The 72,089-nt window shown below is 40.8% G+C and overlaps 1 pseudogene; it reads right to left on the bottom strand.

Moving 5' to 3' along the window:
• Positions 1–23,132: 23,132 nt before the first annotated feature.
• Positions 23,133–60,229, bottom strand: LOC149151008 (ATP-dependent 6-phosphofructokinase 3-like; annotated as a pseudogene).
• Between the last annotated feature and the right edge of the window lie 11,860 nt (positions 60,230–72,089).

Raw genomic sequence — 72,089 nt, 5'->3', positions numbered from 1 at the left:
CTTGCCTGCTTCCACTGCTCAATACCTGCTCAAGAACTGATGAGAATAGCTTCCCAAACTCGTTTTTCACCTGCAAAATAGTCACTCACTCTTTGTGGACGTGAGCAAAGGCTAAAATGTGGGCCAAATACGTGAGCAAACTCATTGGCATACTCAATCCCTTGATTGTGCAAGATCTGATGCACAACTATAGTCACAACTGATAGCAATCTGATTCTCTACCACTTGTCCCTGTTGAACTGAACATGCACTGACATGCAACTGAGTTAACTGATGTATTCTTTAGTTGTATTATGAGTTAATAATTATTTTAACAACTCATCATTAGTCTATCTGCAGTTAGACTAACTACAACTAGTTTAACTAAGTCAAACTGAACACAACTCCATCAACTGTACCTCCAGTCCACTAAACTCAACTCACTTGAGTTCTAACTGAAGTCCTGCATGCAAATATTAGTCATCCCATAGGTAACCACGTATTTCCTTGTGGGATCTGCATGTACCACATCCGTAGCTCATTCTGAAGTGCTCCAAGAGAATAAGATCAAGTTTATAGTCCAAATATTATTGTGAGATAATAATATTTGACTTTTCTATTTTTGACAGCCAGTCTAAAAATAGACTTTGATCACTCACACTGTGATCACTCACACTTTCATCAAAAATAGAAGTCCATCTATTTTTCCCAACTTGATCAATCATCCATAAACATAGACATGATCCATATGTCTAAAAATAGACATAGTCTAAAAATAGACTTGCGCCAAAACTAGCCTGCGGGCCCACTTAGTGAAGGCGACTCTTTTCACTAAGCTCCATCATCTTGTTGTATTATCAACAAGCATTTCTTGTTGCACACTTTTCAACACTCCCTCTCAACAAGAAAGGCTTCCTCTCAAACCCGATCCTGTAACTCTGGAATGTTCTCCATGCAACACATCTGGCTGGTCCACTTGCTCTGTCATTAAAGTCTCTGACTGCTATTGCCTCTGTCGACTGAAACTCTGCATCTCTGTGCTCTTCAGTATCTGACTACTCTAGCCTCTGTCACTTTGATCTCTGACTGCATCCGTGCTGCTGCTGGTTCTATCTCCCAGCATTGCATCCGCACTGCACCTCCCAACTGACCTCCCTGTCGGGATAGAAACACCCTCTGATGCTGAAGCTCTACCTGCTGCTGACAAGTGCTCCCTCTCTGACATTTGCGCTACTGCAACATCTCCATGCATCTCGCACCATTGCACACCTCTCTGTGCCACCTAGCACTGTGCAAAACACTTGTGCCTCTCGCATTGCTACAGCCTGCTAGCTATGCGCTGTCCTGGGATTCCCTGCACTGTCGCTCTCTCTGCCGCTCCATCCGCATCTGTCTCTACCCAATCAGTTAGTTCCTGCTACTACACATCGGGGCTCCCGTAGTAAGGTCTCATCCAAGAGGTTGGGTACCTCAAGGATCCTGCCCCTCCTCCTTGGGACAATCAATCCACATCACCCCACCTCCTACCTGGAGGTATGGCTGCATGCGATCCCTCAGCCCACCTGGCTTGAAGTTTCCCCCTACTGGAGGTCTCTGGATGAGTAGATGTCTCTACTCGATCTCCTTTCAGCTTCCCTTGTTGTGGCTCCTCCACAACCTCCTGAAGCTGCTGCACCAATCGTGGCTCCTCCACAATCTTTTGAGACTTCTTCTGGCTATGCATGTTAAAAGGTAACATACCTTCCCTCTCAACCACCAAGTCTCCATCAATTGCCTCGCTGCTCAAGGCTTTGCATGCATCTTGAACCTCAAGAGCATACAGGTTCTTGACCCATGAACCCTCCTCATGACAATGAAAGCATCGCACTTTCGATTTGTCAACCTTCTTCCCACCACTGGAAGAACTGGATTTGGAAAGAGAACCCTTCTCCTTCCCCTTCTTCACCTTACTCGCTAAGGCACAGTTCTCCTCATCCTGCATGGATGAAGAACCGTCTCTGGTGCTCCGTCTAATCTCCTCCTGCACAAGATCCGACCAAAGTCTCTCCCATCCTGGCAGTTTCTCCCTTCCATTCACCGAGTCCTGGTAGCTATGCCAACTCTTAGGAAGGTCAAGGTGTCCTAGACTCACCATCCTCATCATCAACAGTAACCCCCACACTTCCCAGCTCATCTCGACACTGAGTGAACCTCGTGAGATACTGGGGCATACTATCTCCATTCTCGAACTGAATGTTTCTGAGTTTTATCTCTTGCTTTGGAATTAAATTCGAATTCCACCAGCACAAAACTCAACTGCTTCCGATCTAGAATTCGTGAGAACAAATTATTTCTTGTACAGAGATTGACTGTATGGGCATTCACCGGATATCTCACCTTCCAAAGGAAGGATGAATCCAGAGGCTACCTGGCCCGATTACAGACTCTGCCTGAAGAAATAGAATGTAACCACTTCCTGAATAGTAGATCTGATGATCAATCCTCGCTTGATATCCTGTAAAAATATCTTCTACAAATCAAGCTGCTCCGATACCATGTCGAAACTTTTTCTACAATTATCTAGCTCTGATACCATGTAGAAACTTTTTCTACAAATCATCTAGCTCCGATACCATGTAGAAATTTTGAATAATTTAACACATATTCACAGAGATTATCCCGATCATACAATTATAAGCGGAACATGTATAATACATAATCTCCTCTACGTTGATCATCAATTTACAGAAGTAGAAACATTCACAGGCACACATAGAAGCATCAATCAAACTCACTAACACAGTATGTATCCCGGGGAAAGAATCTCGCTAAAAACCCCACACTATCTGTATATTATATTGATTGAATCATGTAACAATACAAAGCATAATACTTCTCACAAGTATCTCCACCTGTTACACACAATACAACTCAGATTTGATCTCCAAATCTCCCCCGCTGCTTGCCTGCCTCCACTGCTCAATACCTGCTCAAGAACTGAAGAGAATAGCTTCCCAAACTCATTTTTCACCTGCAAAATAGTCACTCACTCTTTGTGGACGTGAGAAAAGGCTAAAATGTGGGCCAAATACGTGAGCAAACTCATTGGCATACTCAATCCCTTGATTGTGCAAGATCTGATGCACAACTATAGTCACAACTGATAGCAATCTGATTCTCTACCACTTGTCCCTGTTGAACTGAACATGCACTGACATGCAACTGAGTTAACTAATGTATTCTTTAGTTGTATTATGAGTTAATAATTAGTTTAACAACTCATCATTAGTCTATCTGCAGTTAGACTAACTACAACTAGTTTAACTAAGTCAAACTGAACACAACTCCATCAACTGTACCTCCAGTCCACTAAACTCAACTCACTTGAGTTCTAACTGAAGTCCTGCATGAAAATATTAGTCATCCCATAGGTAACCACGTATTTCCTTGTGGGATCTGCATGTACCACATCCGTAGCTCATTCTGAAGTGCTCCAAGAGAATAAGATCAAGTTTATAGTCCAAATATTATTGTGAGATAATAATATTTGACTTTTCTATTTTTGACAGCCAGTCTAAAAATAGACTTTGATCACTCACACTGTGATCACTCACACTTTCATCAAAAATAGAAGTCCATCTATTTTTCCCAACTTGATCAATCATCCATAAACATAGACATGATCCATATGTCTAAAAATAGACATAGTCTAAAAATAGACTTGCGCCAAAAATAGCCTGCGGGCCCACTTAGTGAAGGCGACTCTTTTCACTAAGCTCCATCATCTTGTTGTATTCTCAACAAGCATTTCTTGTTGCACACTTTTCAACATTTTGTATTAATATTTGTAATGAAGTGAATGTAAACATTAAAGGGGGCACTTGGAAATAATGCTTAAATTATTAAATAGGTAGGATTGGGTTGTTGGTTGTTGGAGTTTTGTTGAGAATTTTTCTCAACAATATTCACCTTATTTGGAATCTGTTGGATCTCATAAGCACTATTTATGTGGCTTGTAATTTTTCTTTGAATGCAATGTATGAATAGTTTTTGTGTAGAATTTTTGTACACCATGTCTGTTCCTCCATTTTTCTTGTATTTATATGATGGAATAAAACACTTCATCATGGTTTATCATGAGCGAGGTGGGATAATGAAACAGTTCAAGGAGAATTTAGCAATGGCTTCTGAAGCAAGGTCATTCAACCTAAACCGTTCCTAGAAAGATTTTCTCTTGGTCTTTGGTCCGTATATGGAATTTTGGTTGAAAGGCTTCATCATCAAGGTGTTTTTAGTGAATATCTATTATGTTACTTTGGGTTTTAGGATTTGTTTGGGTTCTAGTTCCTAGAATTTGTCATTGTGGTCTGATTCTAAATCAGAGTGTGGTTGCAAACTTGCTATGCATCGTTTTCTCCCAGCAATTTTTACTCAGTTCTTTCTTGATACTCTTCTCTATAACTCTCCATGTATTACTTGAATTCAGCTCTTGCCACTCAGTGCTCTAGTTTCTAAACTTCTAAGGCATTATTCGTTGTTTTATTGGGCTCTAGATACATTAATCTTCTTAAATTTAGTCCCAGAAATCTTTGGGCTGTTAGCATTTTGGTAGTGTTGTTGTTTGGTTTGTGGAGCAAAGGTCTTTTCTGTGTGTTGGCTCTAGGGTTCCCCTAGGAAACAATGGTACCAATTTGAATTCAATTGTCATCTTTAGCCACCCTCTGTTCTAGATGTAGCATTAATGGATTATAGGGAATATTAGGAGATCCAAAAGGTTATTCGAAGGCATGGAGGGTTTATTTTATGCAATATAACTTTTTTTTTAGTAACCTCCAAGTTTCATGAAAATGAACATTAATGAACTTCACAAATGCAAAAATTATGAATACTCTAGTTCCATAAAAGAAAAAACTAAATGTCCTGAAAGCGGAATGTAATATGTTAAGGAATATGGTCATCAACCTTAGTAAATATTCTCGCTCTACATCCTGGTTCTTACTCTACAACCTAAAATCATAGAATGTCAATCAATGTGGAAGCCGAAAGCTAGCTTAAGTGGAAAATTGAAATTTATCTCATTTATCAAGCAGAACATTAGGGAAATTTTGAGGTCTAAAATGGGCCTCTTAAGAAAAATGTACAACCAAAATAAAATTTATAAGTACCAATAGGATTCAAGATGATGATGTCAACCATGGGGGATGATTCGCCATTTCTAGAGTAAAAAAGTACAAAGATTAAAAAATAATAAAATAATAAAACTATTTTTTCAACTCGTATTTTCAACATATCTCCTTAAGTTTTTGCTCAAATTTTGAGCGGGAGTACTCGTTGGATGAAAAATGTAATTCCTCATCCAAGGATTACCCATATTGCATACTTTCGATGGACCCTACTACTCAAAAAATGAGAAATACATGAAAAAACGTGATTGCAATCACGTTTTTCACGTATTTCTCATTTTTTGTGTAGCAAGGTCCATTGAAAGTATGAAACATGGATACTCCTTGAATGAGGAATCAAATTCTGCATCCAAGGAGTGTTTCCGCTCAAAATTTGAGTAAACCCATAAGGATATAAGTTGAAAATACGAGTTGAAAAAATAGTTTTCTCTTTTTTCCCTCTAAAATTTGATGATGTAATCTAATCTTATTTTGTTATTTCCACTATTATTTTATAGTTTCCTTAGAAGGCCCATTTTAGACCTCAAAAATCCCCTAATAATTTTATGATGGTTATTTGTTTTCCATGTTTGTCTTTTTACTTTTTATATAGGTTAGTGAGTGTGAGTTGGGCTTGTAAGTAGCTATACTTATAGTGCGTGTTTAAGCTTGTCAATTGATCCAAATGGATCCAAGAATTCCCTCTAAGTCTTCATAAAACTATTAAAAATCATGCCAAATCCAAAAATCCCTTAAAAGATCGAAAATATCGAAAGAGGGACACCCTTAGCCGGGCAGAAAAACACTATCGGCAGCCCAAAAACCCGTGAAAACAAAGAAAATGGAGCTGTCAGAGGCAGAATAGAATGATGCACAGTAGCCTTCCGATCTAGCTGATCAACGGTCCAGATCGGATCGAAAATCGCAATCGGGACTCGTAGAACAGGGATATCGACACTCAAAACACATATATGGCGACGACCCATATCACATCGCGGGATCGCTATCAAAGAATGCAACGGAGCGCTTTACAATGGCCCGAGGGTTATTGCGATATCGCATCGCCGCATCGCATCGGAACTATGCAGTGGAGTGGGGCAGACAACCATAAAGCCAATGAGATTGCGGACCCAATCATAAAATAGGCGGCATTGCATGTATTTTGAAGTTTAGAAAACTGAGTTTTCCTTTGTAAATCGCATTTTTGCGAACAAACGAAAAACTAAAGGGAAAAGCGCCGATGCAATGTTGCAAACTCGAAAGGGTTTGTCAACAATATTAAACAATATTTTAAGTCCAGAATGTGAGGATTTATAGTGTTTTAATGTATTTTCGTATTAAACAAAATACACAAAGACGGAGCCCTTCCGAGATGCGATGGCGACTTATGAACGGACCCGATAGGGGAATGAAGCATATTTAAGGACTTTTAAAGTCCGATATATGAGTTTTTGGCGGACTTTCTCTGTTAAAACACATTTGCCCTGTGTCTAACAGAGTGCTGTCGTTTCAGGAGTTTCAGAGGCCTGCGACACTATGGCGTTACAAAATGGTGGCCACCTCCTCTCTAGGCATTAAGCAATGATTGAATAACGTTCGTAGAGGGATTCTAAGCATTCAAAAGCCAGGGAGACCGAGATCCAAGGATGTGAAACGAACAGGTAGCATAGTTGGCTTTAAAAGCCACAGACAGAGAGCATAATGGGAGAGCAGTATTTAGGCAAATTTCAAGACAGAGTTGGGACAAAGAGCATTAGGGGAGTCTGTGTACTCATAGGGAACTTGAGAGGTTCAAGTGAACTCTTATTGATGTATTTTGTTTTGTGTGAGGCTCAAATTGAGCTCAATGTTGTAAGCAAAACTCTGCCTGAACAAATAATAGAGAGGCCACCACTGAAGGCTAGACCAGGAGATGTAGCCCAGGAGTATTGGGTGAACTCCTTATTAAATTTGTTGTGTCATGTGTTATCTATTATGTTTGTTTACTGCTTCATTGTCCGTGCATTTCGCAATCTTATCGATCCATTGCATATAATGACATAGACTAATCCATGCACATAAATTTGTAATACCTTATTAATTGTCTTAGATCTCATTTACAAATCAAGTGGTATCAGAGCTTTAAGTTGCTAAGGTTAGACAAGCTTGTGCTAGACTGTTTGTGAATGATAACTAGATCAAAGCTTAAATTAGGAGAAGGAGAATTGGTTGAATCTAACCCAGAAATTGGTAGAGTCTATACTAGGAGGAAAATGTGAGAAGAGATTCCCTTGGAATCAGACTCTCAATTCATGGACAATTTCATGACCATGAGAGCCATGGTAGAAGAAATGTATAGAGAATTTAAGAAAGGTCGAAGTGAATATTCTTCAACTTCCAAACATGACAAAGGAGCAGAAGAAATCTCTCCTAAATGACCATTATAAAGGAAAAGGGAAAGAAGAAAAGCTTCCCACACCTCCTGATAGTCCTGAAATTAAAAAGAAGAAAACATATTTCATTAATTAGATGTTAAATTTAACTTGCCAATATATGATGGAGAGTTAAATGCAGAGAAGCTAGATAACTGGATCAGGCAGATTGATGTGTATTGCAGGGTGCAAAATATTGACTCAAATAGAAGTAAGATTCAATTGGCCAACCTATGCCTTGGAGGAACTGCCTTGGTATGGTGGGAAGGTAGAACAAAAGCTAACTTGTAGAAGCATGGTAAAATTCTCATTGTCTAGAGTGAATTTGTTTTTGCAATTAAAAAGCAATTCTATCCACTAGCTTATATGCAACAAGCTATGATGAGCTGGCAAACTCTTCGCCAATTAAAAGGGAAAAGTGTACAAAGCTACACTCAAGAGTTTAGAAAAAGAGCTTTGATTCTAGGCATTTCTTTAGACTCACCTGAAACTTTGCTAAAGTATATAGGTGGTCTACATAGTTATTTGAGACATACCATTCTCATGTTTAACCCTACTAGCATAGATGAGGTATCTGTTCAAGCTACCCATCTAGAGGCTAGAGGCAAGAATGTGAACCCAAAGATTGGGGGATCATCAAAACCCACTGCAAGCAAGAACAAGGAAAAGAGGAAGCAAAAATGGAAAGAGAGGAAGGCCAATACTGTACAAAAGGCCAAACCTTCATGCACTCACTGCAAGAAGGATGGACATGATGATGAAAATTGCTGGTCTTTGCATCCAGAGCTGAAACCCAAGAAGTTTGATGGTAAGAAGAAGAAGATTGTTGCTACTATACAAAAAGATTTGGGGTCAGACTTAGGCGATGAAACAACAATTACAGCCACACGTATAAAAGGTAAAACTTCTGAAGCATCTACTAGTAATTCTGCCCAAACTATTGATAGTGAAGAAAATGAGAGAAGAAGACATGAGCTTTTTCATATTAGAGTTATTTCCAAGCATCAAAAGATTGATACTTTGTTTGATAGTGTCTCACAAGTAAACTTAATTTCTGAAGCAATTGTAAAGAAATTGGGACTGCTATCCACACCTCACCAGAAGCCATATCCATTAGGTTGGGTATGTGATAAAGCAAAACTACAAGTGACTAGACAATGTAAACTTAGGTTTTCTCATTTGTGGATGAGGTTGAGTTAAATATTTTTCCCTTGGATATATGTGGAATTGTTTTACGAAGTCCTTACTTGTATGATAGAAAATCCATATTCTATAGAGCTGAAAATAAGTATCAACTTGTTAAAGATGGGATAGAATATATTGTAAGAGCTCACAAACTCAAGAATAATTATACTCTCATAAACTCAGGGTAGATGAAAAGAATTGTAAATTCATGCAAGCAATTTTTACTGATGGTTGTAAAGGAAAATAAACCTGATAAGACCAATGTATTTGAAGGCTGTGATGCTAAACAACAAGCTAATTTAGAAAAAGTTGTTTCAGAATTTGATATCTTATTTCAAGAACCTAAAGGTCTGCCACCAAAAAGGGAAATTTTACATGATATTAATTTGCAACAAGATGCTCCATTGCCTAACATCGGACTATATAGGTTATCCACTTTAGAGAATGCAAAAATCAAGAAGAAGGTACAGGAGCTGCTCGAGAAAGGGTTCTTAAGACCAAGCACATTGCCATGTGGATCCCCAATAGTGTTGGTGAGAAAGAAGGACAGTTCGTGGAGGATGTGCATTGATTACCGAGCACTGAATAAAATAGCGATCAAGAATCGTTATCCCCTTCCTCGCATAGATGATCTATTGGATCAGCTGAAAGAGGCTATTTACTTTTCCAAGTTGGACCTACATAGTGGTTACCATCAAGTTAGAGTAGCAAAGCAAGATGCATGGAAGACTGCTTTCAAAACAAAGCAAGGGCTGTAGGAATGGCTAGTTATGCCTTTTGGCTAGACTAATGCTCCTGCCACTTTCATGAGAGTAATGAATGATGTACTCAGGCCTTTTATTGATGATTTTGTAATTGTATATTTGGATGACATTCTTGTATTTAGTAAAACATGGGAAGAACATTTGCAGCATGTAAAGCAGACTCTAGATGTTTTGAAAAAGGAAAATCTCTATGTTAAATTATCAAAATGTGAATTTGGAAAAACATCTTTGAATTATTTGGGTCATATAGTAGGGGGTGGTGAATTGAAGATAGATCCCTCTAAGGTTGCAGTCATTGTAAACTGGCCAAAACCCAAGTCTTCTACTGAAGTTAGAAGCTTCCTAGGGGCAACACAATATTGGAGAAAGTTTATTGCTAACTTTTCCTTAATTGCAGCTCCCTTACATGCTTTGACAGGATTGAACAAGGTGTTTCAGTGGGGAGGCAAACAACAGAAAGCCTTCGACACCTTGAAAGAAAACATTAGTACAACACCAGTACTAGCATTGCCAAATCTTCAACAACCATTTGAGATCAAAACAGATGCCAGTGATTATGCCATGGGAGTAGTGTTGATGCAACATGGTAAACCCATATGCTACCATTTTGAGACTTTTAATTCTATAGTAGTTAATTATCCGACATATGATAAAGAATTATATGCATTAGTCCAGAGATTGAAAAAGTGGAAACATTACTTAATGGGCAAAGAAACAACTATACATATTGATCATCAACCACTTCAATATTTACACTCACAAACTAATTTGTAGCAATCAAGACACTATAGGTGGATGGGTTTCCTACAGCAATTTCATTTAGTCATCAGATATAAAAAGGGCATACACAATAAAGTTGTAGATATGTTGTCCAAACCAATCATAAATGCATCTATTATACTTAAGCATAGCTTAGTAATGCATGAAAGCTACATTGAACAATATGCTCAAGATATAGAATTTAAAGATGTATATGCAGCTTTAAGTAATGGCAAAAAGGTAGAAGAATTGGATTACTATATTAAGGACCAAATCTTGTATCATTTGGGAAAGCTATGCATTCCACAAACAGAGAGAATTAACATAATTAGGGAGGCACATACCTCTCTAATATCATGTCATTTTGGTGTAAGCAAAGCAATTGCACCACTACAAAGATACTAATATTGGCCAAAAATGCATGAAACAATTTGTAGATATGTAAGAGGGTGTACCATGTGTGCTAAAAGCAAGCCCAGCAATAGAAAACTAGGCTTGTACACTCCACTGCCAGTCCCTTCCCGTCCTTGGGAAAGTGTTTCCATGGACTTTGTTGGGGGATTGCCAAAATCTAGAAAGGGACATGACTATTTATATGTTATTGTGGACAGGTTTAGCAAAATGTGTATTTTAATACCTTGTAATAAGCAGATTACAGCTAAACAAACAACGAAATTGTTCTTTCAACATGTCTGGGTACATTTTGGGTTACCCACTTCCATAGTATCTGATCGAGACTCCCGATTTGTTGGGAAGTTTTGGTCAAGTCTGTGGGAATTAATGGACACCAGACTGAAGAAAAGCACAACCTTTCATCCACAAACAGATGGCCAAACAGAGGTAGTCAACAGGACAGTGATCCAGTTGCTCAGGGGTTATTGCAACAAGCATCCCAAGCTTTGGGATGAACATTTATGTTATGTGCAACATGCTTACAACCGTGCTAAACATTCTTCTACATAGAGATCTCCTTTTGAGACCTGTTTTGGTTTTATACCAAGGTCTCCCTTGGATTTTGTCTTTGAAAAAGATATAGCAGTTGCTGGACACAGTGATGTGGATAAAGCAACTAGATTCATTGAACAGATCCAAGAGATTCACCAGGCAGTGCAGGAACAGCTAGAAAAGAGCCAAGCCAAATACAAGGCAAGGCATGATAAACACCAGGTGGAGCACAACTTCCAAGTTGGTGATCAAGTTTGGCTGTATATCAGCAAGGACAGAATGCAAGGTGAAGGAAAGAAGCTGAAACCAATAAGGTATGGGCCTTTTAAGTACTTGAGAAAATTGGTGAGAATGCTCTCCGCCTTGATCTACCAGCATACATGTACATCTATTCAGTAGTAAATGCAGAAAATTTAACATTGTTCGAACCTTCATTAATTGAAGATCCTGAAGAGCAAATTCAACTGCCTTCCATTGATGATCTGTTGCCTGAATACCTCAATGAGTTGTAGGAAGATACAGTGCTGGACAGGAAGGTGAGGACAACGTGCAAAGGAGATGTTGAGTACCTAAGGATTGGACTCAAAGGTTCAAAACCCAACAATGCAAAATGGATAGAGATTGGACAGGTGAGACAACTGTATCCTCACTTGATTGATGCTTGAAAACCAACTTTTTGTGGTCCAAAAGCCTTTTTCAGTGGGAATGCGTGATCCAAATGGATCCAAGAATGCCCTCTAAGTCTTCATAAAACTATTAAAAATCATGCCAAATCCAAAAATCCCTTAAAAGATCGAAAATATCGAAAGAGGAACACCCTTAGCCAAGTGGAAAAACACTATCAGGCAGCGCAAAAACCCGTGAAAACAGAGAAAATGGAGCTATCGGAGGCATAACAGAGTGATGCACAGTAGCCGTCCAATCTGGGCAATCAACGGTCCAGATCGTATCGGTAATCGCAATCAGGATTCGTAGAACAGGGATATCGATGCACAAAACACATATATGGTGACGACCCATATCACATCACGGGATCGCTATCGGAGAATGCAGCGGAGCGCTTTACAACGGCCTGAGGGTTATTGCGATGAGCGATTGCAATATATCGCATCGCCGCATCGCATTGGAACTATGCAATGGAGTGGGGCCGATAACCATAAAGGCAGTGATATTGCAGACCCAATCATAAAATAGGCAGCATTGCATGTATTTTGAAGTCTGGAAAACTGAGTTTTCCTTTGTAAATCACATTTTCGCGAACAAATGAAAAACTAAAGGGAAAAGCGTCGATGCGATGTTGCAGACCCGAAAGGGTTTATCAACAATATTAAACAATATTTCAAGTCCGGAATGCAGGGATTTACAATGTTTTAATGTATTTTCATATTAAACGAAATACACAGAGATGGAGCCCTTCCGAGATGCGATGGTGACTTATGAACGGACCCGATAGGGGAATGAAGCATATTTAAGGACTTTTAAAGTCCGATATATGAGTTTTTGGTGGACTTTCTCTGTTAAAACACATTTTCCCTGTGTTTGACAGAGCGCGGCTGTTTCAGGAGTTTTAGAGGCTCGCGGCACTATGGCATTACAGAATGGTGGCCACCTCCTCTCTAGGCATTAAACAATGATTGAATAACACTGGCAGAGGGATTCTAAGCGTTCAAAAGCCAGGGAGACTGAGAGCCAAGGATGTGAAACAAACAGGCAGTGTGGTTGGCTTTAAAAGCCACAGACAGAGAGCATAATGGGGAGAGCAGTATTCAGGAAAATGCTGAGACAGAGTTGGGACAGAGAGCATTAGGGGAGTCTGTGTACTCATAGGGAACTTGAGAGGTTCAAGTGAACTCTTATTGTTGTATTCTGCTGTGTGTGAGGCTCAAATTGAGCTCACTGTTGTCAGCAAAACTCTACCTGAACACATAATAGAGGGGTCACCACTGAAGGCTGGATTAGGAGATGTAGCCCAGGAGTATTGGGTGAACTCCTTATTAAATTTAATGTGTCATGTGTTATTTATTATGTTTGTTTACTGCTTCATTGTCCATGCATTTCACAATCTTATCAATCCATTGCATATAATGACATAGACTAATCCATGCACATAAGTCTGTAATACCTTATTAATTGTCTTAGATCTCATTTTCAGATCATCAATGAAGGTTAAAACGAGTATGGATCCAAGCGACAGAGGATTAGGGATGGCAACACATTCACAGATGATTTGGACATGATCTGAGGAATGCCCTGGGCTTCCTTTGAACTTTTATATCCTTTTTACATGGTTTGTTTACAGATTTGGAATAGGTAGAGCAAGAGACAGGCGACAAAGTATTGGGGTTGGAAAAACATTCACAAATGCTTTGGACATGATCTGAGGAACACTTTGGGCTTCCTTCGAACTTTTATAACCTTTTTACGTGGTTTGTTTAAAGATTTGGCACAGGTAGAGCAAGAGATGGGATAAGAACAACGACTGGACTGAAGTGGACTTTTCTTGGTTACAACTACACTTTTCGACTAGAAGGAGCCGAAGACTCATCTCACACACAACATTTATATTAATTTTGTTTTCCTCTGTATACAGGGTTGAAAATTTGGTACAAGGTTGGTTGAGAACTAAGCAGTGGAAGGAGTAGTCTTCATGGGACTGTGTTCTAACAACCATATAGAAGTGGGTGAATGTGACATCCTCAAAAGAGATACAACAAATTTGTCGTATAATTAAGATTTTTCATTTTCTATTCTCATAGGGATATAATTAAATAGAAGACGAGTCAGGATGAAGTATTGGAGTGTCATATTGAGAATTATAGATTTCAAGATATGAAGGTGGGTGTAATTGTATGATTTCGACTCTCTGGTATTGGACCTTTGAATGGGTTTTTGACTACTCAAATCAGTATCCAGAGGTTCCGAAATTTGAATTGTTGGCCACGTCGAAGGGAGTTGGGTTGTTACACCTACCCTCTGACAATTCTGTCTTATTAATGGGCTCGTACTGGGGATTAAATTCAAAGGTACCCAGACTATTATAGAGCGGTGCATATTTTAGTGTGCCTCCTCTCTGCTTTCCCTTTCCGGATGGTTTGTTTTCTAGAGGGTGGTTTATGGAGGGCCCGATATTTTTCTTTTCCCGTTGGTGGCAGTAGGTTGCCTGCATGTGTGACAAGTGTCATAAGGTTCTGCGTTAATATGACTAGCGATATATCAGACATCCTAGAACCCTCTTCTCTGCTTTCCCCTGGTACTCTTATTGGGTTAACTATACAAGCAGAGCAAGAGGTCCATTGTCGGGTTAGTCATCGTTGAAGCTACCTTGCTCGGAGAAAACAAATGATTTATTACAAGGAACTAGTTTCATCCCAGGGCTAACACTGGATCCATGTAACTCTCTAGAAGTTGGGAGTGGAGTGGGGGTAGAAGGGGCATTCTAGGAGAGGTTGGGGAATCAGTTATACAGAGGGAAGAAACCTTGTAAAAAACCTTTGAAGACAACATTTGGGTCATCACTGCTTCTCCTGGGGGGATTCTTATTGGGGGAATGTAGAGCGCCTGAGGAACCATGCGTTGTTTGGGTGGTGGGTGCATTTACAGATGTTGGGGGAACAAATTAAGAGTTGGGTTGGTATGCATTGGTATCCTATCCTGAAATACTGCCCGAAGGTGAGTCTATTGTATAATGGGTGGATGGTTTTCCACTTCCTGTGTCTGGAGGACTCAGGGCGAATTATGGAGGAACCATGGGTAAAAGGCACTGGGTATTGGTTCTTCAGAGATGGCGAGTGAGTTTTGACCCTTTCTCCGAGACAACACACATGAATTTGGTATGGGCTAAAAATCCTTGTCTCCCCATTGAGTTGTGGAATTTGGTGGCGATAAAGGAGATTGCAGGTCGAATTGGGACTTTTATTTTCTGGGATGAAGGCAGTATGGGTAGTTGGATAAGAGGGTAGCATGGGTGCTTGTGGAGGTGGATATGGGAGAGGGTCTGTTGGTGGAATTAGAATTAAGGTGAAGCCAACATACCCTCTTGATTTAGATTGATTATTGGGGAGTGCCTTATATGTGTATGTGATGTTTGGAGATGGGTCATTTAATGGCTACCTGCAAAAATTCAGCAAACCAGTGATGGCGCCCGCATATAAAAGAATGGAAGGATGCAAAGCAGGGTACTATAGTGGAGGAATTTTCCCTGGAGGAGATGAAAACAGGTAATCCTATTTCGCACGCTTATGTTATTTCTTCTGTAAATGAAGTTGTCGAACATTCTACTATGGGTTTTGTTTTCCAATTTCCCCCTATTCAGGATTTGCATGGGGTGTGCTCTTCTTCCATGTTGTCCCCACATATAATGGCAGACTCCTTATTGGTAGGGCTAAGGTCAGAAAGTTCGAAGGACTTTCAAAATTTTAGTGCATTGAACTCTTTCGAGATTGGGGATTCTTCGGGAGGGGGTATATCAGCCTGGGGTGGGGGTGGGAGGTTAAAACGTTGTTTGAAAAATTTGGGTTCTCGTGGGATAGAGGGAGTTAGGTTTACTTCTTTGGATTCTTTGGGCTCTCCCAAGTCTCCTCCTAGGATGAGGGAGGAATCAGGCCTGTCTCCAGACAGGGAATTGGAGGAGTTATTAAGAGTGTCACAGGAACTTGTCTCATTGACTATCAAACGATCTTTTTTTTTTCTTCTGATTTTGTGGAGGTTGTATGCCCCTCATCTAGGCAGAATGTGACAATGTGGAAAAAAAGGGGACAAAGATACACAAAGGTCTCATCTTATGCTATGGAGCAGCTTGAGTTGCTTGCAAAAGGGACAAAGGATCCTGGTCATTCAGACCTATATTTTCCTTCTGTATATATCCCTTTGTCATCCCAGATTGATGGGGGAATAAAGACGGGGTCTTTCGAGTGCTTAGAGATGCCAAGACTGTTAAACGGGTTACTCCATGAATGTCCTCTCTCTGAATATCAAAGGCCTGGGAGTGGCCAGAAAAATAAGCTCCCTCCATGGTTTAATGATATCACAGAAACCTGCTCTGGTCTTTATTCAAGAGACCATGATAACACGAGAAAAAATGTGGGAGGCTCTCCTGTCAATATGTCATGGGTGGTGTGTGTGTATGCCACCGATGTCGCGGGTCTCTCGGGGGGATTAGGGTGATGTGGAACCCTTCCTATTTTGATCTAAGGGCTTATTCTTAGTGCACATGGATTATTCTATCGGGGTACGGGAAGGGCTCGAAGTGTTGAATTCGCTTCATCAACACATATGTGCCATATGTGGGCAAGCGAATGTTTTGGGAGTGGGTTGTAGGGTTGGGTTTGCTGGGTCTTGGGTCGGTCATTTTGGCAGGTGATTTAAATTTTTCTCTGGGTGAGGAGGAAATTTGGGGCTCCATGTAATTCCCTATTTAATCTTATCCTGCAAATTTTACTAAGTGTTTAAATTTCCTTAAAATATGGACTTATAATTATCAAGGAATATTGGCACATATCTACATTGGTGAAACTGTAAATTTGGTACTGATATAAATTTTGTTATTTACCTCCCCAAATTTTTAAATTTTGAGAAGACATAGTCCTCTCCAATTCATTACCAAATTATATATATATATATATATATATTCATACCTCATTCCCAAAATGTCCTCTCACATTTACTTGGGAGAAGACATGGTCCTCTCCAATTAATTACCAATTTATATATTCATCTCTCATCCCCAAAATGTCCTCTCACATTTACTTGGGAGAAGACATGGTCCTCTCCAATTAATTACCAATTTATATATTCATCTCTCATCCCCAAAATATTTACTTGGGAGAAGACATGGTCCTCTCTAATTAATTACCCAATTTTATATTCATATCACATTCCCAAATTTCCTCTCATGCTTACTTGGGCGAAGAGAAGTCAAATGTAAGGATGAGGGAGAAGTTATGACGTTAATGAGAGGTGGTTGAGGTGGAGAAGAGAAGGGGGCATAAAAGGAGAAGGATGAGGGGAGGAAGGGGAGGCTTGGTCTTGCTTTGGTTTTGGTTTGGTTGTGGTTTTGGGGGAATTGTTTGAGAAAGAGGAGGGGAGTATTATTCATCTTGGACACACTACATCTGGTTGGACTTGGGCTCGGAGGGCTAGGGAACCTGTGGAGGTTTCCTGGGCTAGGAATTACTTCCTAGTTGGTTGGGAGGTAAATCTAGTCGGTAGTCAAGAGGAGCGTTCCAGCAGGAGCAGCAGCTCAAGGGCATCTCCACCGGGCTATTGGTACATGTATTCCTCTATGCATAGATTACTCATGTAAGTGATTGAAATGAAATGTTCACTATTTAAATTGTAGGAATTAGATTTTAAATGGTAAATTATCATCGTTTAAATGTCTTGTTAGAAAATAAATTATTTCCCTTTTATTGCATTTAAAATTAGAGAATATAGATCTGGTAGAGGACCCTAGGAGGGGACCTTACACGTGGTATCAGAGCTTAGGTTCAAAATCTGGGCCTTGAAACCTGTTAATTTATCGAAAGTCATAGCCAAAACCAAAAAGAGTAGTACTCTCTTGATATCCCCAACCTAGCATATTTCCTATCATGTCGTGGAAGTAGTAAACAATATTCATCCGAATAATCAGATCAGAATGTAAGGAATGTCACCTCTGGAAAACTGATTCACGTTTTCAAATCACTAGATATAGCGGAAGGTATGCAATGTGTTGCAAGAATATCGGGAGTTTCTTCCTTCGATTTTTTTTTTCTCTCTCCAAAACAACAATCTGTTGGTACTCCAGGTCATATCTCAGAAAGTCATCCTCACAGTTTTCCACCATGTCTGCAAGATGCCTGAGATTTTTTCATGCACTCCATTGGAAGCCAGGACCTGTGTATTTACAACATCCTCATAACCAATATTTATATCTGCCACCAGAACCTGAGAAATCGCCACCAACTGTTCATCTTTTGTTCGTGCCATAGAATGCAGTAGCTTGTCCAAACAGTTTTACTGGAGCATCATAGTCATAATCCTTTCCATATTCAGAATGAAGGTATGGCGTGGACAGAGCTGAAAATACAAATCCAGCTATGATGTAATAAGATGGAGTCTTCCCCTTTATATGTGCAGGGACTAGGCGTTTGTGAGTAGAAAGCTCGATATCAAATTCATGATACTCAGAATCACATAGAATTGTGACTCTAGCATGCTCTCTTGTGTACTTCTTTGAAACAAGGTAGCTAGAACCTATGCGCTCCACTGCCTTTAACAGTTGCATATCTCGATTCCCAAATGGTTCGGCGTCACAGTTTCGAGCCCCTCCCATTCAATAATAGCTTTGCCTTCGCATAATCCCTGATAAAAATTACGCTGGTCCTCTAAGATTTGGGTTACCAAGTTTTCTGTTTGCCGTTCATCAGAGGATTTGGGTATCTGTCGCGGGAAAATAATGATTATCGTGACTGTCCTGGCGAACCGATCCCCATTGGTTTCGATTTGCAGAATCTGCGTGTATTTGGGCATGGGTTGAATCCCTTCTGCTGCATGGTAGATTATGCCAAATAAATATTTTTTTCTATAGGGTTTTACAGAGTCGATCATGTAAATTCAAGCCGGTTTCCCTTTGGTTTCTCCTTTTGGGAAAAGTTCCTGTGATTTTCAAGGGTTTGGTTATTGGTAGTTAATTGTGTGAAATCTTTACCCTAATCATGGTGGGAGCAGGTCCCTAGTTTTCAAGTCAGCTGTGGTTTTCAGAATTTCTTAGTTGAACAACTGGGTTTTAAGGGCAAATTATCATTCGTTTTATAAGTGGTTACTGGCTCTGCTTTTCTCTGGTTCTTTTTCTTTAGGGCTAGTCTGGGGGGGGGGGCTAAATATGCCTCTGGAAAATGAGACGGAATCCCGGCGCCATTTAGTGTGGAGGCGTTCGATGCCCAGGTCTCATGAAATAGATGACAGGGGTTGGACTTCTCTTCATATCGAAGCTCGTAGAGGCGATTTAAAGCAAGTCAGTTTCCATTGTCTTTTGCATTTTGTATTTTAATTTTTTTTAGCACAACAAAACATGCTTGGACACAACCCAAAAGCCCTCGGATGAAAGAACATCTACAATTCCTATTACACAAACTATAGAAGATGAAAATCATTTTCCCGTAAAACATATAGCATTTCCAATTTTGTCACATTTTATCCCATGAGAACCTGATGAACCAGGAAATTTTATAAGAGACACCCATCTAAAAACAAAGTGATAAAACCAACCAATATTAAATTTGACTTATTGTTTTCTTTCTCAGAAAAATGGGGTTCTATAGACTGTTAGTGTCAGTCTTTCCAGCCTTCCTCCAGTGATCAAATATGCTCTTACAAAGTGGTCTCAGAGTGTCAAGGTCAAATTTTGTCATTTCAAAGAGTTTTCAAGCAAAATTTGGTCACTAGGCATTAGGTCTAGGGTTTGCTTTCACTCCTTCTAAATTTGTCCAAATGTTGGTCCATGTCACCATTCAGCTGAGTTTATCATCATTCATAGGGTTGTCATCATCATGTCAAGTTCTAATGATTCATTTTACACCTTGTTCATGCTTCAATTGCGCCTAGGCAGGGTCATTTCCCTCTCCTAGGGTTTTGAAAGCTCATTTCTCTTGGACGGTCAAATCATCGGAAAAACTTGTATCCAGATCAAACACTTCCCCTATCCTTCATGTACCTTATCAAACACTTTCCATCACTGAGATCCCCCAAATTCCTCATTTTTGCACAAACCCTAGTTTCTTGCTACAACCTGGCAATTTTCTAGGTTTGGCCTGTGTTTTGCCCTTTTGGACCCCTTCCCCTCACTCAATCTTTGAGATTCCACTTTCCCCTACTTCCTAACATCCCTCCCTACTTCCAAAAATTTCCCCAAGAATTTAGAAGCCCCTTATCCCCTTCATTTCGCTTCATTTCGACAAAATTCCTTGTTTCACACATCGGGATAAGTTTCACTCAAAAGATGTTTTAGAGAAATAAAAGCTGAATTTTGGGAAACTGAGAGAGGTTTTTGTCCAGAACATGCCAAAGAAGAAAAACCTCCTTCACTTTTTGCACAGGTGTTATGGTTTGAGAGAAATGTCAAGAATATCGTTGCCTCAGGAGAATCAAAGACACCTCTGACATGACCTTGGGAAAATCAAGTTTTCTCCTAGCTTGGTTGGCCAAATGATTTTCTTGATGGGTAAAATGATAACTAGACACAAAGATATTTCCAATGAGCTATCATGATCTCAATTTAGGGTTGAGGAAGGCATTCAAAAGTTTACTGCAACAACACTCTTCCTTGAGGCAACCTCATTTGGCACTTTTTGACCAGTCTTGGGAGATTTTATTTTTGACAGGGAAAATGAACTCCAAATTGAAAAATTCTAGTTGGGTTGGAAATTAGACTCAAATACCTTTCCAACGAGATATCCTGCACCCGATTCCGACACCAGGAAGGCCTCCAAAAGCCTCCTGTAAAAGCGCGCGACCTGTTGGGCAAGCGCGACCTGTCAGAGGGGTCTTACCAGTTGGGAAAAAACACTGGCGCGACGTGTTGGGCGCGCGCGACCTGTTGGGAAATCATCCACAAAAAATTGCTTATAAACTGAAAATTGACCCCAAATCTCTTCAAGGTTGCAGGTAGGCCTCTAATCATCAAGGTTTATTGCTTGCTAAAGCTTGCATGAGCATGAAAATGTGTTTTAATGCCATCAATTTGAAAGGAGAAGTTCATGTGTATTTTGTTTAAAAATGTCAAAGTGCAAGTAAAGCTAGGGTTTTGTTTTGCTGCTCTTAAGGTCATCCCTTTCACTCCCATTTTTTCCCCACATCCCAACCATCTCCCTTGTCATTTTCACCTAATCTCCTTACCAAAAATATCAAAGTCCCTAAACCCTACCTCCTATGAAACCCCTACAAAATATGATTATGTGATGGTATATGTTTCATAATTGCTTCCTTAAATTCCCCTTTCATATGTATTTTCCCTAAATCCCTTCAAAAGTCCCCCTCCCTAACATCTCCCTTGTGTTTTTGTCCCCTTGGAGCAACATTTAAACAGTCAAAACAGCAGGGTATCCCAAGGGAGGATTTTATCTCTCGAGAGGCTATGCTTCTCCAGGTCAATGCTCATTTGGAGAGGTTGCTGGCCAAAGCACTAAAACGAAGGAAAAGGTCCGATCCCCTCCACATCTTGGCTGAGACTTCTTTGAAGGAACATGGTGTTAAATAACTCACTTCCAGCACAAAATTCTAAAAATTTTGAGCATTTTTGGTCATTTGTGATATTTTTTGGCAAAAAACAGGTTTTCTCCACCAACGGGTCGCGCGCTTTTCGTTGGGCAACTCCTTTTTGGGAAAACTCAACATTTTTGGATTTTTCATGCAAATATACACTTGCTCAGTCATTGCCAAGAAATTTCACCAAGTTTTGGGCCTCCAGAAAGTCAAAAAACAAGCAAAAAATGACTTTCTGCCACCTTTTTGACACACAGGAAGCAATCTTGGGAGATTGCAATTTTGGAGGGGCAAATGACCACCAAATTCAGAAATTCCACTTGGGTTGGAAAGTAGACATCCAGACCTTTCCAACAAGCCCACTTTTTCGTCATTTGGACACCTGGAAGTTCCTCAAAATCAGCTCCAAAGTAGTGCGACCCGTTGGGCAGTTTTCACAGGAATTCATCTACAGCTCAGGAATTCGCCCAGCTTTGACCAATTTTGACTTGTGATGGGATTTTTCACCCTCTTTGATGTAATTAATGTATTTTCATGTTGAAATGACACTTATTTACCTATTCTAGAAGATTCATTCATGAAATAGCAAACATTTAATGAATGAATTGGTTTCCTAGCTTATAGAGGCAAGTTGTTTTGACTGCCTAGATTTTAGTGCTCAGTTTAGAATTGGTTGAAACAGCTCCTAGAAGGATGAACTCGACCCCTAGAGGTGTTAGCTTGCCTATATTATGTATTTTCTTAGTCATTTTCAGAGGTTGGAGGGTTGGACTCTTGAGGGAGAAGCTTCTATTGTATTACTCATTGTATCTCTGCAATTTTGGCAAAGGAAGAAAGACCAGGGTTTTGCAGTCCTTTTTGGGATTCCTGTGGTTACATGTATTGATGGTGTGTTTCTCTTTGCACTTGTAAATTTGTTATGTGATTCATCATCTTACTTTTTCTTCTGCAAATTAGGCGAACGAAGTGTTAAAGTAGAATTCATGATTGTCATGCTCTGCTTTTAAGTTTGCTTAATATTTATGTTTTCATCTGTCTAAAGAGAACTCTTGAAGGTTTCTTGCTCTCTTTAGCTCCTTACCGGTCATTTCCTATCCATTCACTTAATTCAAAGGCATCAATACAGTCTCCTACCTTGCCCCAAAGAACCCCCTGCAAAAACTGTGTCCAATCCCCGCACCCAGAATTGCCTTTCCCCAACTTTCCACCAAAACCCTAAAAATCCCAAATCAAACCTTTTATCAGTTTACTAGGCTAAAATCAGTGTTTCCTTATTGGTTATCTCGCCCGTTGAAGATCTTTACCGAGATAGACCGGAGAGAGCCCTCTCCTGCCCCGTAGGGCTAGCTACGAGGCTAAGTGGTTTGATGTTGCCTTGAAGTTTACCTTTCTCAGCCTGAGGTGAAATTTCGAGCGCTAACACAGACTAGGAAAACAACACCAGGAGACAGTACGTAGGCCCAACACTGTATGCCAGCTCCCTGTAACTCAGAAAACTCTCCCAGTTGTCATTAGTTCGAATGTCTTGCCCAGATATTGGTCTCTGCTCTGAAAGAATGCCTCAAGCCCAACCAATGAAGAAGGGACTCAACTCCAAGTATGTCGTTGCCATTTCTCTTTGAAATAATACCCAGTAGAAATAGGTAAGTGCCCACGACTCCTTCTACAAAGATACACGCTACCCCAGCAAACATAGGGTATTCGACCAGTCAGATAAACTTTGAGTTTTCAGAGAGCCATAAGCCAACATCAAGAAGTAACCAATTTCCTGAGGCATCACGTGAATCCATATTTTTCACACTCTCAGCAACAAGTTCATGTCTAGCGCCTTCAGCTACAACTATAACCATGTGTCCATTTTCCTTCAAGCATTTTTCAACAAATTCATAAAGGCCACCTTCACCTTCAAGGTAAAATGGTGATTTTGGGATTAGACAACAATCCACATCCCGGCTTGCAAGTGTGGCATACATGGCAAGGTACCCACTGTAGCAACCCATGAACTTGACAAGGCCTATGCCATTCTTAACGCTCTCTACTTCTAACATGTGCCAGAGTGTTGAATAGTCGTGGGCGGGGATTGAACGCAGGTCTCGTGTGCCCAAGTGGTACCTTACCCCAATGGAACTTGGGCTTTACCACCAATGGCCCAATAGCCATTTATGAGCCGTTGGGCTTCCTTGCAATATCGTTGTTAATAGCTTTGGGGATTCCCGCAACTACAACTTTCAAACCACGCTTCCAGATTTCCTCATAAATAACAACTGCTCCTCTTTGGGTTCTATCCCATCCAATTATATAAACTTGATTAATGCCATGGTCTAGAATGTTGGCAACTATTTTGATGTCTCGTGACCACCCCTTGAAGTGCCAAGAATAGTGCCTCCACGTTTGTGAATATCCTTCACAGTCTTTGGTGTTAATGGAATGGTATTGCGAGCATAAAACCCTTTGTATCCTCCCTCAATCCCGATGATCTCTTGAACTCCATGCATATTATATAATCCACATACGATTTCTCGTATGACAGTATTCAGCCCCAGACATAATCCACCAAATGTTAAATCATGTTCGAGTAGCTGTGGCATTTTTGTCGCGATTTTATCCAGTAACAAGATGTTAAATCATGTCCGAGTAGCTGTGGCATTTTTGTCGCGATTTTATCCAGTAACTAGATGTTAAATCACGTCTGAGTAGCTATGGCATTTTGTCACGATTTTATCTAGTAACCAGATGTTAGATCACGTCCGAGTAGCTGTGGCATTCTTGTTGCGATTTTATCCAGTAACCAGATGTTAGATCACGTGATTTTATCCACCACATGTTACCACACAAGCACACACTTCATCCATTCTCGAGGACCTGCCCGACGAAAGTGAACTCCTCTTGGGCTGTTCAATCGCACAACATTATCGTTTGCAACTAAATCATTAGGATTGAAAAAGTATTGCATGACAGATGAATAAGCAGGATTATCTGGCAAGGGGTTTGGATTTTAGTTTTCTAGGCGTAATAGTCTAAAAATAAATATAAAAGTATGTTCACATCATTGCTTGACAAATTATTCAATAAAATGCATCTCTTTAGAACCTTGTCATACGCATTTGATCCAATAGGAGTCCTCGTTCGTGAAAAATGCCCATGACTTCCTCCAAGTGTTAGGTTCATTATAAACTATGCATTTTCTGAGTTTCAATTAGTTAGAGTTGAGGATAAAGAGTACAGAATGCAATGGCATTGACATGGTAATGGAGTTTAAATTTTTTGGATGTTAATGTTTTCCTCCTTGTAACTAGAGGAATTTGGTAAATGGTCTCATTCATACTCTAAAATATACTCATATAATATGGAGTCCAATGCATTGCACAAAACATAATTCTCTTTTCTCTCAGTAGATTTTAATACATTGAAGTTGTCAAATGTGAACAACAATAGATTGGTATGTTAGAATCACATACAATATACGACACTATTATCTTAAAAGCATGTAGCACTAGCCATTCTATATACATCAATTGGATAGTATACATCTAACAATAATGTCAATATTGAGTTGATTGAGACAGCTAGGCATCCACTTTGAAAACTAATCTAACGTTGTTGATGGAATTTAAAAAGGGCACCTAGTTATAATAATGTAAGTTAATGTTTATGTGAATGCTCAAAATGAATAAGATGGATTTAGTATGATTGTTTCGGGATATCTAAGGATATTTGAGGGTGACTAGTAGTGTGTGGTAGCACTTGCTTAGATAGCAATGGGGGAGGATTTAGTAGACCCACAGTTATCATCTCTATATTAGAAATAGTCATTTACAAGTATAACAAAAGGAAAACTTGCATCTATCATTATGCAAAACATGTGTGAGCCGAGTAAGAATTGAGGGGGTCCTAAGTTGTGCTAATAAGTCTTACGTATCATACAGATATTTGAACAATTCAAAATGGTGAGGACGCGAAGAAATCAAGGTCAGGGAGAGTCATTACAAGGACCTCCTACAAATAACCCATTACCTTCAATGGAGTTGACTCTCATCTTGCGTTCCCTAGAAGCAATTAATGAGACCTTAAAAGGGCGCCAAACAAATGAAGTGGAAGTGGAGCACCCTCCCTCAGGGTTAGGAAATCTCGAGGGGTCAAGAGACTCTGATAGAGGACCTCCAATCGAGGACATTACTAGGGAGCTCCAGAAGATTAAGCCCCCAGAGTTTGCAGGAGGTCATGCCAATGAACGTGCAGAAGCACGGTTAGAAGGAATGAGAAGGTGCTTTGCACTAAAGGATTACAATTCCAATTCAAAAGCTAAAATAGCAATATTCCAACTCAGAGATAGTGATCTAAATTGGTGGGGTAACTTGGAGCATCAACTACACCTCACTCCAGACACAATTACTTTGGAATTATTTGAGGAGAGATTCAGGAAAAAGTACCTGCCAACATATTATGAAGAACAATAGGTAGGAGCCTTCCATGCCCTAGTACAGGGAAATTGTATAGTAGAAGAATATGAAATTTGATTCATGGAATTGGTCAAGTATGTATCCTACATGGATACTGACCAACGCCAAGCAGATCATTTTATTTATGGATTGAACCCTAAGATTAGGGCAATGGTGCGGATGTGGAAACCATCCTCAGTTGCAGAAGTTGTAGAACAGGCTCGTTATGTCAAAGAACACTTAGACTTAAAAGGTGGAGGCAAAGCCATTTTTCCACGCCAACCAGGGTTTATGGGGAAGGCCCCTTATACCTTCCCCAGGGGAGGAAATTTGAGGCCATCACCATATGGAAACATGGTTGTACCTAGAGCACCAACAGTGGGGATTTCAATGGTTACTAGTGCAGCTTCACCCGCAGCTTCAAGGGCACGTACAAATCAAAGTCATATGCGAGGAGAAACAAGTGGGGGCAAGGGTCCTAGGGGAAGGAACTCTTTCCAAAGAACTCCACAACATTCGGTTCAAGGTCTACCGCACATCACTTGTTGGGGATGCAGAGGACCTCATTACCAGCGGGACTGCCCTGAGTTACAAGCTGGTAACAACCATAGAGAAGGAAAAGCACCAGTGGGGGGGGGGGGGGGGGGGGGGGGTGCAAGTAGCCACCATCGAATCTATGCAGCAGTTGATAACCAACAAGTTGAACACCAGTCTGCCATGGTAGAAACCTCAAGTATGATAAACAAAGTAAAAGTTAAAATTTTGTTTAATTCTGGTGCTACAGATAGTTTCATTTCACGAGTTGCATTAGAAAAATGTGGGTTGGTAGCCTATGAGCACGATGACTTTAAACAAGTTGAGATGGCTTCTAGGATAAAACAAGCAGTAGGACCTAGTGTTGACCAATTTCAAGTAAACCTCAAGGTGTGTATGACTAAGTTGAAGGCATACGTCACAACATTGGGGACGTATGATGTAATTATTGGAATGGATTGGCTAGAAGCACATTGAGCTTTGGTAGACTGTTTCAAGAAGAAGGTGATTTGTTTAGATGATGAAGGTAGGCCAATTGAGATTTTTGGAATCAAGAGGGGAGTGTCGCTACGATTCATATCCATGATGAAGGTAAAACGTTGTCTCCGACAAGGTTGCAAGCTATATGTGGTTGAGGTTGTAAGTGACTAGAAAGGACCCTTTCTAGATCAACATCCAATTTTTTCATAATTCAAGGATGTTTTTCCTAAGGAATTGCTTGGATTACCTCCTGTAAGGGAGATTGATTTCACAATCGACCTAAAACCTGGTGCCGAACCAATATCTAAGACACCCTATAGGATGACAACTCCAAAACTTTGTGAGTTGCAGATGCAGTTAAAAGAGCTCTTAGACTTGGGATTTATCAAACCTAGTATTTCACCTTGGGGTGCACCAGTGATTTTTGTCAAGAAGAAGGATGGTTCCTTGCGGCTATGCATAGATTATAGGGACTTAAATAGAGCCACAATAAAGAATAGGTACCCGATACCTCAAATAGATGACCTATTTGATCAAATGAAGGGAGCAGCGGTTTTATCAAAGATCGGTCTACGATCTAGATACCACCAATTGAGTATTAAGGAAGATGACATCTTAAAAACTTCATTTCAAACTCGGTTTGGGCACTATGAGTTTGTAGTTGTTCCATTTGGTTTAACCAATGCACCAGCAGTATTCATGAGCCTCATGAATGGTGTGTTCAGGAAGTATTTGGACCAATTTTTGCAAGTCTTTCTCGACGACATTCTTGTGTATTCCAAGAATGAAAAGGAGCATGAAAAGCACCTAAGGGTTGTCTTGACTTGCTTAAGGAAAATCAATTGTATGGAAAATTGTCAAAATGTTCCTTCTTTCAGAAGAAAGTTCATTACCTTGGGCACATCATTTCAGGAGAAGGGATTTCAGTTGACCCGGAAAAGGTGAAGGCCATAATGGATTGGCCAGTACCAAAAAATTCCCATGAGGTGCGTAGTTTTATGGGGCTAGCAGGGTATTATCACAGGTTTGTGGAAGGGTTTTCAAGGATTGCAAAACCCATCACCACATTACAGTGAAAGGGGGTCAGGTATGAATGGGCATATGAATGTGACACTGCATTCACAGAACTAAAGAGGTTACTAACTAGTGCACCGATCCTTCGAGTACCAGACATGGAAAAATACTTCACTGTCTGCACCGATGCTTCGCGCAAGGATTGGGTGCAGTATTGATGAAAGAATGCGAAGTAATAGCTTACGCATCTAGAAAATTGAAGAAACATGAAGAGTTGTATGCTACCCATGACTTAGAATTAGCAGCAGTGATGTTAGCCTTGAAATTGTGGAGACACTACCTCATTGGGAGAATATTTGAGTTAAGAACATATCATCAAAGCCTGAAGCATCTCTTCACTCAAAGGGATTTGAATGCTAGACAAAGGCGGTGGAGCGAATTCATGAGTGAGTATGATTTTGAGATCTCATACATCAAGGGAAATGAGAATGTGGTGGAGGATGCATTAAGAAGGAGATCACGAACCTTCTCCATAGTAGCCTTAAAGGTAAATTTAAGGGAACGTGTGTTGGAGAAACTCTTTGAAGATAGTTGGTATCTAAAGGTCATCTCAGCACTCCAGAGTGGGAAGCAGATAAAACCAAAGTTTGAGGGATATGTCCTTGACCAGATGGGCTATTGAGATTTCAAGGGAGAATGTACGTACCTAAGGAAGGGGGTATAAGAAGAACCATCCTCGAAGAGTCACATAGAGAACTCTATTGTGCACACCCTAGAGTAAAGAAGATGTATGCATACATGAAGAAACTCTTCTTTTGGGTAGGCATGAAGCATGACATAGTCCAGTTTGTCACCAAATGTCTTGAATGTCAATGAGTGAAGGCTAATCATCGCCATCCAACAAGAATCCTATAACCACATGACATCCCTATATCTAAATGGGAGGTAATTTCCATGGATTTTTTTGTGGGTTTGCCACTCACTTCATAGAGGCACAAGGCTATATTGGTTATAGTTGATAAATTTACCAAAAGTGCCCATTTCATTCCAATAATAGACACTTATGATGTTACTGATGTGGCACGAGCATTTATAAGTGAAGTTATTCAACTACATGGGTTACCCACAAAGACAATTTCTGATAGAGACTCTCGATTTACATCTAGGTTTTGGACAAGTTTGCAATCAGCACTAGGGACTCAGTTGAACCTGAGCACTGCATATCATCTAGAAACAGATGGGCAGACTGAAAGAGTAAATCAGGTTCTGGAAGACATGCTTAGGATGTATGTCATGGATAATTAGACTCAGTGGGATGCCTCCTTATCAAGCTCTATATGGAAGTCCATGTAGGACGCTGTTGAGGTGGGAAAAGTTGGAGGACCGAGTAATAGTTGGCCTAGAATTATTTCAAGAAATGGAGGAACAGGTAAAGTAGATTCGACAAAGGTTAAAGGAAACACAAGATAGACATAAGATTTATACTGATTCACATAGGATTGATCGCAGTTATGAAGTAGGGGACCAAGTTTTTATTCGTATTTGACCCAACAAAAGCACCATTTGGTTTGGGAAGGGGATGAAATTGTCACCTCGGTTCGTAGGACCTTTTAGGATCAAGGAGAAGATTGGACCAGTTGCCTATCATCTTGTACTTCCACCCCATTTACATAAAACTCATGATGTTTTTCATGTATCTATTTTACGACATTATGTTTCTGATGAATCTCACAAATTGGATTGGAGGGAATTGCAGGTCTCGGACATGGGAACCGTAGTGGTTGAACCATTACGCATATTGGAAAGTAGGGTTTGACAGCTCACACGTCGCACAGTGGACCAAGTTAAGGTCCAATGGGACAAGTATAGCCCCAGATCTGCTACCTGGGAGGATGCAGAGACTATACGTCGGGACTACCCCTCACTTTTTGAGAATCTGTGATGCCCATTTTTTTTGACTTAGACAGATACCTATGTTAAGGTTCTATTTTGCAGTTCCATGTTATAAATTTATGAACATTATGTAATATTGATGCGTTTGGTTGGACACGTGAAACTATCTATATAAATCAATTGATGGATTTGGTATTGATGATGGAAATGGTTGATGTATGGCCTAAATGTATGACTCACTTAGTGATGAATTAGCTAGTGCGTGACTTATCAAAATTATTTTGTTTCATACATGGCTAAAGTGGATATGATTTGTTTAAATGAATGAATTAGTGAATTTATGATTTATTTCCAGTATGAACTGCAAGATTGACATGTGGATACTAGACTTAATAACATGATGATTAAAGATCATTTATATATCTTATTGTTATACAAATACATGAATGAGAGCTAACACGCAGGTTGGAAAGAACTATATGATAGTCGAGATCTACTCTTCCATTGAACGAAGGTCAAGACATCTCATGGGGAAAGGTATAATGTACATTGTTCTATTACATTTGGTATCTACTTGATATGAAATATTATGACATGAGTAAAATGTAAATGACAGGTGGCAAGACGACCTGAATGGATTATTCAATGACAAGTCCAACCAATGCTGTAGTGTGGTCCATATTAGGGCGTTGACCCTAGTTGTGAGGAGGGGTGGAGGTATTTCCCACTGTGTAACCTCCAAACCTGGAATCGTGGGAGGGCAGTGGTGGACACGCTCCCCTAGACGTGTGATGATGATTTTCAGTTGCTTGCTGGAGAAGTTAGGTCGATATAGTTGACGCTTCCGCCATGTTGGTTTTATCAGTGGTTAGATTGGTATAGCCGATGCCACCGTATATATCAACAGAGGATGGATAGGGTGGGAACGGAAGTAGGTCAGGAGGGATAGGAAGATATAGATCAGTTGGAGACTCTTGATGGGAAGGAATGTCATTGTCTGACTTATCAAATTTTACTACTATAACTCTCTCTCCATTTGTTATCCCTTATTGCCAAACTGCTTCGAACTCTTGTATCTTTTACACTCTAACTTTGGGACGAAGTTTTCTAAAGGAGGAGTGTATGTAATGCCCTATTTAATATTATCCTGCAAATTTTACGAAGTGTTTATATTTCCTTAAAATGTGGACTTATAATTATCAATAAATATTGGTACATACCTATATTGGTGAAACTGTAAATTTGGTACTGATATAAATTTTGTTATTTACCTCCCCAAATTTTTAAATTTTGAGAAGACATAGTCCTCTCCAATTCATTACCAAATTATATATCTATATATTCATACCTCATTCCTAAAATGTCCTCTCAGATTTACTTGGGAGAAGACATGGTCCTCTCTAATTAATTACCAATTTATATATTCATCTCTCATCCCCGAAATGTCCTCTCACATTTACTTGGGAGAAGACATGGTCCTCTCTAATTAATTACCCAATTTTATATTCATATCACATTCCCAAATTCCTCTCAGATTTACTTGGGAGAAGACATGGTCCTCTCCAATTAATTACCAATTTATATATTCATATCTCATCCCTAAAATGTCCTCTCACATTTACTTGGGAGAAGACATGGCCCTCTCCAATTAATTACCAATTTATATATTCATCTCTCATCCCCAAAATATTTACTTGGGAGAAGACATGGTCCTCTCCAATTAATTACCCAATTTTATATTCATATCACATTCCCAAATGTCCTCTCATGTTTACTTGGAAGAAGAGAAGTCAAATGTAAGGATGAGGGAGAAGTTATGACATTAATGAGAGGTGGTTGAGGTGGAGAAGAGAAGGGGGCATAAAAGGGGAAGGATGAGGGGAGGCTTGGTCTTGCTTTTGGTTTTGGTTTGGCTGTGGTTTTGGAGGAATTGTTTGAGAGAGAGGAGGGGAGTATTATTCATCTTGGACACACTACATCTGGTTGGACTTGGGCTCGGAGGGCTAGGGAACCTGTGGAGGTTTCCTGGGCTAGGAATTACTTCCTAGTTGGCTGGGAGGTAAATCTAGTCGGTAGTCAAGAGGAGCATTCCAGCAGGAGTAGCAGCTCAAGGGCATCTCCACCGGGCTATCGGTACAGGTATTCCTCTATGCATAGATTACTCATGTAAGTGATTGAAATGAAATGTTCACTATTTAAATTGTAGGAATTAGATTTTAAATGGTAAATTATCATCGTTTAAATGTCTTGTCAGAAAATAAATTATTGCCCTTTTATTGCATTTAAAATTAGAGAATATAGATCTGGTAGAGGACCCTAGGAGGGGACCTTACACTCCAAATTGTAGCTGATGGCTTATCTGACTTCTTTAAAGGTCTGATGGCAGATTCAACACTTATTGATGTGATCCCAGTCCCTATGGCGTTGACATGGAGGAATGAAAGGATGGGGTCAAAGGGGATTTCAAAGCGCTTGGATCAATTTTTGATCAGTCAAGACTTATTGAGGTACTTTGTGGGGATTCAATCCAAAATAGTATCTTCGTTCACATTTTACCACATGCCCATCAGATTATCTTGGTCGACTATGGTGGGTCGGAGGCCTTTCCCTTTTAAATTTAATACCAGGTGGTTGAAGGATCCTTCTTTTGAGGAGATGGTACATAGGGTGTGGAAGCGCGACATTTCTCCTGAGAGGGGTGACATCATGTCTAATTTTTCCAAAAAACGAAAGGGACTAAAAATTGAAGTTAGAGTGTGGGTAAAAAATCAGAGTATAGGGGAGATGAAAGCTTTGGCTCACATAGAAGATTCTCTTCGGGCATATAATGATCCTCGAGATCAGTTGTTATTTTTGGAATTATATCACTCGAAAATATTAGAATTGGAAGGTGTTAGGTCCCTATACTGCTAGTGTAACCCCTTATTGTTATTAGTGCAACCCCCTTATTGTATTATTGTACCCATATAGTCCCCATGTTGTTATTATTGTGCCCCATAAAATCCCACTATTGTTATTTTGTGCCCCTACAATATTATTGTTATGAAGGCTCTGATTATATTGGCACCCCTTAGACTCCTATATATAGAAAGGAGGTCTTGTCATTTGTATCATCCAAGAATTGTTCATTTATGTAATGTAAATGATGTTTCCCCCTCGAAGAGGCTGATTTTTAGGTCGATGATCTATCTTTTCTATCTTTTGTGAGCTGGTTTCATAACATTTGGTATTAGAGGTTTGGATTCTAGGGTTTTGCTACTCCAAATAGGTCATCATGGAATTTTCGCTATAACATTTTCTCTACGCAATTTCAGAAGCTAAAAAAGACCCATTTGAGTTGAAGCCATTCTGAACCTCGGGTCCCAATTTTAGATCTTGTCTCGCTATATTTTTAGAGATATGATCTGAGGAAGTTAGGGTTTTTTCAAGCTCCATAATTCCATCGCAAATAGGTCATTGTGGAATTTGCGCTATAATTTGTTTTCTATGAAGGTTCAGACTCTGAAATTAAAACCCATTTGAGCCGAAATCTTGATGAAGCTCAGACCCAAATTTCAATCTTGTTTTTCTATATTTGCGGAGATATGGTCCAAGACATTTAGGGTTTTTGCAGGCTCCCGAATTACATCCCAAACGGGTGACCTAGGGAAAATAGTCATAACTTTCTCTCTGAGCATTAGATTGAAATTTCGTAAAACGTTACAGAAATAGGATGATCTTTAGTTGTATTTGTATTGGTTTTAGGTCCTAAGGTAAAAATAGTGACATGTGGAACTTCGTACAAGTTCGCTCAACTGAACCCGTCTATAATCAGGTCATTATGGGAGATTTGACATAACTCTTCCTTGGAGAATCCAATCTTGATTAGACTTGTGGGTTTGGAAAGAGGACTCATAGGGCTACCGCAGGAGGAAATTTCATACCTTGGAGATCTAAAATTACATAGATACAGTAGATTCAATTTCGAACTCCTACAAAGTGAAAAAAATGTGTAGTCTTTTTAAAATTTTGCATAAGTTTGGTTCGAAAAATTAGTTTGAAGGAATTCAAAGGACATAGTGAAGCACAATTATCATTAATTGATGCCCCAAAGAAAGAAAATGGAAACACCTAGTAAGCAACCTGAAATCTCTAGCATGACTCATGAAGAAGAGGAAGAAATGCAACATGATATATCAAAATTATGAGACCAAGTGCAACATATTTCACTCTCACAAAAAGTAACAGAAGCTAAGATGGACAATTTAAAGAAAGGCATGGAAGCTAAGATGAATGGTATGGGATCTAAGATGAATGGCGTGAAAGCTAAGATGGATGGCATGGAAGCTGAGATAGAATCAAAACTTAAAGGCAACATGGAAGATTTGAAGATAGATTTGACAAAGTTGTTACAAAAAATGCTTACTAATAGCGAAAGGGTAGTAAAGGAAACTCATGATGAGAACAAAAGAAATGTTAATCATGATTTCACAAACTCTAATGTTGGATTAAAGACTCGCCATGTTCTAAATATTGATATGAGGAAGTTTGATGGCAAGGATCTTGTAACATGGATACTACAGATGGAGCAATATTTCGATCTCCATAATGTGCAAAACACACAAAATGTATGCATTGCGACTTTATATTTGGAACCAAATCAGTTTGTATGGTATCGATGGCTTTAATCTCGTAAAAAAATTGTCACTTGGGCAATTTTTATAGAAGAAATGATAACACATTATGAGGATACAAAAATAAACACCTTTTTTAGCTAATTGATAAATCTCAAACAAAAGGGTTCAATGATGGAGCACATTGAGGACTTCCAAAAATTGAATATAAGGGTAAAAGATATTCCAAAGGAACATAGGATTGATGTGTTCATAGGGACTTTAAAGGATAACATCCAACATGAGGTTCTCCTTTGGGAACCTTATTCATTGGAGAAGGCATTCAGGTTGGCAATAAAAATGGAAAGCAAAAATATGGAAACAAGGAAGCCTACCACTCACAACTATAAAGATGGAAGTGTTGTTGCCCCTAGCCTTCCACAACCTACAAGGTTGACACCACAATAATTGCAAGAAAAAAGAGCAAAAGGGATTTGTTACAGTTGTGATAGAAAATACACTAAAGGTCATAAGTGTGCTGAGAAGAAATTATTTTACATAGATTGTGAATAAAGGAAGAAAATGAACAAGAAACGTCAAAAAAAGATGATATACACTAGGAACAAACCCTAGAGAAAGAATAAATGAATCCGACCATATCTTGTAATGCATTGGCCGGAATTACCACTCCTCAAACTATCAAGATAGAAGGACATATCAAGAAGAAAAAGGTAATAGTGTTGATTGATTTGGGTAGTACCCATAATTTTATTCATTGTAAGATAGCCAAGGAAGTGAACTGCTTCCTATATCCAACACTAGAGTGTCAAGTGATGGTTGCAAGTGGAGTAACCATAAATTGCTCTGGAAAGTGCCATAGTATCAAGCTATCCATGGGAGAATATGTATTGAACAGCCCAATGCTTTCCATTCCAATGGGTGGTGTTGATGTTGTACTAGGAGTCCAATGGCTACAATCCTTGGGTACAATAGCTTTTAATTTTCAAGAACTTTTCATGAGTTTTTTTTTCGGAAGGAAAGGAAGTTGAATTAAGGGGTAACACAGGGAAACCGGGAAATATATTCAGCTCTAACGGAATAACAAATCTTCTAAATAAAGAACAATGGGACGTAATTACACAATTATGTTCGCTAGAGGTTCCCACATCGAAATCATCTATTTCTCCATATCTCCAAAAATTCTTGGACAATCATTCCAAGGTATTTGAGACTCCCAAAGGCCTCCCACCTATTAGTGATCATGATCATGCTATTTATTTGATTCCAAGAAGTGTTCCTCCAAACATCATGCCTTACAGATATCCCTATGCCCAAAAGAGTGAAACTGAACATATGGTTGCAGAAATGCTAGAGGCTAGTATAATTCAACCCAGTCAAAGTTCTTTCTTTGCTGCAGTAGTATTGGTGCACAAGAAGGATGGGTCATGGCGCATGTGTCCGGATTGTAGGGAACTCAACAAGCTCAGTATTAAAGATAAATTTCCCATTCCTGTCATTGATGAATTATTGGATGAATTGCATGGATCAATTTACTTCACCAAGTTGGATCTTTGTTCAGGATATCATCAAATCAAAATGAAGACTGAAGACATTCCGAAAACAACATTTAGAACTCATGAGGGTCATTATGAATTTTTGGTCATGCCTTTTGGCCTTACCAATGCACCTTCTACATTTCAAGGTTTGATGAATTCCATTTTCAAACCCTTCCTTAGAAAATTTGTGTTAGTATTTTTTGATGATATACTAATCTATAGCAAGTCTTGGAAGGATCATGTTCAACATGTTACATTGGGGGATTTTTGAGGTCTAAAGTGGGTCTCCAAAGGAAATTATAAAATAATAATGGAAATAATAAAATAAGATTAGATTACATCATCAAATTTTAGAGGGAAAAAAGACAACTATTTTTTCAACTCGTATTTTCAATTTATCTTCATATGGGTTTACTCAAATTTCAAGCTGAAACACTCATTGGATGGAGAATTTGATTCCTCATCCAAGAAGTACCCATGTTGCATACTTTTGATGGACGCTGCTACACGAAAAATAACGAATACATGCAAAACGTGATTGCAATCACGTTTTTTCACGTATTTCTCATTTTTTGTGTAGTAGGGTCCATAGAAAGTATTCAATGTGGGTACTCCTTGGATGAGTAATTAAATTTTGCATCCAATGAGTACTCCCTCTCGAAATTTGAGTATAAACTTAGGGAGATAAGTTGAAAAAAAGAGTTGAAAAAGTAGTTTTATTATTTTATTTTTTAATCTTTGTACTTTTTAACTCCAAAATTGGTGAATCATTCCCATGGTTGACATCATCATCTTGAATCCTATTGGTTCTTATAAAGTTTATTTTGGTTGTACATTTTTCTTAGGAGGCCCATTTTTGACCTTAAAAATCCCCTAATGACAGGGTGCTCAAACTATTGGAGGAGAAACAATTATATGCAAAAAGTTCCAAATGTTTCTTTGGAGTACAAGAGGTGGAATATTTGGGTCATATTGTATCTCATGAAGGCATTAAGGTAGACCCTAGCAAAATTAAAGCCATTAAGGAATGAAAAATCTCCACATCCAAAAAGAATTTGCGAGGATTTCTCGGGTTGACAAGGTATTATAGCAAGTTTGTTAAGAATTATGGGAGAATAGCAGTGCCTCTAACAACATTATTAAAAAAAGATGCATTTTCATGGACTCCAGAAGAAATGAAATCCTTTGTTGGGATAGGGTCCGTAGGGTTAGTTTTGGGGTTAGTTTAACCCAATTTTGTAAAATTTTTGTAAAGAATGTAAAGTCTTCGCGAAATGTGGATGCGGAGCGCGCAACTAGATATGAGTCAAAGTGGTTTTTAGCCCCTTGTTTGGTCGGTTTTGAGACTCACCAATGGTCCGCAGACCATGGTATTGTATTGGAAAAATCTATATATAGTTGACCCATAACGAGTCTAGAAGAAGTAGTTAGTAACTTTGAATGAAGATAGTTGTATTGGACAAGTGCTAAGGTAGGAAAGCTCTATTTCCTGTACTTAAGAAAAAAGGGGAAGGTTCCTGTAGCTGAGTGCGCAGGAGGCCTTAGTAAGTCTGCAGCTGAGTGCACGGACCCTTGTAGCTGAGTGAGCAGGGCGGAGAAGTCTGTAAATTGAATGTTAGAACTGAATAAAGATAGATTTTTGAGAAATACCTTGCTTCTGAGTATTATTGTGAATTATGTTTATGTTATGTTTTGTCGCTTAAGAATGTGTTTTCTATGAAATAATGTGTAAATGCTACATGAATATATTGAATCTATAATATTTATGCATGAATTAAGTGATTATCTATTTTCGCGAAGATAAATGTTGAATCTTTTATGATTTCTGATGAATTGGATAGATCTATGCGAAGGCAGATCTAGGGTTATTAATTAGTGCACGAAAGTAGATAGACTGCTTCCTTAGGATCTATAAAGTCTGATCACAGACCTTCATGAAGGTCTAGAAGCCGTTTTCTTAGAGTTGTAGTAGTGAGCCCTAGAAGGATACCGATCTGCGCGAAGGTAGATCTGAGCTACAAGAGCTTAAGACCACTTATCACACTATCTCTGGATGCAGAAAACCTGGTTCTAGCATCCCCCAATACTGCTTCAGGTGAGACTGCAGCCTGCGCTATGCAGGTTGTTGCCGAAAGGGCCAGTAGTTAGGGTTTTTTTGGTTGGCGCAAACAACTCTGAACCTGGGTCAGGCCCCCTTAAGCCAACAAATGGTTCTGTTGTTGGGACTGGGATCTATCTAAGAGATGTGCAATAAATGGTTCCCTACGAAGAAAGAAATTGACAAGTGGATTGATCGAAACGTGCACGTGTTCGCGGCTCAAGAGAACAGGAGCCCTAAATTGTCCAAGGAGCAGTGGTTGTAGAGATTTTTGTACACAGATGAGACCGACACATTCTTATGTTTCTTCCTTGAAGAACTACACTAGTGGTTGTCTGAATTGGTTGATAGGCAAGGGACGTGGAGGCTTAACGGCCCTATAGTGTGGACTCCTGAACTAGCGCAACGTTTGGAAGCATCAGAAAGCAATATCACGCGGGTTGTGGATCATTCGATTGATCACACATTGGGAAGCTTTGTGACTTATTTCATGATTGATAGGAATATCAGCTATAGCAAAGCGGAACGAAGGCTCTTTAAAGGACAACGAGGTAAGTATTTGAAGTCATTAAAGACTAGGATTAAAATGTTGTCATGTGAACAGAGACTTATGCAGTTACCTTGATGTTTGGGGCTATGCGAAGCGGGAGATTCTTTAGAAGAAACAGAGGATCCGCCCCAGAATATAGTCCGCTCATTGAACCCCCTTCAAGTAATGACAAAGGGATGGTGCTGACTACACCGCGAAGTGCAGTTTAGTTAATTACGTAGGGTATTCTGAGGATACCTCATCCATCCACTCCACCTCCACCTCCACCCCCGCCTCATACACCTACACCTTCACTCCCCCAGCTCTATTTCCGCCATTCAACATGGAAAACGTGATGAATATGTCGATTTTTAAAGGAACAGAGAGCGAAGATCCAGAACAGTTTTGGTTTGTCGTAGGAGTTGTTTGGACAACATAGTAGATTATAGATAATAATATTAAGAAAGCGTAGCTGGTTATGACCTTACAGGATCGCGCATTAACATGGTATATTAAGTATTGCACTAATAACCCCAACGCGACATTAGCAGATACCCATCTAGCTCTGAATCGGGGGTTCAGTAAGCCTAAGTCATAGGCACAATCGGTAATTGAATTAAAAAAACCTGACAGAAGATCTATGAGACAACTTGGGACTTTGATCAAAGGTTGAAGTCCCTAATCAAGCAAGCCAATATTGTAATCACAGATTCCCATCATCGCGATTGGTTTACAACATCTCTCTTGCCACATTTAAGAGTACCTCTATCACAACAGAAGATAGAAACACAAGTGGAAGCCTTGGATATCGCGATGAGGCTGGATGCATCGCCTATACAGGATAAGAACCTTGGAGTGCAACAGATTCACTCACGGCTGGAAAGCCTGCACTTGGAGTTGAGGTTAAAGAAAGGAAAGGAAGCTCAGCTAGAGGTGTGTGCTGAGGTCTGGTGTCTGAAGTATAAGAGCCATGGACATGATAAGGATCATTGCTTGGTTTATAAGAACTATATTATAGGGGGAGGGCATGTTCCCATGAAACCAGAGAATAATGTTGGGACGAGCACGGGAGCCGCGCTATGGTGCACTATCTGTCAGGTTATAGGAAAACATGCTACTAATAACTATCATTTATTGCAAAAAATTGTACAGACCCCTCAGCAATTGTTTTGCAATTTCTGTAAGTCTGTAGGACACGATGAATGCCCTTGTAGGAGCTATGAGATGATGATGGTTAGAAACCCTAGCTACAAGATGTAGGCAAAGGAATAGCCTCAGGATCAGGGCACAGAAGCTGCGATTAGAGGATTCCAAGGTCGAGGATGAGGAAGAGGCACTGGATCGGGTCGAGGGTGTGGGCAAGTATTCTGCTATAACTATGGCAAAGTAGGGCACTTCGCATGATATTGTACAAACCCCACACATCCCTCGTGTCAATATTATCAACAGTTTGACCATGTCATAGAGGAATGCCTGGCCCTTATGAAAAAGATGCAATAAAGAAGGCACAGCCTACACAGAACATTCAAATGATGAGGGATGATCCTCGAAAAGAATATTAGAGAATAAATATCGTACTTAGAAGTGGCATGGCGAATGGTGTCAATAAAGGTAAGCAGTCTAAGGAATATGGATGGGTATGCAAGGCTGCTGAGAATGAAGTAGATTTTGATCTTAATTGCATTAAAGAAACCTTCATGGAAGCCAAGAAGAACTTCGTTGAGGCCTCTACCTCTCGAAGTTAGGAGAAATTGCCCGAGACTAGTACGACGCAAGAGGTAGATCCTTCAGTACTAGCTACTTTTCTGAATACTTGTATGAAGTTACTATGCGATCAGAAAGCAGTAGAAGGGTTGCAAGATTTAATAGACAAGTGCACTAATAAGGAAAAGACTCCTACTGAACAACGCACAGTAAGAAAGATTGGTAAGCATAAGACACGAATGGGGCACGAGATGAGGCTAACTGCGCAAATAGGTGAATATGAAATGGACCAGGTAATCTTGGATCTGGGGTCTGACGCGAATGTCTTGCAAAAGCAGATATGGGAAAGGATGGGGAGACCTGCATTGCAATGGTCTCCTATTCAGTTGCGCATGGCAAATCAACAGAAGATTATTCCGATGGGGAGATTATATGGTGTAACGGTGGACATTGAGGATGAAAGTACGCTGGCTGACTTTGAGGTCATTGAAATAGTGGATGATAGTAACCCATACCCCACGCTACTAGGGATTGACTGGGCTATTGATATGAACGTGGGTAATCAACTTGAAGAAGCAGAAGATGACGTTTGAGAAGAAGTCGCTCAGGGTTGTAGTTCCACTAGACCCTGTAGAAGGAGCAGGTTACATTGAACCTATTCGAGACTATGTAGAAATTGGCGATGATCTGGATTAGATATACAAGATAATAGCACAAGATGAAGATTGGATCAATCCCATAGCCGATGGATGAATTTTGTGGGACAGGGATAGCTCCTGTGCCTCAGGTTCGGATGAAGAACTTGAACACTGGCAGAATCGACTGCATGAAGTATCTACACGCCCTTGCAATATGATAACCAAGTCATTGTGATGTGTATCGACTTAGGTAAGAAACCATCCACATTATGATGGTTTGACTAATTTGGAACTATTTTTAGATGAATTTGAAAGGGAAGTAATGGAAGAACATCGCTTCCAGGCACTGGAGTTGGCGCTGCATGCTACGCTTGCTCATTGGTGGGGTACGCATAAGGAGAACTTCACTGGATGGAAAGAATACAGGAGAATGATGAAATTAAGGTTTGGATATACTAATACAATGGGAAGGATGATTCGTGCGATCATTTGGTATGATGGACTAAGGCTTGGGGAACATAACCACAAAAAGAATGGGTGCACGATGGGTGGCTATGGCTTGGGGAGCCCATCTCGATCATAGAAATGTTAATTCATCAGATTACGAAGCTAACCTACAAGGGAGAGGACCCTGCCAAGGAGTTTGGAGGAAAAAGTGGAGTGAAGGAAATAGCAGACAAGATGAAGGTAGAATATGGTCTCGTAAAGAAGTCGCGTGGATATTCTATCCACTCCATTCAAGACCAAGCGGTACAGTTTTCCGCCCGAATACCTGTAGGAAGATCATGAGGAAATGTCACGTGGACAAAGTTCCGACACTTGTAGTATCATTGGCTGCCTAGTGCGTGAAAAGAGTTCAATATAACTTGGTGAAGTATCTGTGCAAGAAGTTCCTTGTGCACTGTCGCGAAGCTCAGGAGGAAAGCAAGCCCTTCCATTATGCATGGCTGATGAGCCCCGGAAATGGGTAACTATATGGGCTCATTTTTCCTATTATTCTCATTTAATCCACCATTCTCCATAGTTTTATGCATGCTTTTGAATATATTTATGTTAATTGTGTGAATGGGAATAGTCACTTTACCACAAAGTCTAATACGTGCTTATTGCAGATTTTTGAACATTTTTTTACCAAGATCAGGCATTTATGAGCAGATTGGCAGCCAAATACGAAGAAACAAGGCTGAGGATTTGTAGGAGGGGTGTCTCCTGCACTAAATGACCCCTTCCTCGAGTTCTCCACCATCATCTCGAAGTTCAACAGCCCACCAAAGATGATTTCAAGGGGCAGCTGAGCAGGTCTAATGAAGTGGCTTATTAACTGCAGTTTTGGGCAGCCAAGCTCCTAAAGTTAAGGAGGACTGTTGGGAGTCCTCATTTGCATAATTAGGAAGCCTTCAAGCCTTAGTAGTTTTAGTCATTTGTTAGTCAATTTTCGCACTTTAGTGCAGCCCCATATCAACACATTTTCGAGCTTCTTCTTGTAGACAGTTTTTGGGATGTAACTATTATTTTTTTATCAATGAAGATGAATCCAGTTTTGCACCAGCTCTAATATTTCTTAGGAGGTTGTAGCTCTTGGGGTTGGGCCCAACCCAAGTTCCCAGTACCTCCTTTGTGTACTTTTATGTGTTTTTCTTGCATTCATAGAATAATTTCTGTTATTTAGGTTAAAATCTTGCTTTATTACTTAGGTTTTTTTTTATGATTAAGATAGTTGTTCATGCTTCAAATTGATTTGATAGTTTGGTAATAGAAAAGATCCATAATAAGGCTACCAAGCAGTCCTTGATCTCATTTCTCCCTCCTTGGGGCTATGAATTGAGACCAAGGCACACTTGCTGCCACAAAAACACTGTTTTTGCCTTCCAATGCAATTGCTAGTGTTAGATTTTGAGTTCGAAAAGTTGATATCAGTTGTGTTTTCATGCTTAGATCTATTCTTTCTCAGTTTCCATAGCTTTCTTGCATTATTTCCTGTCTATAAACTTTTGTTCATCACATTTCTGGTTTTTATGGTAGATTAGGTCAAAATAGATAAATCTCTGTTTTTTTAGTCTTTGTTTGGATCAGTTTTGGAAAGTAGTGTGCAGAGCACCTGTAAGACACTCCTACCTACCCTTCCTCCATCATACAACCTACTCCAATCCTTCGCTCAATATTTCTTTCCCTCATTCGCCACACTTTCCCAACTTGCCCTAATTTCTACATTTTTGTGCAACATTGCTTTCTTCATCCTTGAACAAATCCAACCATCTTCATCACTCCTGAGCTTCATTTACCAGGTCCTAAACCTTTAAACACCCTTATCCATCCTTCATTTTTACTTTCCCACCATTTTTCCACCATCAATCCTCTAAAAACCACTTTCAGCCTGTTCTTTTAGAACTTCCTGTAGAATTTCCTGTAGATCCCCTGCAGCCTCTTGTAGAAGTTCACGCGAGCAATTTTTCGAGACCTGAGCATGGTGAAAATATCCAAAATGGTGCTAGGGACCCCTTAGGTCCTCTCCACGCCTTCCCAACCTCCTGCAAACGCCCACTCCATTTCCTTTCACCAATAAACCTTTGCACAATAAAAAATAGTTAAAACACATGCATAATAATTCTGCATAAATTTACTCAAAAATACGAAAAGATGATTTCTCCATATTTTCCTTCAGAAGTAGCTTAAACACATGCATTTTACCTTTTCAATAGTCAATGGCATCCATTTCAGTACCTTACATCTCTTTTCTTGCACAAGTAGGGTTAGTCAGTAAAACTAGGGTTTGCATTTCCTTTCAACTTTCATCTTCTTTCTGCAAGTATACTAGCCTCTTTTGAGTTACCTTTCATCCATCACAATTAAAAGCTTCTTCTAAGAACTCATAGAAGTTGGCTTAAGCTCCTAGCGAACTTGTGCCAGCTAATCAAGTGACAACGTACAGTAAGAGCTAGTACTTGTGCATATAGCACCGTCGCTTCCAAGTTTGTTACGAACTACTTGGTTGATAAAAATAAAGTAGGGAATCCCAGGAGTTGCAGCATCATTGTTGCAATACTGGAGCTCGCCATCTTTTTGGCACCATTGCCAGGGAAGCGTCAGAGTATTTTTTGATTACTGCTTTTCTTCTTTTTTCTACTGCAACCTTCCGCTAAGTAGTTTATTTCAGCAAGAGTAGAGTAGTTGTTTCATTTCAATTCTGCAATTTCAATTCTGCAAAAGTAGATTATACCATTTCCTGATTTCATTTTAATTCCACAATTTCATTTCAGCAAGTGTAGATTAGTATTTCCTGCTTTCATTTCAATTCCGCAATTTCATTTTAGCAAGTGTAGATTAGTATTTCCTGATTTCATTTCAATTCAGCAATTCCATTTCAACAACATAGATTAGTCCTTTCCTGCTTTCATCTCAATTCTGCATTTTCACTTCAGCAAGATAGATTTCAGTTAGTTTCAATTTGCAGTTCAATCTATTTCAATTTTTGCAGATACAAGCAGAAAAAAAAAAAAAAAAAAAAAACAAAAACAACAACAACAACAAAAAACACCCAAAAAAAAGATTTCATTTCATGCCTCGTAAGAACAGAGACAATTCAAGAAAATTCCTACCCAACACCCCCACCACATCACTGAGTCACCCTTCTCTCTTCTTTGGTGGCAATGATCCTGAAGAACCTATAGGTGAACCTCTAGAGATATACGAAGATCCTATGATAGAAGAAGATCAAGAAACCTTTCCTACTGAGACCATGGCTGAAAACAGAAACGGTAGAGGAAATGGGGAGAGAGTAGAAGGCACCTTTCCCATCCGAGAGACCAATGGGGACACGAAAATGAAAAATATAATTCCCTTAGCCTTATCTCACTTCCATGGATTGACTACTAAAGATCTTGATACCTTCTTGTTTGAGTTTGTTGTCCTTTGTCGAACTTATGACTATGCAAAAGATGAGCAAAAGTTGAAATTCTTTCCTTCTACCCTCAAGGATGCAGCACTATGTTGGTTCATGGGGCTACCTAGAAACAGTATCACAACTTGGGATCAAATGCAGCAAGCCTTTAACAACAAATATCGGGACTACTGTAGGTCAAAGGATACAAAGGAAGAAATCTTTCGAATGATCATGGGAAGTGATGAATCTTTAGAAGACTATGAAGAGAGGTTTCAACTCAGTTATAAAAGGGTCAGGTGCACACTTGACCCCGAATCTCTGAAGTTGGTTTTGCTCAGAGGAGTCCCTGAAGACCTTCTAGATACCCTCCATTTTCTGGCCGGGGGAGACATCTACTAGCTACCTTATGATGACATAAAGATTGTGTTTAGAAACCATTCTAGGGCAGCCAGAAAGAGAGGTAGGGGAAGTCAACTCTTAGCCAGTACCCCCTTATCTAGTTCATTCCTTAAAAACAAGTTTGCAAATCAGATGGAAGATTTCAAAAGCGAGATGAGACAAACCATTGCCATGCAAATGGATACCTTGCGAATCCAAAAGAAGCAAGAGGAAGCCAAGAGGGCTTTGGCCATCTTTTGTCCCAGGTGCACCAGAAAGCATCCTAGGAACGAATGTCCATTGCACTCTGTAGAAGTGTGTTTTGTCTATGAAGAAGACCATCCTACAAATCAGTGCCCTTCCTTGCCCGGATTTAAAGCTATGTACCAAGGGGCTGAAGGAGCCATTGAACCACTCTACTTCATGAACCAAAGGAGGCCACATGGACCCAGACCTTACCAGCAGGGAATGCAAGGGACATCCCAGACTTATTACAACCCCAATCAAACCACTTCCATGCCTTCTTGGGGTCCCCCTACTCATCCTTCCTGGTCCACACCCCCTCCTTGGTCGTATCCTCCTCAATACCATACTCAACCAGTTTCTCACTCGTTTCATTCTCACACTCAGCCACAACCTCAATGGAACGCACCTCATCAGGGGTGGAGGCCCCAATACAATTCTCCTCCCGCTCTTTTGCCTCCACCACCTGCTCAACCACAACCATTACCTCCTACTCCTCCAAGACAACTCCAGATACCTGCTCAACTGAACCCCCAACAACAGACAGGCCCAATAGGTATATACTGGAGAAACCACATGCCCTACCTATGCTATGGAGATTTATGAGATCAACCTACAATCTGGGAAGGTCCTCCCAGATAGCCAACCTCCTCCTAAGGAGGATGAGGAAGAGAAAAAAGAAAGTGAACCCAAATCCATTCCACCCTTTCCTAAGAAACTAGCTGGAACCACGCAACCAAACCCAGAAGAAACTAAACTTCTAGGAGAACTTAAACAGTTATGTGTGAAAATACCACTTCTCCATGCCATAAAAGATGTACCAATCTACAATAAGTTGATCAAAGAGAAGTGTTTCACGCACCCAGGTAGGTGCAAGAGAGATGCCCCCAACTATCAATGTCATAGGACAACTATCTGACCTGATGTTGGGACAGGTAATCTGTCCAAAATATCTGGACCCTGGGAGTTCTATAGTCGATGTCCACATAAATGGCACCATAATCCCCCACTCTTTGATTGATCTAGGGGCTGCCATTGACGTAATGACCAAGGACACTATGCTCAAACTCAACCTTCATAGTTCCCTAAGAAAGACCTCAACAGTACTGCAATTGGCAGACCACTCCACTGTGACTCCTGAAGGGATTGGGGAAGATGTCATGGTCTCCATTGATTCTGGGAGTACCCTGCTGACTTCTTGGTCGTTCAGCCAAAGGAAAAACTCACTGGGTATCCCCTCATCTTGGGAAGGCCTTGGTTAGCTACTGCAGATGCTTACATCAGTTGTCAAGTTGGGAGCATGACCATCAAGAATGGGCATATGTCCAAACAGCTAGTCCTATATCCTCCTGCCCAACCTCTGCTAGAACATGACTTACCTCTCTAGTTGGAGGAGGAAGATGAGGATGAAGTATACTCTACCCCATTGTGCACAGTGGAAGCCACTAGGGGAGGTCCTCAAACCGAGGATGATCTTATTGAGAATTTGATTCAAAATCCACCCCCCAGTGTGCTGCCATTAGAAGAGTTGGTGGAAGAAACCCAAGCCAATGCTTTAGTTGATCTCTGTGTGGCTGATCCAACCTCTCTCCGAGTTAAGAACGTGGAATTTGGCCCTAAAATAACCTTAAAGATCAACTCATCCCTATCCACCTCTCAGGAGAAAGAGTTGTGTAGTGTTAGGACCTAAATCTACCTTAGGCTGAGAAAGGTAGGATCTAGGGTAACATCAAACCAAGCTTAACCTGGTAGCTAGCCCTACCAGGTCGGGAGAGGGCTCTCTCCTGTCAATCTTAGCAAAAATGATTAATGAGGCTTGAGATGACTTGAATGAAGACTAATTTTAGGCTAGGTATTTGTGCAAAAGGGCTTGATTGAATTTGAAGATGTTTTGTTGGCTCAAATGGAAAGGCAATTTTTGGGTCTTGGGAATGAGGCTCAGTTTTGCAGAGGTCTCAATGGGGCAAGGTAGGAAAGTGATTTGATACTTCAAATTGAATGAAATGGAAAGATTCAAATAGGTTAGGAGTTGAAGGGGTCAATAAAACCTCAAGGATCCTCTTCAAACAGCTGAAAACATCAATAACTAAGCAAACCCTAGGTAGAGCACTGCAATTTCAATGGATTCTACCTTTATCCTTGTTTGTTTTAGTTAAGAAGAAGCAAGAGAGAAAATGGCATACATAAAACACATATAAACTTACAATTTACAGAAGGAAACATAATATCAAAGCAACATGCCACATGAATCCCATAGAGTGCTGCAAACCACTGGTCTATTCCTTAACCAAAACTACTGAAATGAGTATACAATAAGTTCCAAGCTTTCCCAAAAGTCCAACCATGCTAATGACTGAAAAATTACAAGATATAGGCAACCAAAAACTCATCCTAGCCTCTAGGGGTCAAGCTCATAAGATTAGGAGCTGTTCCAACAAAATCTAAACTGAGAACTAAAAAGTAGGCAGTGGAACAGCTTGCCTCTAAAAACTAGGAAACTGATTCATTCAGTTGCAAACTACCTTTTGATAGATGAATCTACCTCAATGAGTGAAAATTTAGCATAATTACATCAAAATCCATCATGTCACATTAAATTACATCATGAGTTTGACAATTAGAAGGAAAAAAGTCAAACTGTGAAAAAACTAGGCGAAAAACAGAGTTTTTGACCAAAAATGAGCAAAATTCCTCCAATGCACCGCGCTGATTTCCCTATGCATAGTGCCTTTTGAAGCTGATTTCTAGAGGCCTTCCCAATGTCCAAATTGGGCATGGGATAGCTTGTTGAAAATATTATTGAGTCTACTTTCCAACCCAACAAGAATTTTTTAATTTGGAGTTCATTTGCCCTATCAAAAATCAAATCTCCCAAGACTGGTCAAAAATGTGCAAAATGAGGCTGCCTAAAGGCAGAGTGCTGTTGTAGTCAACTTTTGAAGGTCTTCCTCAACTCCAAATTGAGCTCATGATAGCTCATTGGAAAGATATTTGTGTCTAGTTATCATTTAAATCATCAAACAAGTCATTAGGCCAACCAAACTAGGAGAAATCTTGATATTCCCAAGGTCACTTCAGAGGTGCATCAATTCTCCTAAGGCAACTGTATTTTTGACATTTCTCTAAAACCATGAAACCTGTGTAAAAAGTGAAGGTTTTTCTTCATTGGCCTATTTTGGACAAAAAAATCTCTCAATTTTCTCAAATTCATATTTTCTTGCTTAGAAACATCATTGGAGTAAAACCTATCCCAATGTGTGGAACAGGGGATTTGTCGAAATGAAGCGAAATGAAGGGGATAAGGGGCTTCTAAATTCTTGAGAAAATTTTGGGAAGTAGGGAGGGATGTTAGGAAGCAGGGGAAAGTGGAATTTCAAAGATTGAGTGAGGGGAAGGGGTCCAAAAGGGCAAAACACAGGTCTAGCCTAGAAAATTGCCAAGTTGTAGCAAGAAACTAGGGTTTGTGCAAAAATGAGGAATTTGAGGGATATCAGTGATGGGAAGTGTTTAATAAGGTACATTAAGAATAGGGAAAGGTGTATGAAAATCAGGATACAATTTTTGCTGATGATTTGACCATCCAAGAGAAATTACCTTCAAAACCCTAGGAGAGGGAAATGAACCTTACCTAGGTGCAACTGAAGCATGAACAAGGTGTAAAATGACCCATTGGAACCTGACATCATGATGACAACCCTCTGAATGATGATACACTCATCTGAATAGTGACATGGACCGAAATTTGGACAACTTTGAAAGGATTAAAAGCAAACTTTAGACCTAATACCTAGTGACCAAATTTTATTTGAAGACTCACTGAAATGATGAAATTTGACCTTGACACCTTAAAATCACTTTGTAAGGGCATGTTTGATCACTGGAGGAAGGCTGCAAAGACTGACACTAACATGTAGCTTATTGAACAACCATTTGAATGCTTTTTCTTGGAGCTCTAAGGAGATGAAGGGAGTCCACCCTTCAGTCTATACCCATCACATCTACATTAAAGAGGATTGTGAACCAATCAGGCAGCCTCAAAGGAGGATGAATCTAGCCCTTAAGGACATTATCAAAGAAGAACTGCAAAAGTTGTTGGATTCAAGATTCATCTACCCCATCTCTGACAGCGAGTGGGTTTCTCCTTTGGTGCTTGTGCCCAAGAAAAACGGGAAGTGGAGAATCTGTGTAGATTATCAAGAACTTAACAAATTCACCAAGAAGGACCATTTCCCTTTGCCTTTCATAGATCAAGTGTTAGACGGCCTAGCAGGGAAGAAGTTCTTTTCCTTCCTAGATGGGTTTAGCGGGTACAACTAGATCTAAATTAGCCCAGAAGACCAAGATAAGACCACTTTCACTTGTCCATGGGGTAGCTTTGCCTACCAAGTCCTTCCCTTTGGGTTTTGCAACGCTCCTGCCACTTTCCAGAGAGAAGTACTGAGTATATTCGCTGAGCTGGTTCATGATTCAGTGGAAATCTATATGGATGACTTTACCTCTTATGGTTCTAACTTCCAAGAAGCTCTGACTAACCTGAGGAAATTTTTAGCCAAGTGTATTGAGATGAACCTGTCCCTCAGTCCTGATAAATGTGAATTCCTAATGACTGAAGGGACCATTCTAGGTCATACAATTTCTCAGCAAGGTTTACAGGTGGATCCCAACAAGATTGCTATCATCCAAAGGGTCTTGCCTCCTCAAAAAGTAAGAGATGTTCAGAGTTTTCTAGGCTTAGTAGGATATTATAGAAGATTCATTAAAGATTTCAGTAAGCTAGCATCTCCATTGTTTGGTCTTTTGGGAAAAGATGTTGAGTTCATATGGACTGGCAAATGTCAAGAGGCTCTGGATGCTTTGAAAGGTAAGCTGATAACTGCCCTGATCTTGAGAGGTCCAAACTGGGCCTTACCTTTCCACATTCACACAGATGCCTCGAACAAAGCCATAGGAGCAGCCTTAGGACAAGTTGAGGAGAAGCTACCATATGCCATATGTTTTGTTAGTAAAAACCTGTCCAAGGCAAAGTTAAACTATACTGTAGGCGAGAAAGAGCTTCTGGCTGTATTCCATTCCCTAAACAAGTTCAGACGCTACATCACTGGTTATCAAACATTCGTGCATACTGATCATGCTGCAATTAGGTATTTGATGAACAAACCTGATGTAAACGCTTGTATCATTAGATGGTTACTTTTATTGCAACAATTTGATTTGACCATTGTTGATAAGCTAGGTAAGGAATATGTTGTTGCTGATTTTCTGTCTAGACTAGATTTGCGTGCAGGTGAAGAAGGGATGGTGGATGATCAAATGCCAGATGAACACCTATTTGCTATTTCAGTATTCTTTCCATGGTTTGCTGATATAGCAAATTATTTGGTTTCAGCACAGTTTCCGCCATACGTGTCCTCAAAAGAGAAGAGCAAGATCATGGGGAAAAGTGCCCCATTAACTTGGATTGGGGGCAATCTTTTTAAACTTGGCCTAGATCAGATTTTGAGGCGATGTGTCAGGGAGGAGGAATTTTTTGACATCCTCCTAACCTGTCATGATGGGCCCTGTGGAGGCCACTCTGCAGCAAAGAGAACCGCCTTCAAAATTCTACAGACAAGGTACTATTCGCCCACTCTTCATCAAGATGTCAGGAGATACATCAGCCAATGTGACAGATGTCAAAGGATGGGGAAACATACTCCAAAGGATGAGATGCCCTTGCAGCCTCAAGTGACTTTCGGGCCATTTGAGAAGTGGGGCATGGACTTTGTGGGTCCTATCAACCCTCCTTCAAAACAAAATTCCTACATCATTATGTGCACGGATTACTTGACAAAGTGGGCGGAAACAAAAGCAATCAAAGCAGCAAGAGAAGAAAAGGTAACTGAGTTTTTGAGGGAAAATATCTTCTACAAGTTTGGCTACCCAAGAGAATTAGTCACAGATCAAGGAAGTCAGTTTGCCTCTAACTTGATTGAAGACCTGCTCACTCATCACAATATTAAGCACATAACTTCCACCTCTTATCATCCACAAGCAAATGGACAGGTGGAAGTTACTAACAGAGCTTTGGAAGGAATTTTGACTAAGGTAGTGAGTAGCAGCAGAAAAGATTGGGCAGATCGCTTGGTTGAGGCCACCTGGGCCTATAACACTACTTGGAAAACTACAATAGGTTTCACACCCTATGAGCTAGTCTACGGGAAGAAGGCTTTGTTGTCCATAAAATTTGAATATAACACATCGAGGTTGGCGGCTCAACTGGACCTAGATCTCAGCCATGCTCAACAGGAAAGATTGTTTCAGCTGAATGGATTAGATGAACAGAGAATGTAGGCCCTTCTCCACTCAAAGGTAATCCAACTTCAAAGAAAGGTATGGCATGACCGGCACCTCAAAGAAAAGCAGTTTCAGCCAGGAGATTGGGCACTGCTATATGATTCAAGATACAAGGATTTCAAGGGCAAACTGAGGACAAGATGGTTGGGACCATATACAATGGAAACATGCAATGACAATGGTTCAGTCCTTATTCGGACCATTGACGAAGAAGCCATCCTCGTGCTCATCAATGGGCATAGATTGAAGATATACAAGAAACCCCTTTCCAAGCAGGAGTTCATTGAGACTCTTGGTAAATCAATATTGGTAGTGGAGCAGGTCCCTGTCTCCACTCCACCTACACCATGAAAAAACAAACACAAAAAAAAGAGAAAAAAAAAGGAATAAAAGATCCTTGGGTGAAAACCTCATGGAGGTGCCCAGGGCAGATAGTGAGGGTGAAAACCTCCTGGAGGCACCCCAGCTGTCTCAAACAAAAAAAAGAGAAAAAAGAAAAAGAAAAAGAAGAAAAAAGAGAAAAATAAACCTAATTTATGTTGAATAAATTGCAGGTTGTAGGAAGGTCATTACAGGTTTTAGGAGGATCGCACAAGACAAAGACAGAGGACATGACCAGGATGCATGCATCCCTCACAATCCATTCCTCCATCATCGTTACCCTTTCCCAAGATCTAGTCTCATTTGGTCCGAAATTCCACATCCTATAGGAAGCTCTGTATCTTCTACAGGAGGATCCTGTAGAAACTACAAACAAGCCAAAATCGATCTCAGAAGAGGACCCGAGGGTTTGAAATCTGTCTATGAGGCCTATGAACCTCCCTGCCTCCATCCCTCACCATATGTCACCCTTTTCCATCTCTGTACACCTCCATTACACTCGTTTTTATGTCCCTGCACAGTCACACACAAAAATCCTGTTTTTTTCATGTTGCAAACAAAATTTTAATGACAAATCAAAGCAGTAGTTTTTTTCACTCACCATACTTGATACCCTCCATCTATGATTCCTTGTCAGCCGAGACCCTCATCAGCAGTTGTAGCCCTACTCATTTTAGCTTGAATTTTAGAAGGAGAAGCAACTACAAGAAATCCTACAGGATTCCTGTAACATATGATCCCTTTAAAAAACATACTACAGAGACAGGGACAACAAAGCATAACATATGAAACATGCATGGAGCTCTGTTTAAACGTGTGAACATCAGCAACAACCCGAGGCCGAGCATGCAGAGCGCAAGCAGCAACAGTAATGAAGAAATGGGTTCCAAAATCCGAAATGTGCATAACACAACCGCAATTGCACAGGTAAGTGCCTAAACCTATTCCTCAATTACATGAATCATATTTCAAGGCTGCGTGACTATGGGAATGGTTCGGATTGAATGGAATCGGTGGCCAGTTAACTGGCCACCCTCGGTTAGTTACACATCCTCGTGGAATCCAAACGAGCCCTGTCAAATTCAAAACTGTCGATCAGATACGCAGCCAGCACGTGTGGAATGTCCATTCAGGAAGAAATATTCGGGACTGGTAGTGGTGGCGATGGATAACGGGAGTAAGGGAGGTGATGGCAGTCAGACGACATGTAGAAACATTATGACTGTGACGTAGGATCAATGGTCCAGTCCGGCCACCTCATCTCCTCACCACGAATCACGCCCGCAATTAAAAGACAGCTCAGTTAAGACATTCACCACCCTTTGTTCATTTTGCCTTCACGACATTCTCGACTGGAGTACGCATCTACCACTTTCAGAGAAGCTAACCAGTCGTCCTCCACCAGATTTCTGCCTGTTTTTTTAAAATCTCCCGCCTATCAGGCTCTACAAGAACCACAGTTTCATTCTATAGGAGCCGGGTGACTTCTACAGGAAGGGTTCTACAGGAAAGGTAGAGAATAGCTCTGCAGAAAGAAAAATCAGGATTTTCATCGAATTTCAAGCTCAAAACGAGGTAGGCTTGGGAAAAATTCTCTGTGCACAATTTGTTTGTATAAGGTGGTGAATTGAACATGGCATTAGATTGAAAAACGAGAGTGAAAGTCTTCCTATGCATTGAAAAAAGTGAAAGTTTGCCTGCATATTTCACTGAGTCTACCCAGTTTCTTTTTTTCTCTGCATCCGAAATCTCCTCATCATTTTTCAAATTCTCCTATAAGGAAGATACATGTAGCAGTAGAGGCCAACCTCTGTGTGTGTGAAAAAAAGTGCTAAGAAAAGAACCTGTGTCCTTATCCTCTGTTATGTAGGAAAAAAAAATATTTTCATAAATAGATAGTCAAATTCCGGGTGACAGCAGTTTAAAATAGGGGAATCATTTCCATTTGATATTGTAAGGAAGCACACGGGAAATTCCTTCTTGGGTTCAGAAAAAAACCGAATTCAGCTATCCTCTATTTCAATGATCTACTGTTTTTTTCCACCTGAGCATTTTCTTTTATGGTTAAAACACAAACTCAACACCATGCCAGGAGGACTCATGAGGAAAGAACCCTTAAACTCTAGCAAATTGTATGAGCACCCTGAGGTGGTGGACCTTTTCACCACGGAAAACTGGATATCCTTCTTTGACAGAATTCAAGGTTATGATGAAGAGGTGGCTGAAGAGTTTTTGATGTCCCTAAGACCACATTCAAAGACACATGCCACAGTTAGTTTTAGTGGTTTGACCTTAGAACTTACCCCTGATTTCATCAGTAGAATTACCGGTCTACCATTGGGGCTCCCTTAGAGCAAAGAGGAGAAATCATTAGGACAAGTAGCTAAGAAAACAATTTTTCTGCCTGAGGAGCATCCAGTAGAAGACAAAAACGGGGTCAGAAGGACAAGCTTGCCTCCTCTCTGGAGTGAAGTCAGTTATCAAATAATGAAGTATATCACATGTGAAGGGAGGTTTAGCATCATCTATGGTTATCATTTCAGGTTGCTACATGAATTGAGGTATGGGATGGACTTGCCTCCAGCTAAAAAACTGAGCATCCCATATTTCCTCCTTCAGTCTTTAATTGAATGTGGTACAAAGATAAATGCAGGAGTCCTAGATTAATTAGCCCACCATGGACTCATCAAACTGTTGGTGGAAGATGCTTTACACACCTATACTGTCCCCATAGCTTGGGAAATCTTCAGAAATATGTCCAGGGATGATAACATCAGAACTTTGGCTGAGAACATCAGCCCATCTAGCAGTGATGAGGGGGAGAAAATTGAAGAAATTGAGAAGAACATTGATGAGGGAGCATAAGACATTCAAGCAGAGGGAAAAACAGAGGAAGAACAGAAGGAAAAAGAGGAATTTGAAAAGATTGTTGAGCCTAAGACAGAAAAGGAGAAAACAACAAAAACAGAGAAGGGAAAAAGGACAAAGATTGGAAATAAAAAGGCTAAGAAAGCCCAAAAGAAGGCTGCCATAGCCAAGGTAGACACCCAAAAAGAGAAAGAAAATACACGCCTTAAGATATCAGTGACACAAGCAAAAACAGGGGGCATAGAGATTTCTACAGGAAGTGAAGAAAAAGAACAACAGAAAGAGAAATCCCCAGAAATGTTGGCAAGAGAAGTAGTAGTTGTTCTTGCTGCATTAAGCACACCTACAAAACAAAAAGGAAAAGGAAAAAGGCAGACCTCCTTGTACTTTAAAGCCAAAAAAAGCACAAGGATCAAAGTGGGCAAACCCCAGCCACCATCCAAGGAACCAATTGTCATTGAGGACTCACCCCCTAAAAGGAAGGAAGAGTCTCCTTCCAGGATATCTATCACCTATGAAAGAGGAAGCCCAAAAACCTCCACGTGGAAAGAGAAAATTAAGTTGATGGACTCAAAGGCAGTTCTACAGGAAGATGAAACATCTCTATAGGAAACTCCAGCCAAGTTAAAAGAGACTGAGAAATTGGAGGAGAAGGCAGCCAAACAGTCACAGGGGGAGAGCAAGGCTAAAGAAATACCTGAACCTACCCCTCAGCCTAATTTGGGCTCATATTACAATCTGTTAGAGGGTGGAAAAATCATCCCACAGAAATTTGTTGTACCGTTATTTTTCGAATTAGAGAAAGAGAGGGTCAGAACACACACATGGATGCAAATCGCCAAATCTAAAGGAGTTGAGGACATAGGCCACATGGAGGATAAGCTAAAAGAATTAAGAGGGGAATTGGCCATGGTGAGGCACATAGAAAGCTGCAAAAGAGCCCAGCTACAGGAGGAGAATGAGCTGCTGAAAAAGCAGTTGCAGCTACAGGAAGTCCATAAGGAAGATAGGTTGTCCATTTTGGGAGGGCAGCAGTAGCAAGAAGGACCTCCAGCAGACAAGGAAACAACCGAGAAACAACAGAAAGAGGGAGAGCTACAAGCTAATGTGGAGATGCTAACAAAACTGTTGCAAGAACAGGAGTCTCAGGTAGCAAAATAAATACAAGTTTTAAAACAGCAGTTGCAAGAAAAAGAAGCCCAAATGGCCTGCATGGCCAGTTGGGCAGTAGAAGCCTTACAATGTAGGCAACCTACTAAATCCTATGCATTATATCTTAAAGACCAATGGTTGCAATTTCAAATTAACACATTGGCCCAAAGGGGCACCACTCCATTTCAGAATTACAATCAGTTTCTGCAATTGTGTGACAGTAGCTCAGCTGAAGATAAGGCCAAGTTAGTAGAATTCTATTTACACAACTTGGCACTTCCTAACATGAATCTATGGGACCCAAACACTGTATTAGGAGATCTACAACTCATGGCCATGGCTTCTTGGTTAAGCCATGAGGAAAAGAGGGCAGTAGAGATTCAGAAGATTATGGCCAGGGAACTAAATGAGCCACTCATGATCAGGGCAGAACCAGAAGATCCCTCAACTCTTATATATTCCCATTGGTACCTTGCAGACAACCCTCACATCACACCTGACTATGTTGAAAGGAAAGCTCAGGCCATTTCTCACTTTGAAGACATGGAAAGACTGTTTGGTGATAATTGCATTCATGCTTGCACAAGGAGATGGAACACATTGTCCCATAGTCTGAAAATAAGAGAGTACCACTCCCCAACCAGAATGAGGGAGGCTATGAGAAGAGTACAACTATAGAAAAAATCAATGCAGAACTTGAAAGCCAATTGGATTGGCCTTAAGTTTAGCCCTCCACTACTGCTAGGGCTGTTAGAAGGGGTCAAGGAAGAAGAGGAGCAAAGACAATGGGAGGAAGTAGACAGAAAGGCAAGTTTTCATGATAGAGAAGAGGACATCACCTCAGAGGCCTGGGATGTCAGAGAGGTAATCAAAGCAATCAAAGATGATGAACTGGATTAGTTGCTCAGAGGATGAGCAACACATTCAGCAGAGGGTGATGATGAGCCTTGGAAATGGGTAATTATATGGGCTCATTTTGCCTATTATTCTCATTTTAATACACCATTATCCATGGTTTTATGCATGCTTTTGAAAATATTTATGTTAATTGTGTGAATGGGAATAGTCACTTTACCAAAAAGTCTAATACATGCTTATTGCAGATTTTTGGACATTTTTGGACCAAGATTAGGCATTTATGAGCAGATTGGCAGCCAAATACGAAGAAACAAGGCTGAGGATTTGTAGGAGGGGTGTCTCCTACACTAAATGACCCCTTCCTCGAGTTCTCCACCATCAGCTCGGAGTTCAACAGCCCACCAAAGATGATTTCAAGGGGCAGCTGAGCAGGTCTAGTGAAGTGGCTGATTAACTGTAGTTTTGGGCAACCAAGCTCCTAAAGTTAAGGAGGACTGTTGGGAGTCCTCGTTTGCATAAGTAGGAAGCCTTCAAGCCTTAGTATTCTTAGTCATTTGTTAGTCTATTTTCACACTTTAGTGCAGCCCTGTATCAACACATTTTCTAGCTTCTTCTTGTAGACAGTTTTTTGGGATGTAACTATTAATTTTTTATCAATGAAGATGAATCCAGTTTTGCACCAGCTCTAATCTTTCTTAGGAGGTTGTAGCTCTTGGGGTTGGGCCCAACCCAAGTTCCCAATACCTCCTTTGTGTACTTTTATGTGTTTTTCTTGCATTCATAGAATAATTTCTGTTATTTAGGTTAAAATCTTGCTTTATTACTTAGTTTGTTTTTTATGATTAAGATAGTTGTTCATGCTTCAGATTGATTTGACAGTTTGGTAATAGAAAAAATCCACAAAAATGCTACCAAGCAGTCCTTGATCTCATTTCTCCCTCCTTGGGGCCATGAATTGAGACCGAGGCACACTTGCTACCACAAAAACACTGTTTTTGCCTTCCAATGCAATTTCTAGTGTTAGATTTTGAGTTGGAAAAGTTGATATCAGTTGTGTTTTCATGCTTAGATCTGTCTTTGCTCAGTTTCCATAGCTTTCTTGCATGATTTCCTGTCTATAAACTTCTGTTTATCACATTTCTGGTTTTTATGTCAGATTAGGTCAAAATAGATAAAACTCTATTTTTTTAGTCTTTGTTTGGATCAGTTTTGGAAAGTAGTGTGCAGAGCACCTGTAAGACACTCCTACCTACCCTTCCTCCATCATACAACTTGCTCCAATCCTTCGCTCAAGATTTCTTTCCCTCATTCACCACACTTTCCCAACTTTCCCTAATTTCTACATTTTTGTGCAACATTGCTTTCTTCATCCTTGAACAAATCCAACCATCTTCATCACTCCTAAGCTTCATTTACCAGGTCCTAAACCTCTTAACACCCTTATCCATCCTTCATTTCCACTTTCCCACCGTTTTTCCACCATCAATCCTCTAAAAACCACTTTCGGCCTGTTCCTGTAGAACTTCCTGTAGAATTTCCTGTAGATCCCCTGCAGCCTCCTGTAGAAGTTCACGCGAGCGATTTTTCAAGATATGAGTGTAGTGGAAATCTCCAGAAGGGTGGTAGGGACCCCTTAGGTCCTCTCCACACCTTCCCAACCTCCTGCAAACACCCATTCTATTTCCTTTCGCCAATAAACCTCTGCACAGTAAAAAATAGTTAAACCACATGCATAATAATTCTGCATAAAATTACTCAAAAATACAAAAAGATGATTTCTCCATATTTTCCTTCAGAAGTAGCTTAAACACATGCATTTTACCTTTGCAATAGTCAATGGCATCCATTTCAGTAGCTTACATCTCTTTTCTTGCACAAGTAGGGTTAGTCGGTAAAATTAGGGTTTGCTAGGGTTTGCATTTCCTTTCAGCTTTCATCTTCTTTCTGCAAGTATACTAGCCTCTTTTGAGTTAGCTTTCATCCATCACAGTTAAAAGCTTCTTCTAAGAACTCATAGAAGTTGGCTTAAGCTCCTAGCGAACTTGTGCCAGCTGATCAAGTGACAGCCTGCAGTAAGAGCTAGGACATGTGCATATAACACTGTCGCTTCCAAGTTTGTTACAAACTACCAGGTTGATAAAAGTAAAGTAGGGAGTCCCAGGAGTTGCAGCATCATTGCTGGAATACTGAATCTCACCAATGGATTTTACTGTCAATTGTATTAGTAGCATGGAGATTGCCGAAGGACAATCATTTCCCCAGCAGCCAGAAGACTTACCAGAGGTAGTGAAGTTCGCTTCGCTATGGTCGACAAAGGATCCAGAGAGGATTAAGGAATCAAAAAATTTCTGGATATTGATGGAGATGGACCTAAGGATAGTTATCAGTCAGCAGCCAAGGTTGTCCCCAACCTTGTTCGAGTAGTTGACGGCCTTCACGGAGTTCAAGGCCGATTTCCACAACATTTCAATTAGGGCGTGGAAGGACCCAAAGCACCTATGGCATAAGTTGCCATATTTAGTACCAGAAATAGATGTCCAGGAGATCGTGGGAAGTTGGCCTGCAGAGTGGCGCGAACCTATAGAGCTTGGGCTAGGTACCAACTAAGGTGCAAAAAGTTTTGCTGTGCAGAAGCGAAATTAAGTAGCTCAGAAGGCAGCGTGAGCTCTAGCTGAGCAGAAGAGGAAAGAAGTTGTTGCTAAGGCATCTACGAAGAAAGAGCGTGCAAAGAAATAACGTGCGGAGATAGAGTGTGTGGAGAAGGAGCGTGTTACAAAATAGCATGTTGAGAAAGAATGCATGGATAGAGAAGAAGTCGAAAAATCAGCTTTGCAGCATACAGATGAGCAGTAACTTTCAGGACAGGAAGGAGGCGATGGAGAGGAGAAGAACACTCCCTTCATAGTAAAGAAGCGTGGAAAGGAGCAGGGTGTTGGGCCTTGAAAAAAGCATAAATATAACAAGCAGATGGCATCAACCCAATGGTCCTCACCAAAGGGGAACTCGACGAGATCGGAGACAAGGTCTGAGATACCACAACAGAGTTGTGGCAGCAGTTCGAGCAACAATATATGCAGATGCTGGGGAGCGTCCAAAAGGATCTGCGCAAGCTGTAGATCCAGACCGGCAGGATTCAGGTGAGTGTTGGGCAAGCGAGCGGGGTGAAAATGAGCCTGACACATGGAAGCAGGATAGTAGCAGAGCTGGAACAGACTCTGGACCTCATAGTCATGCATTTACTCGAAGGGTCTATTCGCATGGAGTCAGAGGAGGACCGCGCTATATTAAGTACAGTGAAGGAAATAGGAGTCAAATTGGGCGTGTTGCCACTTGAGACCCTCCATGCGTTGCATCAGGGGGTGTCGGATCAGTTAAGGATCAGAGATTAGTGCTCCCACGAAGTCAGAAGTGAATTTAAGGTCAATAATGAGAAGATTTTTGCAGAGAAAGCTCAAGCTCTGAAGGAAAAGGACGAACTGCAATCGTGAAATCAAACCCCGGAGACAACTATCGAGCAGGCATGTCAGACAGTGCCTGAGTTGAACATCCCGGAGGATGCCGCAGCTACAGCAAAAGTCAGAAAATTGGATGTTGTGGTCTGTGCGTCGAAGGATGAGATCAGTAGAGTAACATACGGTTTCTAGATGAAGATCTCAAAAATGCAACTGAAGTTGCAGCCAACTACTCCGATAGAGGTTCGGGAGGAACAGGGAGCAACGATCAAAGAAAATATGGGCACATTGGATACCGCAGTCATAGACTGCACAATGATGTTTGACCAAGCCATGGAGTTGTGGACGAACTTGCAGGAGGACCCAAACTTGCAGAGGCTGAACATAGATATCAAGGAGATGCAGCGTCAGTATGATGAAGTCCAAGCGACTGTGCGCACTTTGGCGCCAGCACAACGCCTCGCGAAATTGCAGGAAGGCAAGCAGCTGTAAGCATAGACGGAAGAACTATAGAGGAAATAGGCCCTTCTAAAGGCCTGATTACAACCATGGATAGAGGAAGCCTTCTGGATTGCTATATCGCTTCAAGAAAAGCTAAAGGTACTGCAACAGACTCAAAGGACAATGCGCCTAACAATGGAAGGCCCAAAAACAGAGAAATTGGTCAAGGAAGTGCAACAGGCCGCGGTGTAGAGCATCGCTGACACAACAAAATTACAGGTTGAGTTAGGTGGCCTCTGCATCAAGATCGAGGCGTCAACTGAGTGACTCAAGGGCGAGTCACCATATTTGTGTTGGGGGCCTATTGGGATAGGGTCCCTAGGGTCAGTTTTGGGGTTAGTTTAACCCAATTTTGTAAAATTTTTGTAAAGAATGTAAAGTCTCTGCAAAATGTGGATGCGGAGTGCGCAGCTAAATATGAGTCAAAGGGATTTTTAGCCCCTTGTTTGGTCGGTTTTGAGACTCACCCATGATCCGCGAACCATGATATTGTATTGGAAAAAGCTATATATAGTTGAGTCATAGTGAGTCTAGAAAAAGTATTTAGTAACTTTGAATGCAGATAGTTGTATTGGACAAGTGCTAAGGCAGCTAAGCTCTGTTTCCTGTACTTAGGAAAAAAGGGGAAGGCTCTTGCAGTTGAGTGCGCAGGAGGCCTTAGTAAGTCCGTAGATGAGTGCGTAGACCATTGCAGCTGATTGCGCAGGGTGCAGAAGTATGTAAATTGAATGTTGGAACTGAATAAAGATATATTTTTGAGAAATACCTTGCATCTGAGTATTATTGTGAATTATGTTTATGTTATGTTATGTTGCTTAAGAATGTGTTTTCTATGAAATAATGTGTAAATGATGCATGAATCTATTGAATCTATAATATTTATGCATGAATTAAGTGATTATCTATTTTCGCAAAGATAAATGTTGAATATGTTGTGATTTATGACCAATTGGATAGATCTGTGCGAAGGAAGATTTAGGGTTATTAATTAGTGCGTGAAAGTAGATAGACTACTTCCTTAGGATCTATAAAGTTTGATCGCAGACCTTCACGAAGGTCTAAAATCCATTTTCCTAAAGTTGTAGTAGTGAGCCCTAGAAGGATACCGATCTGCGCGAAGGTAGATCTGAGCTACAAGAGCTTAAGACCGCTTATCACACTGTCTCTAGATGCAAAAAACTAGTTCTAGCATCCCCTAATACTGCTTCAGGTGAGATTGCAGCCTACGCTATGCAGGTTGTTGCCAAAAGGGCCAACAGTTAGGGTTTTGTTGGTTGGCACGAACAACTCTGAACCTAGGTCAGGCCACCTTAAGCCAACAACCTTTGAACATGTTAAAGAGGCAATGTGCCAAGCACCGGCCTTAGCTATGTCAGACTTCACAAAAACCTTTATTATGGAATGTGATGCCTCAGGAAATGGAATTGGTGTTGTTTTAATGCAAGAAGAAAGACCCATTGCTTTCGAAAGTCTTCCAATCAAAGGAAAGTATTTACACAAAGCTATTTATGAGAAGGAAATGTTGGCAAGACTACATGCACTTAAGAAATGACAACCTTACCTAATGAAAAGATCCTAGTTCAAAAAATATTTCCAAAACTTGACGAGGAAGGAAAAATCATATTGGAACCTGAAGCAGTCACAGAAACAAGAAATCGAAGTCTATGAAATCGATCAATTTCAGAGTATCTCATCAAGTGGAATAACTTACCCACTGAAGATTCCACATGGGAGGATGAGAATTTTATATAGAAGCATCCAGAACTACTCAAGCATTGAGGACAACACTTTTTGAAGGAGAGGGGCATGTTAGGTCCCTATACTACTAGTGTAACCCCTTATTGTTATTAGTGCAACCCCCTTATTGTATTATTGTACCCATATAGTCCCCATGTTGTTATTATTGTGCCCCTACAATATTATTGTTATGTAGGCTCTAATTGTCTTGTCATTTGTATCATCCAAGAATTGTTCATTTGTGTAATATAAAGGAGTTTTCCCCCTTGAAGAGGTTGATTTTGAAGTCGTTGATCTATCTTTTCTATCTTTTGTGAGCTGGTTTCACAACAGAAGGTAGGAAAAGGTACATTCTACTTTGAAGAGAGGAGGACGCTCTAATTAAGAGTAGGGTCATTTAGCTAGCAGCCGATGTTGGGAACGGGTTCCCCGAAGGACATTTTTGGGGCTAAAAGCCCATGTTCTGGGACAATTTTGTAATACAATTGTAAAGTCTTCGCATTTTGTGGTCACGGAGCGCGAAGGTGTCAAGAGTCATAAAGGGTTGTCCGCCCTTATTTTGTAAAGTGTAAAGTCGGCTGTAAAGATCCACCCATGGTCCGCAGACCATGGGATTGTATGAAAAGGAGCTAAGGAAGTAAGCTCTATGTAGTTAGAGAAAGAAAAAGAAAAGGAAGAAAGTAGCGAAGTAGAGTAGAGAATCTAAGTGTTCTCGGGTCTTAGCATATGTAGAGGCTCTGCAGCTAAACGCATAGAAGCCTAGGGTGGAAGTCCGCAGCTGAGTGCGTGGACCCCTGCAGTTGTGTGCACAGGGCGAATATAGTCTGTATTAAACTAAAAAATATCAATAAAGAGAAGTATTCTACAATTACTGTGTATTTAGTTCTTGTTAATGCATCTGATTATATTGTGTTTTGGGTTTAATTTACAATGTTTATTTTATGTGCAAATATATGTGATTGTATTGGTTAATTGAATGCAAGTAAGGATATCAGTTTACGCGGTGCTAACTATGATTGATTAGTAAGATAAGTAAAACACTTGGGATAACTTAGGAAACTATACAATACATTGTCATAACTATACGAAAGTACCTGGACCACGAGTTAGGGTTGCGAGAAGGTCAATCATACACCTTCGCAGAGGTATTGAAGGGTGGAATAAAGAGCAAACTAACAAAGCCCTAAGGCTCAGCAGCCTCCGTGAAGGTAGGGGAAGAGGGTATAAACCGACATCACGACCATCTTAGGGTGCGGAAACTTGGTTCCAGCATCTCCCCATACTGCTTCGGGTGAGACTTCAGTCCGCGCTCAACAGGCTGATGCTAAAAGGGCAAGTAGTGTAGGGATTTGTTTGGCTAACTAACGTTGAACATGGGTCAGGGCCCACAAAGCCAACAAATGGTTCCATTGCTGGGACCAGAATCTGCATGAGAGATGTGTGATGTCGTATCACTGGAATCCAACTAAGAAAGAGGTTGAAGACTGGTTGGATAGGAAGATCCATGAATTTGCGACACAGAAGAAAAAAAATCCATGGCTAACAAAAGAACAATGGCTAGTCAAGTACTTGTATACAAAAATCCATGAGATATTTTTATGTTCCTTTCCAGTTGAGTTATACGAGTGGATCACAAAGCTAGCAAATAGCCAAGGAAGGTGGAGGCTTGACGATCCTATTGTCTGGACCCCAGAGTTAGTATAGAGACTGGAAGCCTCTGAGGATAAGATCGCCTGTGCTGTCGATCATTGGCTCGATCGTATCATAGGGGGGTTTATGACAGAATTCGTGGTTGATACCTTAGTCAATTACAGCGAGGCGGAGCGACGATTTTTCAAAGGTCCGTGAGGTAAGTACTTGAAGTCTTTAAACACTTGAATTAAAATGTTATTGTGTGAAAAATGGGTTATGCAGCTACCTTGATCTTCGGAGCTATGCGAAGTGGAAAGACTTAGAGAAACAAAGAAAGAAAGGGTCCCGAATATAGCCCACTGATTTCAACTCCTTTCAGTGACGGAGAGGGAGTAGTGCAGGCTTCTCCACGAAGTGTAGTTGAGTTGATAAAACGAGGGTTCTCGCGACTACCACCTCCACCCACACCACCTCCACCTTCACCACCATCGCCCCTTGCGACTTCACCCACACCACCACCACCTCCACCATAGTTCAACATGGCAAATTTAGTGAAGCTACCTTTGTTTAAGGGCTTGGGAAATGAGGACCCGGACCAGTTTTGGTTCATCATAAAAGTTGTATGGGAAGCTCAGGGCGTCACAGACAATCACATGAAGAAGGCAACGTTGGTTAGTGCTTTACAAGATCGTGCGCTAACTTGGTACATCAAGTACTCTAATGATAACCCAAACATTGGGTTGGCAGAGATCTAGACTGCGCTGAATAAAGAGTTCAGTAGGCCTAAATCTGAGGCACAGTTGATTGTGGGGTTCAAGGAAATCGCGATGAAACCAGGTGAGACACCTTGGGAATTGGATCAAAGATTGAAGTGTAAAATCCACGAAGCTAATATGAACTTAACAGATGGACAACACCGCAAGTGGTTCGTGGCTTCGCTCCTGCCTCACCTAAGGGTTGCGTTGTCACAACAGAAGATTACGACTCAGGCAAAGGCCTTGGAGATTGCCATAAGATTGCATGAAACACTAATGCAAGATTTGAATCTAGGGGTTCAGCAGATCCATGCGCAGTTGCAAAATATTTTCCTCGAAATGCAAAGTTTGAAGAAGGAAAGAACAATTCGACCGGAGGCGCGCAAAAAGATATGGTACCTGAAATGTAAAGGTCAGGGGCATGACAAAGACCATTGCCCAGTATTTGCGAACTACATTACAGGAGGAGGACTGATGCCTTTGAAGCCGGAAGCCCAAGCAGAACCGAGTGCGTGGCCTACGTTGTGGGAAACATATGACTAATAACTATCATTTGCTGCAGAAGTTTGTACAAACACCGCAGCAATTGTTCTACAACTTCTACAGGTTGGTAGGGCATCATGAGCACAACTGCCGAAGTTATGAATTGATGATGGATAGAACACCTGCCTATAGAGTTCAGGCACAAACAGGGCCTCCTGACCAGAGCGTTTGGATGGTGCGAATAGGCTTTCAGGGGCGTGGACGAGGCCGAGGCGGAGGAGAACCTGGCAGAGGTCGAGGACAGTTGATCTGTTACAATTGTGGAGGACCAGGACACTATGTCCGTGAATGCACTAACCCAACACATCTGTCGTGAAAATATTGTACTCAGTTTGATCATGAGACGGAGGATTGTCCTACACTGATAGCGAGGATACGTGACAAAGAGGTGCTACCACCGTAACCGACTCAGAACCTGCAGATGATGAAGGCTGAGCCTCGCAAAGAGGATTCGAATGTGAATATAAAGCTCCGAAGTGGAATTGCAACGGGCAGAAATAAGGGGAAACAACCTGAAGACAACGTAGGGGTTCACAAAGCTCCGATAGAGGAGGCTGAATTTGATTTGGAGCACGCACGTGAAACGTTCATGGAAGAAAAAAAGAGCTCCATTGAGGCCTCTAGCTCTAGGAGCCGGGATAAGCCTGTTCAGGAAACGGACCCTTCTATGCTTAAGACCTTTCTAGAGACATGCATGAAGCTACTACGCGATATCAAGGTTGTGAAGGGGTTACAAGAACTTATAAATAGATGCGACGGACACGCTCTGGGTGAACCACGCGTGGTACGGAATATTGGTAAGCATAAAGCAAGGACAGGGCGTGAGATGAGACTCACCGAACAGATAGGAGAATATGAAATGGATTAGGTTATTCTGGATTTGCGGTTAGATGCGAACATTTTGATGAAGCAGTCTTGGGAGCGGATGGGGAGACCCACGCTGCAATGGTCTCTGATTCAGTTAAGGATGGCAAATCAGCAGAAGATCATCCCCATGGGACGGTTGCAAGGAGTAACTGTAGATATTGAAGGCGCGAGCACATTGGCTAATTTTGAAGTAATAGAAATTGTGGATGACAACAACCCCTACCCTGCGCTCCTTGGCATTGATTTGGCTACTAACATGAACGGGGTAATCAACCTAAAGAAGTGAAAGATGATATTTGAAAAGAAATTGCTTCGCATAATAGTACCCCTAGATCTTGTTGAAGGATCGCGCTATACGGAACCAGTCTGCGATTACGAAAGCAATGACGATTTGGGCTGCATATATAAGATAATAGCATGAGACTAAGATTGGGTGAATCCGACAGCGGATGGATGAATTACATGGGATCGCGAGAGTTCCTGCAACTCAGACTCAGACGAAGAATTAAAGTGCTAGCAGAATCAGCTACATGAAGTAACCACGTTGAGCTGTAACATGATGACTCGGTTACTACGTTGTGTGACGTCAGAGGTAAGAAACATGCCCACTTATGATGGCTTAAAGGATGTGGATGTGTTTTTGGATGCATTTGAGAGGGAAGTACTAGAGAAGCAGCACTTCCAGGCTTTGGATTGGGCATTGCACGCTACGCCCGTGAGATGGTGGGGTATGCACAAGGGTAGTTTTGATGATTGGCGCGAGTGTAGGAGGATGATGAGAACACGCTTTGGGAAGCCAAAGGTACGAGTGACAGACAAGTATGATGGGAAGGATGATCCACGTGCACACTTGGCCAAATGGGCTAAGGCCTATGGAGCGAAGCCCCAACCTGAATGGGTGCACTTGTTCTGTCACACCCTGGATGTCATCCCAATGAACTGGTACTTGGAGACAGAGCTCCGCCATGGCACAGGCGAATGGGATATTTTGCGCGAAGGATTCATAATGACGTTCAACTTCGAAGATGGGTTTGACTATATTGACGAAGCGCTACAAGAAGTTAAAGCAGCGATCTTTAGGATACCGCAGGATCCTTTGGATTTGGTTCAACCTGATTGGATTACTAAGCTAAGCCACACTTTGTAATGCTATAACGTGACTACTGAAGAAGAAGATGAGGACCCACGAAAGATTAATATCCCTGAAACTAAGGGTCACCACGAGGTCGAGGGACCATCGATCGAGAATCCTGATATAACCGCGTCGTTGAAGACTAAACAGGTAAATATTGGTACGGAGGCGGAGTCCAAATTCACGAAGATTGGAGATTACTGGGATGATGCAACGATAGATAAGGTTGTCGAGTTGCTCCGCGAATGCCAGGATTTGTTCCCTACCAAGTTTATGGAGTTAAAGGGGATAATAGGAGACCTAGGCGTTATGAAGATCACGTTAAAACCCGACACAAGCTAGTTAAGCAAAGACCTTACCGTCTCAATCCGAAGTAGAAGGAGAAGGTCCACTTAGAGTTAGATAAGATGCTTGCCGCAAGCATAATTGAGCCTGTAGAAGAATCTGATTGGGTAAGCCCAATGGTGGTACATGAAAAGAAGCAGAAGGATGAAATAAGGATATGCGTAGATCTCAGGAAGTTGAATGATGCTTGCATGCATGATCCTTTCCCGACTTTGTTCACTAATGAGGTATTGGATAATGTAGGTGGCCAGGAAGCGTACTCCTTCACTGATGGGTTTTCTGGGTACCATCAGATCAAAATCGCACTTGAAGATAGAAGCAAGACGACCTTCACGACTGAATGGGGATGTTTTCAGTACACTGTAATGCCTTTCGGATTAAAGAATGCACCTGCAATTTTTTCGCGCGTAGTCATTGCTGCATTCAAAGACTTCATTCATAAGTTTCTAGAGGTGTACTTTGATGACTGGACTGTGTTTGGATTGGTAAAACGCCATGTGGCAAGTTTGCGCTTAATGCTAGATACTTGTCGAAGGTACCAGATTGTGCTCAATCTAAAGAAATGTTTGTTTTGTGTTCCTTTTGGGACTCTGCTGGGTCATGTGGTTTGTAGATAGAGACTAATGGTAGATCCCATGAAGATTGCAGTGATACTTAACTTGGAGGCGTCGAGGAGTGTGAAACAGTTGTGCGCAACCTTGGGACATACTGGGTACTACAGGAAGTTTATCAAGGGCTACGCCCAGATCACCGCACCTATGGAGAAGTTGTTGAAAAAGGATGTCACGTTCTGTTGGAACGAGGACTGTCAGAAAAGCTTGGATGTATTGAAAGGAAAAATGGTCACCGCGCCGATTTTAGTCTTCCCGGATTGGAAGGAGTTTCATGTACATGTAGATGCGTCATGTATAACACTGAGAGCAATGACATAGGCTGGCGGAGGAGAATTGGCAAGCAGGAGGTTATCCAAGGCTAAGAAGAACTATTCCACCACCGAGCACGAAGGATTAGCCATGGTATACGCGCTCCAGAAGTTTAGACACTATTTGTTGGGTGGACATTTTAAGATGTATACGGATCATTCTGCGTTGAAATACCTGGTCAATAAGCCTGTGTTGGGGGGGAGAATCTGTAGGTGGTTTTTATTGTTCCAGGAGTATGATTTTGAAGTTATTGTGAAGCCTGGACGACTGAACGTAGGACCAAACCATCTATCGCGCATCGAAATGGGGGAAGAGCCCACTAATTTGGAGGAGGGATTGCCTGATGCACAGCTATTTGTAGTGCGCATCACGGATGGTCACTTTGAAGACATCATACACTTCCTAACGACAGGAACTACCCCGGAAGGCTACACCACCCAGCAGAAAAAGGAGTTAGTGGTGCGCCAGCAGACTTTTCTGTCATTGTCGGACATCTGTACAAAATGGGGTCTGATGAAGTATTATGACGATATGTACCGGAGTTTGAAAGGAGCAGTATCCTTGCAGACGCTCATGGGGGTGTCGTGGGAGGGCATTACGCAGGAAGGGAAACCGCACAAAAGATTCTACGTGCAAGGTTGTGGTGGCCAACCCTCCTTCAGGAGTCAAAATCTAACTGCAAGGAATTTGATGTGTCTCAAACGACTGGCAAGCCATCACGGAGAGATGAGCTGCCTCTAAACCCACAGATGACGTGACAACCTTTCGAGAAATGGGTGATAGATTTTGTGGGACCCATTCAACCCCAAGGGAAGAAGACGGGAGTGTGGTACATTATCACCGTGGCTGAGTATTTGACTCAATGGGCAGAGGCACAACCTGTGAAGGACTGCATAGGCATGACCGCTGCGAAGTTTCTCTTTGAGTATGTACTGACGCGATTTGGGTGTCCGAAGGTTTTGATGAGTGATCACGATACACACTTTTTGAATGAGACGATCAGCGCGCTGACGGAGGAATTTCAGGTGTATCACCAGAAAAGCATGCCTTATCACCCACATGCTAACGGGACGGTTGAAACATTAAATAAGGTACTGGAGAACACGCTAAACAAGGTTTGCAATGCTCAATGAAGTGATTGGGACCTGCGCATACCCACAGTACTATGGGCCTATCGAACGACATGCAAAAAGTTGACTGGACAAACACCCTTTAGGCTTGTATATGGTGTTGAAGTAGTGATGCCCATGGAATAAATTGTGCCTAGTCTGTTCATAGTGACACTCACGGGTATGACAGATCGCGGAGCCCTAGAAGAGAGGCTCGCACAGCTTGCTGAGCTTGAGGAAGAAAGATTTCTGGCTGGATTTCACCAACAGGTCCAAAAGCAGCGCGAAAAAGCATGGCATGATTGACACATTAAGCTGCGCACCTTTAAGGTAAATGATCTGGTTTTATTATATGATAGCAAGTTTGATAAATTTCCAGAGAAATTCAGAATGCATTGGCTAGAGCCCTATTGTTGAAAATAGCATTCAGAATATTCCAATTTTAATTTGTCCTTGAATTAAAATTGAGAACTAAAATTCGAATTTAGTCTCACCAGTTGTTTGAAAAATAATTAATTAATTCATCATGGATTAATTAGTTGGAAAAATTCAAACATGAAGTCTTTGTGAAGTCATGCAACAGTTATCCCTTTGATTGAGGAAGTTATCCCTTAATTAAGGAGATAAGGATGAGTTGTATTTGAGTTGTAATTAGTTATCTCAGTTAACTGAGTTAAGTCCAATTAGATTAGTTCCAAACAGTTTGTGGAACTGATTGTGAGTTCAGTCAATTAATGCATGCATGCATGAAACTAGTGTCCTCCAGATAACTGAATATTCTCTCATGAATAACTCATGCATGTTAGTTCAAACAAAGACCCAGTTGAGATTAAAGACAGGGACATTGTACTATCAGTTGGAGGAATTTTCCTATAAAGGAAACTCATCCATGCAGTCAAGGGAAGGTTCCTTGAGGATTGCACAGTTTTACAGGGTGTGAGATCAGTGTGAGTGATCAGTGTTACACTTGGTAACAGTAGGATCACCTAGGAGAAACAACGCAAGGAAATAGGAGGCTTGGAGGGCAGAGGATAAAGTTTGTGAGAAGCCTTGTTTGCTTGTGAGCATCCAGGAGGATTGTACTGAGAGCTGGTTAGCTGTGAGAGCTAAAGCTTTGTGTAATCTTGATGTATTTCCACCTTGTATGATAATACAGATAGTGGGGTTTCTAGCTGAGGTTTTCCCCAGAGTATTCTTCTATGTTACATGTGTGATTGATTCTTCTTCTCTGTTATATGTGTTTAGTTTGATCTTGCTCGAATCGATTAAGCTTCTGCACGTTTGATAGTAGAAGTAGATCAAGTATTTTGCTTTAGTTACATTGCATTATCAGGTGATCTACAGTGAGAATTTCTACACATATGTCATTAAGGAGATTACTGACGGTGGAGAAATTCAGTTGATTAAATTGAACGGAGATCCCTTCCCAGGAAAGGTGAATGGCAGCCGATTGAAGCCATACAGCAGTGATCCGGCTAGGTGACTATATGAAGGTAGCATAGTCTTAACACTCCAAGCAGCTGAAAGGAGGCGCGAGACTATAAACTACACTGCCCGGGTTGGGGAACTGCGCGTTTGGAGGATTGTGGAATGAGGAAATGTCACAAGGTTCGCAACAACGTGAAGAGAGTTGCGCTACCCAGGGAAAAATCACGCAGGTCAGCCAGAAAGTGACCGTTAAAGTCACTGTTCATGATTTGACGATAAGAATGCGGCCAAATGGAGCAGGTGGTCAGCATTTAAGACAAAATTTATGGGTAAGATCCTTGGAAATCTGCCGCCAATCCAGCATTGATAAACCAAATGTGGGGGGAACGGTCATATTTGAATTCAAAATGGCCTCTAAATTATAGGTGGAGGTCCAACGAAAAACACTTGGTATTTTGAACATTGAGTTGGTGAGCTCTCAGACGTGCATGACCTACGCATTCTTCGAAGAATTTCTTGACTGCCTAGTGTTTGATCAATTTCCAGAGTCCAACCGCAATTTCATCTGTGATTTTATCCCAGGATCCGAAGCTATGGACGCCAAAGAAGTGACAGTGGATGGGGTTGTGCCAGAGGTTGTTATGGAGGCAGAGGGAGTTGTTCCAGAGGTTG

The sequence above is a fragment of the Pinus tabuliformis genome, chromosome 9 (genome assembly GCF_031772625.1).
Source record: "Pinus tabuliformis cultivar Carrire ecotype Pingquan chromosome 9, CPIR1, whole genome shotgun sequence".
In the NCBI taxonomy this organism is placed as follows: Eukaryota; Viridiplantae; Streptophyta; class Pinopsida; order Pinales; family Pinaceae; genus Pinus; species Pinus tabuliformis.
Note: the sequence above shows the minus strand (reverse complement) of the source record. Positions and strands in the feature narration are given on the sequence as shown.